This window comes from Mixophyes fleayi, chromosome 1 (genome assembly GCF_038048845.1).
Source record: "Mixophyes fleayi isolate aMixFle1 chromosome 1, aMixFle1.hap1, whole genome shotgun sequence".
NCBI classification, from domain to species: Eukaryota; Metazoa; Chordata; class Amphibia; order Anura; family Limnodynastidae; genus Mixophyes; species Mixophyes fleayi.
Window position 1 is genome coordinate 408,647,342 of NC_134402.1, and position 72,089 is coordinate 408,719,430.

Below are 72,089 nucleotides of genomic sequence, written 5' to 3' on the forward strand. Positions count from 1 at the left end.
AGTCTCTACAGATAAATGTGAAAATATCATTAATGCCGACACGTGTCTAGAGCAGATGGAGACACTAGGCATGGGTAGTTTTATCAAAACTCTGTGTGATATAATTCATGGGCATACTGTTCCTTATGTTCTCCCTGATGATGTGTATTTTGTTTGTGGGAGGAAAGCTTATTCCTGGGTGACTCCGAGTTCCAAGGGCTTGTGTTTCTTAGCTAAACTGGTTCCTGAAATCATGACTATTACTCATGAAGAAATGGTAGATATTCACAAGACTACATCACCACCATACATACACACACAGTATGAACACCGTGGCAAGAGAAATATGATTCCTGGTGAGGAACCCATAGCTACAAAATTGATTAGTGAAACTGCTGGTTTCCAAGTTATGGTTGCTCTAGATCTCACCAGGACCGCTCGGGGAACATTAAACTTTAAGTATATCCAAGACCTAGCTAAATTAATAGATAATATCACCGAGATGTATGATGACACTTTCAGGTATACTGGAAGGGAGCTACAAGCGTACAAGAAGGAGTTGGTGCAACATAGACTGGTACTAAATTATCTCACCTCTATTACTGGTGGGTACTGTGTGACACTGGCCACCCAGTTCGGTGTCAAATGTTGCACGTACATTACTAATAATACGGAAGACCCTAAAGAGGTTATAGACCGGAAGATGGATGAAATTTTGCAGCTGAAATGGGAATTTCGAAAGAGCCATAATTCTTCGTTATATGAGGTCGGGGAAAAGGTGGCGGGTTGGTTCTCATGGTTGAACCCAGCAAAATGGTTCTCTGGTCTGGGGGAGTGGGTACAGGAAATGATTGCGAGTGTAGGTAAGCTCCTTCTCCTTATACTGGGTGTCATCTTAGCAATTGGTTTAGTTGTCAAATGTGTTCCTACTGTGTTGAAGTGTGGAAAACGGTCTCATAAGAGTAACACTGAGAAAGAGACTGAAAGGGTGGTACCAGATACCGAGATCATGGTCTGTGAAGAAGTATTGTATAATCCTGAACTTGAAACGGTGATTGGGTGATAGTTTATTACACTATCAAAGGGTGGAACTGTCGAAGTCAGCAAATTGGATAAAGTCATTTCAATTAAAGTCTAGCAAACTTGGTTGTCTTTGTCTGAAAAGATGCGTACGGTACGCTATGTCGTACAAGGGCACGCTACGGCGTGAAAGGGCGTACGCATCCACTACACGTGGCAGCAACAGTAATTGGTCTTTTACCATACATTTGCACAAACACGCATACTTATAAAATAGTACACATTATTGGTAGTTGCAACACATAGTCAGTTATGTCGAAATATAGTAGTATTTATATGTTATATCAGAGTTACATGCATATTAGTAAAATACACAGAACGGGTTAAAGGAATAACATCATGAGTGGTATCATAATGAACCTTGTTACATATCCTACTGTTTGGTGCGCTCTGCGAGGGAATCGCAGAGTGCATACGCAAGTTATGAATGATAGGGAATTATGAACTACTTAAGAGTAAGGAATTCTGGCGGGAAGAGCAGAGCATACCCCCTGCAGAGATGACCCCCTCCTTTGGATTCCTTAGGATGAACCAGCCAATGATTGACGACCCCTTGGACATTCCTGAGACCCGGACCAATAGATGCAAGCCATACCATCTTCATTGTATTACTGTACTTGATTGTGTATATAAGCAGCAGCTTGTGATCCAGAGTGCAGACTTCTTGTCCCCAGACTTCAGGATTGAATGACTGCACTGGATCCAGAGCGCCTGCGTTAAGTAACGGCTGTATTTACTATTACATCGCTTGAGCATATTTTTTTTCCACTTATTGCGAATAAATCTTTGTGCGTTGGAAACACAAATCGAGGTTCGACAATCGTTATTGGTTAGCGACAATACGCACATAACAATTAACTCAAATACTATTACTTAATATGCAATTGTGAATGATACTGTACCCATCAGCTCTAAGCGTAGACAAGTGATTATGCTCAAAACAAAAACAACAGAACCGTACTTGTTGAGCGAGGCAGGAACTCAAATAACTCCAAAAGCGAAGTCCTTGACACAGACAAAATTATCTACCAGAAACAAGTAGAAGTAATAATGAAGGAGGAAACCACAAAATCCAGGATGAACAAGATTCAAAATCAGAGATTGCAAAAACAGGGCAGAGTCTAGTGTCAAACTGGACATGGACCTGCCCAGGGTAAAACCAAGCATCACAGTCCATACAGGAGAAACACAATGATATGGCGGGAATCTCATGCTCTGGTTACAGGACCAGCTGCAGACGTATTGAAAGTACTTTAACAGAGATGCAAGAATAAGACCCAAAAGCAACACCATAGAGCAGCCCTGGTCACACCTGTTGCTCTCAAACTTTTGTGAAACTACAAGTCCCAGCATGCTCTGCCAGCAGATAGCCAGCCAATAGCTGGCAGTATAAAAAACGTACATCAGGTATATGCACTTCCATACTCAACAGGGAGCGGATCTGAAGATAAGTCTGTTGATGAATACGGGTCTAGGTCCACTCTGCTCTAGCAGACAGGACACTGCAGGATACGTCCAATACATATGTGGAATATAAAATCACAACAGAACACACATAAAAAAAGCTATCAATTAATGTCACCTGTTAATAATAATAATATAGTTATTAATGACAAACATTAAAAAAGTGTGGGTTTTTTTCAGTTTATTCCCCATAAAATACTTTGATGAGAATGTTATGAATGTCAAATTATTTCAAATAATTCTGTTTCTTGTAAAATGATTTACATGTCTTCAGACAAACAGAAAACTGTTTAAAAAAAGACATTTAAGTGTATAAAAGTTATTTAGAATGCAAGACTATTCAATGAGCTGTTTATTTTCATATTTTATTATAGAACTTGTGTTTATCAACATTTTGAAACATTTAAGAGATAATTCTGTTCTAACGGCTACATTTTGCTCTGCAAGACGCTGACCACAACAGAATCATCAACAGTCTTTGCACAAACAATATCCTTTACAAAGTTGCTGCATGGTAAAATTGATTTGCAAATTTTGCCTATAACCTTGACTTTGAACTACAATTATTATTTTTCTGACCATGCAAAAAAAAAAATAAAGGCTAATGCCAAACAATGAAATTACTTTATATAATACAGTGTTTGTATTTAATATAATAAGACTATTTTCATTCTTTGTCCTTTTTATACCCGGCTTCCCCTTTACAATATCTCATTTAATGCACACAGCCATATTATACAGAGTCCATTATGTTGCATAAAGGATGTGCAAACTCTCTTCATGGTGTCAGCACATGCGAATTTAGCCAGGTGAATGACATACTCTCTTTCCATTCCTAACATGACATTTCAACCAGATCAAGCATTGAAGGTTCCCAAGTAAATGTTTGTCTTTGGTAGGATTTGGTGCTCTTATATCTTGACATATACACTTTTTTTTTCAAACAGGGTAACCCATGGATACTGACTTTCTATCAGTCACAGGACCATGTTCCTTCCCCTTCAATTTTCTCTATAAAGGGGTCTGTCAAGAGTCCCCTCTAGCTCCTCCTAGTATCAACACAGGCAAGAAAGAACTGAAGCAAATACACAGAGAGCTGGAGAGCGAGTGTATCTGCAGCATGAATCAAGCATCCAGACTTCACTGGCATGTTCTGCTGGTCATCCTGGCAGCTCTCAGGGGACAGAGCAGGTACATCCAGGTGAGGTCATGTCTTTTATCACTGGCTCCTGTCACTGGTGATACAGTGCAGAGATTAACAACAGAAAACTTTTAAGACTTTAGTTATGAAAAGTAAGATATTTCTGCATAATGAGACAGGGATCCCGTCTCTAATTTGCCAAAGTATTTATAAAATGTAATAAGAAAAAATATAAATTGATTATAACCACAACCTTTTCACACTGTGTATTATCTTTCTATTTTTGTAGGTGAGAGATGCCACAGAAGATGCCCTTGTTCTTTTGAACACAGATATAAAAAGAGAATTATCTCAAGAACAGATATACCGGAGGTCACTCAGTAAGTATTAGTATATTAAAGCTGTTAGACATTTTGGGACAATACACAATAATGTTTTAGTTCATTAATGACATTCAATACCTACATTTTAGAAGAAAAATCCAATATGGGTGTTTTTACCAATTTCCTTCATAATCAAATAATAATTTATGTATATTATGTAAGAAACAATACAGTTAGACATAAATATTGACATTGATTTGTTTTATAGTCATAATAATAGAATATTTTACTGTGTTTATTTTTTTGCAACATTTTTAGATGATACACTAAAAAAATGTGTCATTGAAACTCAATTTTGTGTAACCAACAGTTGTGTCAACAAATTGCTGAAGATTGGCAAAACATGTGAAAATCACATTACAACTGTAATTATATTTGATAGCTGGTAAAGCTTGTTTAATACACATTGTAGACCTCTCTCATGTACAGTAGTCTCTGGAAGGAGGATCACTGTATGTTAGCATCCAAAAATACTATCATGTGAACTGCAATGGATAGGTAGGGTATATAATCTTATGCATATAAACACAATGCAATAGGTAACGATAAATAATTATAATTATTAATAAAATAATAACTGTATATATCTATCTACTTTTTAGGATGCATTGACATGCTAAGTATAGACGGACAATTCACATTTAAGGCAGAACAACCTCAGCTGCACTGTGCTCTGTTCCTCATCGGAGACCCAGAGGAGTTCATCACCATTGAATACAACTTTGTAAATATAGATTGCCTGGGAGGTGACATCCTAAAGGTAGGTATAAACTAAATCTCTATAAAATGTACACAATGTAACACAGGTCTGTGGCTTTCCAGCTGCTGTAGAACTTCATATCCAAGCTTGCCCTTTCAATTGGTCGCTAGCAAGGCATACTGGGACTTGTAGTTCTATCTCTGTTTGCCTACCTTGGAATTAAAGAGAAATTAAACCTTATGTATATGGTGGAATTAATTTGTTTGCTCTGTTTTGTTAATATGATTGTTTCTCTTTATATTTGCATTTATTAATATAAATTAACTCTCTGGTAGTACTCTGCTGAAATAAAATTATAGTATAACTGCATAATCGAGCGTAGATAATATTAAAATGGGACAGAATATTTTAATGACATAACCTAAAAATCACTTTCTAATGCTGCATGCAGGGAAGTACTGCTACTGTAAAGAACATTGGTGCAAAAAATATTCTTATGCTTAAATGAGATCTCCAAAGAAATGTATTTCTTTTTAAATTCATATCCCCCACATGTAACAATGTGGCTCCTATCTGCAAAACAGTTAACCCTTTGCTCTGCAAAGATAGTCATTATTTTACAAAACATAACTCACAACTAAAATGAATAAAACATATTTGCAGATCATGTTTTATGAACTGGGGAAAGTGAATTTCAAATTAACATTTTTTTCTCCTGATATGCTACCTGCCCATTTCGGAGAGGAAAACACCCTTAAAACTATGTAAAGCCAGTTTGTTTTAGAAAGCAATGGAGTACAAATATGTTCAGCACATGGTAGCAGATCCTAATATTTTATTCTAAATGTGTCATTTTATTTAGTTCTATATGTTAGTAAATAAATATCTGGACCACAGAAACATACAAACAGGGACTTTGATGGCAAAAAATAACCTACAGGTCCATCTTGTGTGCCCTTATTGTTATTGATTTTGGTGAGGGTTGGGTTTTTTTCTTACTATTGTGCAGTCTTTGTCCCTCTAGCTTCAAAGTGTGCAGCCATGTTCTAGATATCAGTTTCTATAAAATACTGACTTCCTGAAGTCTATTAATAGTATTGATATATATGAATGTGTCTATCATGTCAGAAGTGTTCTGTCTTTCCTCTAAGTTGTAGTTGGTCAACTGGAAGTGTTTCGTGATAAGTCTTGTTATGCAGCCCATGCCCCATTTAAGTATCACTTCTCTGAATATTTGTTTATTTTATTAATGTGTTTTTGGTGATAGGATCTCCAAGTACTCAAGTGAGGTCTTAGCAGCGACCTATAAAGTAACCATATAGCCTTCCTCTTACTGCCACTAATAACTCTTTCTATACAATCAATATACTGGCTTTATATACTGGAGGATTATATTAGATATCAACTGATATTATGCCTCTTCTGTTTCCTGCTTTTGGATTTTTGTGTCCCACATGTATTATTTTACATTTTCATGCATTAAATATAAGATTCTACACTATCGTCTTTATTACTAAATCACTACACATTTGTTTTATCATTATCTAATCTAATATCATTAATTAATACATTAAACATTAAATAGGTCCCTGTAGTAATACACTGATTACCAGCTTCTCCTGAACTTACACCGTTCACTACAATATTCTGTCTACTGTCTTTTAGCCAAAGCTTTATCCAGTCCACCAAATCCAAGGATTTGCAGTTTGAATTTATGCATCTGGAATACCACATAAAATGCTGCCTAAGATATTGTAATTAAAAACCTTGGTTAATGGCGCTGCAAGCACTGCTCTTATTTCCAGTGAGAATTCAAGTTACATCTCTTCATGAATAAATAAATCAATATGTAGAAAAAAGATGGAGGAGGAGGGACCTGACAATTAGTCCGTGTGATCACATCTGAGCTAAGCCATAAAGTTTTTACTTCTGGTACGCATACATCCTTACTACTATTATTCGGGTGATGCATTGTGGTCTCTGGTTTCCTTCTCACTGGTGGACAAGTCCTATTGTGGATTTGTGTGTGATTCCATTATTATTATCATACTACACTATTGTGCGCCTCCTCCTCCATCTTTTTTCTACAGGTTTTTTCCATGCTGCACCGCTTGGCGTAAGGAGGATTGGCAGCCGCCTGCACATGGGAAGTGTGTCTCTAAGAAGATTATGGACTATTGTGTTGGACTTTGATATTTGTACTGGGATTTGCTGCAAGCGCCGCATTTATATCTTACAGTGTTGTTAAATAAATCAATATATTTGAGTATACAGCACAGTGGTGTATATACTTACCATCTTATTTAGGTGAACCCTTTGAATTTTTAATAAGAAATATAGGGACATATAGTCATTTAGGGTACCTACGATTTCCTTGATTACCTTAACATACCCCCCCCCCCCCTCTTCAGTTTTTATCCTTATTATTCCTCCTTTGTTTTTTTTTCCTTTCATTAATGTATTTAAGGAATGTCTGAGCACACTGTTTACTGACAATTTCTGAGTCCTGGGTGCTTTTCTGTTTTATTGTTTTATTGTGTGTTCAGTCTCTTTTGGGTTAGTGTTATATACTTATTTTTGTTCTCTTCTGATTCTGTCTGTCTGTTTTCTCAGCAATCATAAAAAATGCCACTTCCTTGGAGAGCCATGTTGGCTTTCTCTTCATTTAGCTTTTACTAACATATCTGGCACAAATTTTCTTGCAATTAATAATGTATTTTACTTTACTGTATTATTGTTCCTGCCATTCAAATATCAGTTCCCACACTGTCAGAGATTCACGTAAATAATTTCACATTCGACCAAAGTAAACCTTTCCAAAATATAAAACATTCTCTCCTATAGACACATTTGATACATAGGGGTAGATTTATCAAACCTTCTAAAACGGAAAAGTGGAGGTGTTACCCATAGTGGCCAATCAGATTCTAGCTCTCATTTTCTAGAATGTACTACAGAGTCTGTAGGAAAGTACTGAGTCTTGCGAGAGAAGGATTTCCTTGTTTCGTGAGACCAAGAGCTCTGTAGCCCACGCTCTCCAATGAGGGACATCGGTGGTGAGTGCAGGCAAAGTGCAGCCACAACTCTGAGGGCGAAAAATGTACCTGCAATAAAAAAAGTGAAAGACAAAAAAAACACCTGGTAAATCACCTAAGCGCGGTACTTAGTATTCCTCTTCTCTTGCACTCTATTTGAGGCATAAAAGCAAGTTGGTTCAGGCATGCGCAAAAAAAAATGAATTAGTGGTAAATTAACCCTTACCACTCTGAGTCAGCAGGGCCGGAATAAAAATTGGTCTAATGGAGCTGCAGTCCCAGTCCCCTCCCCCCTATTGCTTATAGGCCCAGAGACGTATAGGCGCCGGTTTCTAATTGGTGGCTTTTTTGGGGCAGGCGCCTCCCCAGGACCAGCCTTCTCACTACATGATCAGCCACAGGCATATCTGTTCAAACCACTTGCTGTCAGCATTGCCAGCTACAGTGCAGCAATGCATGTTCCGCTCAGGCACTGCTTGTGCTAAGTTCCTCCAATCGGAGCTCAGCACACACACACACACACACACACACACAAAGACCAGACATGCACTTAGACACTCCATCCTGGAACTGACTGATGGTTTATCTACAACTATGGACTGCAGGAGGTTGATGCCAGTTTGGATGAATTTTTAGCCATATAGCCTGTATGTGGCACATCAATGTCATCATGTCAGTATTCCCATTATATTAACATGGATCTGTTCTGTGTAAATTGTGAGCCTGTCCTGTACTCTTTGTGTCAGCCTTCCCTTGCTGATGGCATTTCACACTTGGGATGTGCACCACCTGCCATGCATGCCATTACATGTGTGCAGGATGCAAGACAGGCAGTCAGAAAAGTCTGAGGAGGGAGGGATCGTAATGTTATGTGGATGGAGGTGTGGGCTATTTATGTAATGGTGAGGGGGTGCTAATAATTTAATAGTGGGTCGAAGATATTAGTTGATTGGTGGGATGATTTATTTAACTTAATAATGGTGTCATGGTAGTGTCTATTAATTTAAGGGGGTGATAAGGCTATTTATGGCATGCTGAGGTGGTTGGAGAGTTATTAATTGAATGGGACTTAGTTTGGAGACAAGGGTTAAAGGTTTAAAGGCCATTTATTAAATGTGAATACTTATTATTTAATGTTGGGGCTGTTTGGGGGGGGGGGTCAGTTAGGTTTATGTATTAAATGTGAATACCATTAAATTAATGTCGGGCTGGTTACAGCGGTAGTACGTGATAGCGAACTTTTAAATTCCGACAGGAGTTTGATCGATGTGCTAAGCTCAACTGCTGTCATTGGCGACTTTGAGGAAATTAAACGTGTTGAAATACTGACATAGAACAATTCCAAGAAACACATATACCAACACTGAGTTTGACGATACTTGCAAGGGCGACAGTTCTATTTGTTCTATTAAGGGGGCAATGCAAGGAGCCGCCGGCTGTATAATGTTTTTCAGGAAGACTTGAACATTGTACAGCCGGCAGGTCCTGGCATTGCCCCTTAATAGCATGAATAGAACCGTTGCCCTTAGAAGTAACATAAAGGTTAGTGTAGAGGAAACCTGTGTAAAGTGCAGCCTGTGCATAGGCTGCAGAACACAGATTGCATATGTGACTGTATATGACATGACCATCACTTGGATGCTCTCTGTATTGTATGGTGGTCACTAGAAGGCTCTCTGTATTGTATGGCTGTGAGTTGAATACTGGTGAATAGGATGCTCTCTGTTTTGTTGGGAGGTTATTAGGATGTTCTCTATTGTATATCAGTTACTATGATGCTCTTTGTATTGTAATACTGGGCAAATTATTATGCATAAAAATATAATACCTACTTTGTCTTAGGGGGAGATTCAATTCGGCGCAAGGTGTCTCCTGAACATCCGCAAAGACACCTTGCGCCGATGTTATGGCAGGAATAGGCAATCATTTTTTCTCACACCCCATAGAGGTGCACAGAAAAATGAACGAAGATTCCAACCATGATTGCCGGCACTGTGCACAGCCTGACATCGTGTGCCACATCGCCGGCAATTCAATCTCTCCAATACATCCCTGTTATTTCTCCTTGAGGATGTGCAGTCTCCTGTCTATATTAACATTTTTTACGCATTATTTACTAATTTGATTGATATTATTTTTATATGCAGTCTCCTGTTTATATTGTTTGGTACCATTTATATGCAGTATTTGTCTTGGAGTTATTCATTGTCAGTAAATTACATAACTTTACCTCTCAACTATCCTGATTCCATCAGTATAGTCCTGATTTTGGTGAACTGTCCTGCTCAACCCTGAACATGGTATTTGCTACTTTCCTGAAATGCTCCAGGAACCAGTTGGTGATGTGTACATCATGTAAGGAAGGAGGAGAGGTAGATGGAGGTGGTTGGAGGGAGTCACTTCCCATGCCCTCCATGATGCTGGCCACACCTCCTCTGGTGGCATGATGTTGCTCACAATAAGCTCTTCTTAATTTTTATCTTAATTTTTATCTCCAGGCCCGTGTGGCCTTAACCTCGCCCTGTGGGTCAGTAGTGCTGGGGAACCAAAGTATCATTCAGCTGCCTCAGTGTGATTTTTTGTTTAAGTCACTCATGGTCTGAAAACAAATAGACTCCTAAGTGTTTTTACCCAAAGCAAAGTTACATTAATTTATTGAAAATAACTGTATAATGTATGAAAAAGGTTGCCAACCCCTGAGTTAGACAATGAAAGCTAACGTCCGATTGGTTGCGATGTGCAACATGAGAACAGTTTATTTTATAATTGTCCCAGTATAAAGTATAATATTAAAGAATTCTGTTCAAGTATTTCTCTATGTGAAACATGAAGAATTATACTACTAATAAGGATCAGTCATGAATATAGTCTTCAGTATCATTAAATATTACTTAATCCCTAAGGTGATATTTATAAATATAGTATCCCTGTTGGCTAACTTTAGGGAACTACTTTTTAAATAGAAAATAAAATCTGTTTATCTAAACTGAAGCTGTCATATTAACTTGCTTTTGAGGGCAAACTGAAATATGTTCAATAGTCATCAGTAACACTGTTAGGATCATTACAGTATGAAAAAGTGCAAAAACACAGTGCAATGCTGTTTTGTGACATCCCACACCTATTTTTCTGTAAATGCACCTGGTTTTATGAAGTAGTTCAACTATTTGCAGTCAAAATGTGGTATCCAAACAGGATAAAAATTCTGCATCTCATGATGAGAGGAACTGGTCTGATTGGGGTCTTCCTTGCTGAGTTTGGACTAGACACATGAATGCCGCATCAAAGGTACCCACATACAAAAAGTAGATTCTGTTTGGGATGAAATTATTTAAATAAGATCAATATTTGGAGAAAAAACTGTTTTCGGGGGACGTTTCCTGCTTTGTGGTGAGCTCCACAGCATTTCTCCCCCTCCAAAAGAAATTGATTGATTTTGACAGGTATTTGAGAGGTTTCTGTGATCGGGAGTATTCCTATACTTTCAGTGGGATGCCTTTTTGAACCTGTCACATGCACTTTCTGGAACAGCGCATTTCTGCCAAAATGATTATAACGCCCCCTTGGCGTTGTTATGCACACCTTCAGTGACTGAATTTGTTGCCCTGGCACTAGGACCCAGAGGAGACACACCATGAATTGTTGTTTGGCAACATAAGGGTGGTATACAGACACATCATATGAGTGAGTGGACCCAGATGCAGTAATTTTTAAATTGATGGGGCTGCGAGAACATCATACTTGCCTACTATCCTGAATTTCGAGGCGTTCCGCTGGACTCCTGGAAGAGCATCCTCCAGGGTCTTGGTGGAGATGGGACTTAATCATGCGAATCATGTCTTCAAACACAACCCCCGCTATGCAGTGCCACAAGTTTTTCATAGCAGGGGGTAGGGCCACGGTGACACAATGGCGTCACCATGCCCTTCCTGCACTTGTCACCTGACCTCCCCTCCAGGATCTCCCAGAGGGGAGGTTTTAATAGTCGACTAGTATGGAGAACACTAGCAAGTAAGTGTCAGAGCCTAAACATGTGCTGGGCTGAGAGAATACTAGCGAGGATAGTGCCAAAGCCGAGAGAGTGATTCCGGGATATCATTCTTTAATGATAGATTCATTAGTTTGTTGAAAAATTGCTTCAATGAAATATAGTCAGGGGAGAAAAATTCATAGGTCTGAAAATATGTGACATCCCCCAGTGAACTAAAAGCTACAGACTTCTTATCCAAGGTGACTGCACATAAGGTCGGGTCTGTATGTGAATTGATGGAAACCCCCTGCCTTTTACCCAAATGGTATTTCTTGGACCTCTGCATTGTAGTCAAACAGTGACTATCGTCGCACTAGAGCTATTTATGAATACAATAGTTGACTCCCAGATTTTAAATTTATATGTAGTGCATTTTATCAGTATTGACAATCACGGGTAGGTGCTAACACCAAGAACAGTATAGATACACAAAGCAGATGAGCAGACAAATGTTACAACGTGGTGCCCAAACACTAAAGAGTCTGAATGCTGCCATGCACTTTTACAATGAGTGAAAAAACCCAAGGTATTCCCCTCCAATAACGTGGACCCATATTATCTCAATGGTGATGGCGTTCCAGCGAAGTCATTAAAATGTGTAAAGTGTAGTGGGTTAACAATAAGACCTCTGAACGATCTCATTGATAATGTATTTGTCTAAAATGTGTGTTCTAATTAGAGATGCTCACTGACCCCTGTGATTTGGTTTTGGTTTTGGATCTGGATTAGCTTCGGGTTTTGGTTTTGGCTTTGGTTTTGCCAAAACCACCCTTGTGTGTTTTGGTTTTGGTTTTGTTTAGCTATTTTTTATAAAATTTCATTTTTTGGGGTAAAATCACATAATTTCGTTATTATTTTGTACCTACATTATTATTAACCTCACTAACACTAAATTCCAGTGATTTCCATTCAATTTTTACCATCTCACAGGTCACAATATGCTTTTCATACACTTTCAGCCAAATACTGCAGCGACCTGGCTGGATGGTAACCGACAGAGCAATGACTCAAACACACGGCAGTTCCTACCACATCTAGGAAACATTTCAACGAGCATTCCACCTGTTTCTTGGATATGTGATGTAATTCTACAGCTAATACATGGCAACAATTGATCGCTCCACCTGTTTCTTGGATATGTGATGTAATTCTACAGCTAATACATGGCAACAATTGATCGCTCCACCTGTTTCTTGGATATGTAATGTAATTCTACAGCTAATACATGGCAACAATTGATCGCGCCACCTGTTTCTTGGATAAGTGAGGTAATTCTATAGCTAATATATGGCAATGAGTGCGCCACCTGTTTCTTGGATAAGTGAGGTAATTCTACAGCTAAAAATGGCAATGAGTTCTGACTCCCCTTCCCTATGGATGAGTGCTTTTATCAGACACACACCAATCCAGGGTGCCAGACAACGCACTAAAAAGAGCTATTGGAATTAACAATAAAAAGCCAGTTCATCAGTGAGCTTAGAATCAGCACCAATGAACTGCTTTAAGAACGCTATTAATCAAAATGACTAAAGCACCTTTTCTCTTTGGGTGTATATTACACCCTACACTTATTAGTGCAAATTTAGAAAAAAAGCCTACAAAGACTTCTAGATTAATTAAAATGACCAAAGCACCTTTTCTCTTTGGGTGTATATTACCCCCTACACTTATTACTGCAAATGAAGAAAAAAAGCCTGCAAAGACTTGTAGATAAATAAAAATGACCAAAGTACTTTTACTCTTTGGGTGTATATTACACCCTACACTTATTAGTGCAAATGAAGAAAAAAAGCCTGCAAAGACTTGTAGATAAATAAAAATGACCAAAGCAGCTCTTCTATAAGGGTGTATATTACACCCTACACTTATTAGTGCAAATAAAAAAAAATACAGTTTAATCCCTGCTAGGCCCTCCCTAAACAAGCTATCAATGGCCTAAAGGCATGTTAGACCAACAGTGCTGTGAAGGGAATTCTACACTATCAAGATGATGTCGTCATCATCTTCAGCATCATCCTCACCCTCATCATCTCCGCTGGAATCCGCCATTAGAGAAGTGCCAGTACTTGGATGTATTTGCCGGTAAATGCCTTCCTCGTGAAAGATGTAGTTTATTTTGATGAACATCATCTTTTCCACATTTTTAGGAAGTAACCTCTTACGTCGATCACTGCATGGTTCCAAGCTGTGCTGAATACTCTTTCTGAGTGCACACTGGAGGGTGGGCAGCTTAGGTATTGCAAAGAAAATTTGTACATGGGTTTACAAATGGCTTGTTTTTCCTCCCATTATGGAAAGGGACTGGCTGACATTTCCATATCAATTAATTCTTGAAAATAATCCTCCACCATCCTTTGCATGTTAATAGTAGGATTGGATGGAGTTTTATCCAAGGTCACACTTTTTTTGGTAAAATCTTTCAAACCAGCCCAGATGTCAAACTGTTGTGGTCTGCCCCCTGCGTCATCCCTGTTTCTCTTTGGAAAGTGCAATTTCTTCCGAACAGCAGCTGCCTGAGAAACTGAAGGAGGAGATGTCGTCAAGCCAAGGCCCAGTTCAGCGGTCAACTTGCTGACCAGGAGCTCCTTGCAACTGTTCAGAACTTGGTCATTTGGAAGCATTGAATCGATGTAGGTCTTAAACCTCGGAACAAGCACAGTTGCCAAAGCATAGTGATCCAACTTCAAGATTTTAATAACTCTTGGATCATTGCTAAGCAAATTAAGTACTTGATCTACAAGGCCAACATACTTTGCGGAATTGCTTGCTTTTATCTCTTCCTTCAGTTTGTCAAGCCGCTTTTCCAAAAGTTGAATTAAGGGAATGACATGGCTCAAGCACGCAGAGTCTGAACTCACTTCACATGTCACAACTTTAAATGGTTTCAGCACCTTGCACAGCACAGAAAGGATTCCCCACTGTGCAAGACTGAAATACATTCCCCCTCCTTTCTCAATGTCATGACTTGTGCAATACGCTTGTATGGCTTTGCGCTGTTCTTACATCCTCTGAAGTATGTACAGGATGGAATTCCACCTTGTTAACACCTCTTGCTTAAGTTGGTGGCAGGGCAAATTAAATTGGTCTTGGAGCTGCTGCAATCTCCTACATGCTGTGGCAGAATGGCGGAAATGTCCCGAAATCTTTTACGGTCCACTGAAAGCATCTCCTGCACCTCACGGTTATTTTTCAAGAAGCTCTGCACCACCAAGTTTATTGTGTGAGCAAAACAGGGAATGTGATGGAATTCACCCAGCTGTAATGCTCGCACAATATTGTTGGCGTTATCAGAACTAACATATCCTGGGGAGAGTCCAAGTGGTATAAGCCATGTATCAATGACATCCCTTAGTTTTCATAACAAATTATTAGCTGTATGCCTGTTAGTGAAGCCGGTGATACAAAGAGTAGCCTGCCTGTGAGAAATGTTACATAGTGGGGTACATGGTGCTGCTGTTCCTGCTGGTGAAGGCGAATGACCAACCCAGTGGGCTGTCACAGTTATATAATCTTTGGTTTGGCCACTTCCACTTGTCCACATATCTGTGGTTAAGTGTACAGTTGGTAGAATGGCATTTTTTAGCCCAATTAGTACATTTTTACGAACGTTTTGGACACAAAACATCAATTAACTGTGAAAAACCAGCTGCGTATATAGTAGATACTGGATGCAGATCTAACACTAGCATAGTCGCCATGGCGTCTGTGATCCGCTTTTCGACTGGGTGACTGCTGTCATACTTGCTTTCTCTAGCAAAAGATTGTTTCACAGTTAATTGTTGTAAAGTACTAGTGCTCTTCTTCTTGGGCTGCTTATGGGAAAAACATTCACCCCCGCAGCAGCAACAGCAGCAGCAGTAGGACTAACGCTCAAGAATTCTTCAGAGGAATCAATTATAGTGCAGGAGTCATCGAGCCTTACCAAGTTGGATGCAGGGCTAACTCTGATCGCTACTGATGATATTGATGAGGACGGTGTTGTGGGTGTAGATTGCAGGCGTCGGGATGTAGGTGAGAGAAGGTTCCTAGCTGATGATGGACTGCTTGTTGTTATTTTATTGCCATAGCTTTCAGCTTTTCCCAACACCTTGCCATGAACTTGCGTCAAATGGCGCAACATGGCTGAGTTTACTAGATGGTTAAGGTCCCTCCCTCGACTGACTGTGGCTTTACATACACTACAAATGGCTAGACAACTGTTGTCAGGATTTGGGTAGAAAAAATTCCACACATAAGAAGTGGCTTTTTTGGTCTTATGTCCAGGCATGACAATGGCCTTCTTCTTGTCACGTGCCAGAACTGCTTCCACTGGTGCAGGACTTACACAAACAACATCATCCTCATCAACATCCTCATTAGCGCCCTCGTCGACTACACAAATATCCCCCTCATCCCCTTCCAATCCAAAGTGGCAGCCTCAATTGGTGTATCACCGGCTACACTCAGGCTGTTCAGGCACACATCAGCAGAAATGCTGAAAGGGCCATCTTTATGGGTACACTATCAGAATGGTCACGATTACACATACCACTCGTGGATGGACTCTCCTCAGGGATTGGTGTCATTTCTGATTCTGAGCATACATTTTCCTCTAATGCCTTACTGTTTTCTTCCAGCTCGGCTTTCACACGTAACAGTAGTTGTGCACCACTTTTGGTCTCCAAATTACTTGGTCTTGCTTGGTCCCAGGTGACCTTGCAAGAAGAAGCCTCAGTAACATTTTTAGATCTCGCACTAATAGAGAAAGGCGAAGGCCTTATTCTTTCTTTGCCACGGCGTGTGTAGAATGGCATGTTGGCATTTTTTTTTTTATCGGCAGTTAACTTTTCCTGTATTACAGCTGTTTTTCTTTTCAACATAGTAAAAGGTGTTTTTTTGTTGGATTTTTTCCATGACTTCAAAAGACTATGTACTTTTACATACGCTTTACCAGGTGACGTACAGGGAAGACTACCTTAAGGACTGGTGGCAGCAGTTGCTTGCTGCTCCTGCTCATATGTGTACTGCTGTGAATCCATTTTAACGACACCCCAAGCACTTTGTAGTACAAATTCAGAAATATACAGAGCTGCTATATTACAATTTCAGCACTCAGTAATGACAGTTTTTTGAAAAGGGGGGATATGACACCCCAAACACTTTGTATTGCAAATTCAGAAATATACAGTGCTGCTACATTACAATTTCAATACTCAGCAATGACAGTTTTTTTAGAAGGGGGGATATGAAACCCCAAACACTTTGTAGTGCAAATTCTGAAAAATGCCTGCTCTATAGTGCTCTATTCCTGCTCTATTCTATGACCTAACACTTCTCTGTCCCTCTCTCCAATGGGGCTAGATCGCAGTGGAGGCGGATATTTATTCATTCTAAAACTCACGAGATCCGTGATCCGAGATCCGACGACGTCACAATGACGTTTTGCCTAGTTTTAGAAACCGAATAGGCGCGAGGGTACCGAGCCGACTCGGATCCCCGAAGTTCGGGTGGGTTCGGTTTCAAGGAAACCGAGCCCGCCCATCTCTAGTTCTAATCTAACCTCTAAATATAAATGAGTGTAGGGTAAGTGTTACTGAGATTAGCATGTCCCCCAAATTAGAAATCAGTGTCAGTTAAATGACTGAGATAAGCAGCTATTGCAATCATTGATTAAAATCTGTTTACGCTCTGTAATCACAAAATCATTGGATAGCTGTGAGTTACTACCTTCTCCAATGTCACTGTACTTGCTATGCTTGGAGCTATTGGAGTCTTGGCTTTACTTGTCTTGTTCTGTACTGTTGTACCCTGTATGGTCCACTGTTTGTTTTGTATTTTGTACGGTGCTGTGGAAACCTTGTGGTGCCATATAAATAAATAATAATGCCTTGGTTGACATGTTTAATAATGGACCTCTAGTATCGCATCAGACTGAGCCAACCGTTTATGACAAGTTGTATAGCACCCATAAGGGAGCTATAGCATATACCCACTTGCTTATAGATTAAATGATAATTCAGAGTCTGTAATAATAGAACACAGAATAGTCTCTGAGTCATTGACTAGTTATTACCCATAACTAGCGAGTCGCTGAGTGGCAAGTAGTCATGAGCAATTAGCAAACCCTCACAGCTGTACTACAGACAAATACCGTATAACAGCAGTGAAGGTATCCACGGTCTACAGATAGATATACCTTATCTACAGATAGATGTACCGAAGGTACCATGAGTGAGTTGGCTGACACGGACATTGGATCCCCAAGTGATGAACATTAAATCATCACTATTCCTCGCGGACCAAAGCCGCATTGTAAACTTACACTGGGAATATATAATTCTAGTCAGTTGCAACACAAAAATGGGTGTTCGATTCCTGGAGACATACAAAGTGAGGACAGGAGATGAGATCCCCAGTGTATGCACTAAATGACATGTCGGTGCTATATGCTTCGGTCAAGGCAAAACCAATGTTAACACAGTGGGACATATAAACTTGCATCAACCAATCATCAGGTAGCTTAATAATCGTGCGCAGGCTATAGATGTACCTGCCTCTATTATTAACTATGTCCTATAGCTTCCTTTACTTTAAGGAAATGTTGTTATATAAGGTCACATAAGGTAGGTGTTATCAATGAAATATGTATAAAGCAAATTAGGGCAGCACAGTGACCTAGTGGTTAGCACTTCTGCCTCACAGCACTGGGGTCATGAGTTGGATTACCAACCATGGCCTTATCTGTGTGGAGTTTGTATGTTCTCCCTGTGTTTGCGTGGGTTTCCTCCGGGTGCTCCGGTTTCCTCCCACACTCCAAAAACATACTGGTAGGTTAATTGGCTGCTATCAAAATTGACCCTAGTCTCTCCCTCTGTGTGTGTGTGTGTATGTGTGTTAGGGAATTTAGACTGTAAGCTTCAATGGGGCAGGGACTGATGTGAATGAGTTCTCTGTACAGCGCTGCGGAATTAGTGGCGCTATATAAATAAATGATGATGATAACAATCAGCAATAGAAGAATAATGAATTACAAATGCCTGCACTTGAGATGTTCATTTACAAATTAATTATTTTAGTGTTGATAGCAAGTAGGTCAGGGGAGGGCTAGCACATTTTAGCCATGGGGGGCAAGACTCAAATCAGCAGCCTATTAGGAACATTTTAAAGGGGAAAAAATGCAGGTAGCCCAGTGACCCAGCCTAAGGTAGCCCACTATGGGACTGGCCTGTGGGGCAGATGCCCCCCTGTCCCCCAGCCCAGTTTGCCTCTGAGGAAGGTATATAGTTTTATTTAGATGTATTAATGGAGAAACACAAATTTTGACTGAAAAGGCGTGCCAAGCCTCCCCTGTGTGGAAGACGCTGTCCCATGGTGAATCCGCTCAGTCTTATCAATGCCAACCCGATTTCTACATCCGTAAAACCCAGCAGTAAACTGGGTTTGCCACTTAGCTTAACTCGATACTGGTCTTAATATAAACGCCAAACTAGTTCCTCCTCACAGATAAAAAAAATGGTGCTTTCGAATATGGTGATAACAAAGCATGATCTAGCCTGATGTGGGCCCGGTTTCTATGTAGGCAGCTACAAAATACAAGGCTTGCCAGCCAATTGAGACAGGACTCATAAGCCTTATAAGCCAGATAACCATTGTCCGGGATGTAATATCCTACTTTTCCATGTCACCACCCTGTGCCTCAATCTTGTGCGGCTGCATGCGTAGTCAGGTTTGCTGGGATAGGTGAGCGTGTAATGACCTCATCAGATTGTGTGGAACCTGTTCAGCATCTAAAGAATCTGCACTGTACTAACATGACTTGTCATGTGTTGTGTAGAGAAAATGCAAAGTGCATCATTCTTACTGAGACACATTTCGTCAGTCCTGCGTCCATAGGGTCCCTTTGCTCCCATACAGTGTCGGACTGGGGCATGAAGGGCCCACCGGGGGACTGCAACGCTAGGGGCCCACCAGAGGGGGTGTGGCCAGCCATCATAGAGGCGAGACCAGACACTAAAGGGAGAGTGGTCAGCCCACGAAGGACAGCTAGCACCATAGTGTAGTATATTAAGAATGTAGTGTGCTCATCCTACTCTTTTAAAATGACAGGCTGACTGCGCACTTAGTTACTAACCTGCTCATGCTCCTCTGGGCGGTTGGATATCCGGAACTCCTACTCTCATCTGTCCTGCTCAAAGTGAAAAACACACTACCGCGCAGGTTCAGAGAGCCCAGACGCGACTCTCTGCACCTGTGTGGTAGTGTGTTTAACGGGAGTGTTTGGCAAAAACAGGGAAGGGGGGGGGAGTTGCGCTCTACCCCTACTGTTGCAAGAGCAGCATTAACACAGGTTATCCCTCTCTACGAACTAATAATATACTGAAAGTTAAGCGCTCATTGACTTATGTATTATTCCAAGTGTAATGCTAATAATAAAATTTGTATTCTTTTATCTTGAATACAATTCGTATTTTTCTATATCTTGTATTAGGCTGTGAGCAAGAGGCTTGGTTCAATTCGTGGGATAACATTTAATGTTAGTTTTATCACAATTTATTGAATCCTGGTTAAAATACATAAAAATACATTAATATTGTTAGGAACCCCTCCAGCCGGCACAACACAACCCGGAGTCTACTCTGCCAGTCAGGTGTTCACTGGAGCCCCTGATGGTGGGGACAGACTGGGCTGCAGACTGACAGAGGGTCGTGAAGTGTGTACCGGCTGGGGAGAACCCAGGCAAGAGGAGTCAGGTCCACGCAGAGGTCAAAGGCCGGCAGCAGGTAACAGTAATGATGAACAAGCTGAGGTCAGAGGTCACAGGCAAAGTAGCAGAACGGGTAAACAAGCCAAGGATCAGGGTCACAGGAAACACAAGCGAAGTCCAATACGAAGCCAAGGGTCATACACGGGAAGTCAAACGTAGATACAGGATACAGGAACTGGAACAAGCAGGTCAGCAGACTGGAGCACAGAAGCTATAACCGGCAATGAGGCAGCAGTCCTCATTGCCTTAAATACCCAGCTGAACCAATCACAGGTTGAACACACTCCTGCAGGTTAATAGAGCAGTCACTAATAGAGCCAATCAGGGCTTGCCCCTGGCCTGCACAGTTGCAGGCTAATGCCTGTAATTGCCTCCTATAATCTGCCCTTATTAATTAGCCCACAGGCTGTAGAATCGCTGCGCCCGGCTTCCTCCTATTGCCGGGACGCAGCTCTGAAGCGTCTGCTGGTTGCCCCGGCAACGGCCGGGTTATGGCCGGAAATGACGTCCCGGTCGCCATGGCGACGGCCGGGACGCGGGTGAGTGAGTCACGGCGGCTGGGCACTGCCGCGGCTCGTAACAGTACCCCCCCCTTGAGGAGGGGTCGAGGGACCCCGACATCCTGGTTTCCTAGGGAATTTTTTGAAGAACTCCTTCAGTTTCTTTGGGGCATGGAGTTGTCTCCGCGGAACCCAAGATCGCTCTTCTAATCCGCGATTCCTCCATTGTATAAGGAAATGCACCTGTCCTTGAACATTTTTAGAATCAAGGACCTTTTGAATCACGAATTTTTGTGGCCCACTGGAACCTCTCCCAGGCACACTTGAAGACTGGGCTTGGCCAGGATAAAGCACTGGCTTCAATAGAGAACAATGAAAGATGTTTGGAATTCTTAACTAGCCTGGAATTTTTAACCTAAATGCGACGGAGTTCACCTGCTTGATGATAAGAAACGGCCCGATGAACTTAGGGCCCAATTTCTTGCAAGGTTGTCTGAGCCTGATATTTTTTGTAGACAGCCAGACTTTCTGGCCAACCTTAAGGGAGCAGGGGGTAGGGTGTCGGTCCGAATTTTTTTTTGCAACAAGTGAGGCTTGTTTTAAAGATGAATGTACTTTCTTCCAGACAACTCTGAGATCCCTGGCAGTGGAACGGATCTCCTGGATACCAACGGACTGGAGTAAATACAAAGAGTTAGATCTGGGGTGGAAACCATAATTGCAAAAGAACGGAGAGGTTTTCGTGGATGAGTGACAGGAGTTGTTACAGGCAAATTCTGCCCAGGGCAACAAGGAGGACCAGTTGTCATGGAACTCCGATATGTAGCATCGCAAGAACTTCTCCAAGGACTGGTTAACCCTTTCAGTCTGCCCATTTGACTGAGGGTGGTATGCAGATGATAAACTGACCTTGATTCCCAGGAGGGTACAGAATGATCTCCAGAACTGCGCTATGAACTGGGAACCCCGATCGGAGACGATGTCTGTAGGGAGTCCATGGAGGCGGAAAATGTGTTGAATGAACAAAACTGCCAAATCTCGAGCAGTAGGCAGCCTAGTGAGTGGAATGAAATGTGCCATCTTGCTGAACCGGTCTACCACGACCCAAATGGTATTGTGTCCCGCAGAGGGTGGCAGATCGACTATAAAGTCCATGGACAGATGTGTCCAAGGTTTACCAGGGGCGGCCAACGGAACTAACTGACCTACCGGGCGAGTCCTGGGAACTTTGTTCCTGGCACAAACTTCACAGGACCGGACGTGACTCTTGACGTCAGCAGACAGAGACGGCCACCATACAGTACGGGAAAGGATTTCCAGTGTTTTGTAGACTCCAGGATGCCCAGCAGTCCGACTGTTGTGTGCCTCAGCAAGGACTGTCTTCCTTAGATGAACTGGGACAAACAAACATCCTGTCGGAGTGTTATCAGGAGCCAACCTCTGGAACCTTTGTAAGGTACAGCTCAAATCTTGAGTTAATCCGGCATGAATCATAGACACAGGAACAATAGGCTCTGAGCAGGTGACCGGAGCATGATGTGCCAGGAAACTTCTAGACAGGGCGTCCGCTTGAATATTTTTGGAACCAGGACGATAGGTGATAATAAAGTTGAACCGAGTGAAGAACAGCGACCACCGAGCCTGTCGGGGGTTCAGACGTTTGGCTGACTGTATATACTGTAAGTTCTTATGATCCGTTATAACGGAGATCTGGTGTGCAGCGCCTTCCAACCAGTGTCGCCATTCCTCAAAGGCCCATTTAATTGCCAGCAATTCTCGGTTTCCCACGTCATAGTTGGTTTCCGCTGATGAGAACTGACGGGAAAAAAAGGCACATGGATGTAAGCGGTGGGTCTGGGGGTCTTTTTGTGACAAGACAGCCCCAGCACCGACGTCAGAAGCATCTACCTCAAGAACAAACGGTACCCTAGGATCCGGATGTCTGAGAACCTGAGCAGACACAAAAGCTTTCTTCAGGGTTTTGAATGCATTTATTGCCTGTTGTGACCAAACAGTTGGATCACCTCCTTTGCGGGTCAAGGTGACAATAGGAGCCACGATATCAGCAAAGCCGCCAATAAACCTCCTGTAGTAATTGGCGAATCCCAGGAATCTCTGGACCGCCTTGAGGTTATTCGGTTGAATCCAATCCAGAATTGCTTGGACCTTGGTTGGGTCCATGGAGAAACCTTCTGATTAGATTAGATAACCGAGGAAGGATACCTTCTGGACCTCGAACTCGCATTTCTCGAGTTTCGCGTAGAGGTGATGTTCCCGTAATTTCTGTAGGATTTGTCTGACATGACCCTGGTGCGCAGACAACGATTTTGAATATATGAGGATGTCATCAAGGTAAACAACAACAAAGTGTCCCAGGAACTCACGTAACACCTCATTAATCAAATCCTGAAATACGGCAGGAGCATTACTCAGGCCAAACGGCATGACCAGGTATTCGTAATGGCCCGAGAGCGTGTTGAACGCCGTCTTCCACTCATCACCTGCTCTAATACGTATGAGATTATAGGCTCCACGAAGATCAATTTTTGTGAAGATAGTGGCTCCTCTTAATTGATCAAAAAGAACGGAGATGAGGGGAAGGGGGTAGGTGTTCTTAACCGTAATAAGGTTCAGCCCTCGATAGTCGATACAGGGTCTGAGTCCACCGTCCTTCTTGGGTACAAAGAAACACCCTGCTCCTACTGGGGACTTGGATGGCCTGATGAAGCCCTTCTCCAAGTTTTCGTCAATATACTCCTGCATGGATTTGGTCTCTGGACCGGAGAGAGGATACAAGCGTCCCTTGGGTAATTTAGAGCCCGGAATGAGCTCAATGGCACAGTCGAAATTGCGGTGCGGTGGTAGTGTGTCAGCAGCCTTTTTGGAGAAAACATCCCAGTAGCCATGATACTGAGAAGGGAGCTGCTCCGGAATAGACTGAATAATACGTAGAGGTAGTGTCAAGCAAGACTGTGTACAATGGGGGCTCCACTGGAAAATTTCTCCTTTTGCCCAATCCATGACGGGGTTATGGCAGGATAGCCAAGGGTGGCCCAGAATTAAAGGAACCGATGGACATTCGATAAGGCGTAAGACTATGGATTCCGAATGGAGAGCGCCAACGTTCAACTGTAGTGGTGGGGTCTCCCAAGTAATCTTGCCTCCTGGCAACGGACTACCATCTAAGCCACATACCGTAATGGCAGATTGGAGTTTAATCCGCGGAATCCCAGCAGAGCGGGCAAACTCGATGTCAAGGAAGTTGCCAGCAGCTCCACTGTCAATGAAGGCTGATAGTTTCGTAGAACGAGCACTGAACGTGAGCTGTGCAGGGACCAATAGTGCATTTTTCTGGGAGACAATTTGTAGACCTAAGTGAACTCTCCCCTCGTTCCTTAGGCATGCTCGTTTCCCGACTTGTTTGGGCAAGAACGAGAGAAGTGGCCTCTTGCGCCACAATATAAACATAAGCCTTGTGACCGTCTCCTGTCTCTCTCCTCAGAGGAAAGACGGTATGCTCCCAATTGCATTGGTTCCTCACCATCCTGGGAGATAGGAACGAAGGCGGATGGAGGTGATGACGTTTCCTTTTCAGTTTTCCGCTCTTTATATCTCCTGTCAATTTTAATGGAGAGGTGCATCAGATCCTCCAGAGAGCTAGGAGACGGGTATTGCACTAGCGAATCTTTAATCTGTTCAGATAGGCCGACACGGAACTGACTACGTAAGGCAGGGTCGTTCCATCCACTGTCAGGTGACCATCTACAGAATTCCGCGCAGTATTCTTCTGCCGACCGTCTGCCTTGTTTCAAGGACCGTAGGTGAGCTTCCGCGGAGGCCACTCGATCCGGGTCATCATACAGTAAACCCAATGCCTCAAAGAAGGAGTCTACGGACTGCATGGCCGGACTGGTCTGTGGCAAAGAAAACGCCCAAGACTGGGGGTCACCCTGTAGAAGGGAAATAATAATCCCAACTCGTTGCTGCTCTGAACCGGAGGAGCGGGGTCTCATCCGAAAATAGAGCTTGCAGCTCTCCCTGAAGTTCCGAAACAAGGTTCTATTTCCGGAGAACCGATCCGGTAAATTCATTTTGGGCTCACAGATGGGATCTGGAGGAGATTGTGAAGCTTTTGTGGCTTCTTCTTGAACAGACATACGCTCAGCCAATCCCTGCATCATCTGATACAAAGACTCAACATGGCCTGCTAGGGTTTGTGCCGGAGACGGTGTGGATCCACTTGCATCCATCCTAATCTTGTCTCCGTGAGTGGGCCGGTTATAATGTTAGGAACCCCTCCAGCCGGCACAACACAACCCGGAGTCTACTCTGCCAGTCAGGTGTTCACTGGAGCCCCTGATGGTGGGGACAGACTGGGCTGCAGACTGACAGAGGGTCGTGAAGTGTGTACCGGCTGGGGAGAACCCAGGCAAGAGGAGTCAGGTCCACGCAGAGGTCAAAGGCCGGCAGCAGGTAACAGTAATGATGAACAAGCTGAGGTCAGAGGTCACAGGCAAAGTAGCAGAACGGGTAAACAAGCCAAGGATCAGGGTCACAGGAAACACAAGCGAAGTCCAATACGAAGCCAAGGGTCATACACGGGAAGTCAAACGTAGATACAGGATACAGGAACTGGAACAAGCAGGTCAGCAGACTGGAGCACAGAAGCTATAACCGGCAATGAGGCAGCAGTCCTCATTGCCTTAAATACCCAGCTGAACCAATCACAGGTTGAACACACTCCTGCAGGTTAATAGAGCAGTCACTAATAGAGCCAATCAGGGCTTGCCCCTGGCCTGCACAGTTGCAGGCTAATGCCTGTAATTGCCTCCTATAATCTGCCCTTATTAATTAGCCCACAGGCTGTAGAATCGCTGCGCCCGGCTTCCTCCTATTGCCGGGACGCAGCTCTGAAGCGTCTGCTGGTTGCCCCGGCAACGGCCGGGTTATGGCCGGAAATGACGTCCCGGTCGCCATGGCGACGGCCGGGACGCGGGTGAGTGAGTCGCGGCGGCTGGGCACTGCCGCGGCTCGTAACAAATATAGACAAATAAAATACTCCAATTAAACCACAGTATTTATATTATGAGGCATTGATTTCTATATACATACATATGGTACGGCATCAATTGAACATACATAAAAAATCAGACAAACCTAGGTATATAGACCTGGACTAGTCTAGCTACTGGGAGGCAAATGGCAGTGGGTATAAATGCTACATTGATCCAGATATAACACAGTCACTGATATCTCAATAAAATAATGTTCATAGCATACAAGTCCAGTAGATGGGAAATTGTATTTCTTTAAGTCTCTGCTAGTGCAATATAAATATTCAGATCACTGTCCACATATATCACATGGTTATTGCTGCGATGCTTTCAAATTTAACTTTGTTTACTTGCAGTTTCAATGTATATAGAGATGGTGGCCGGGTACCCAGTGTGCTGAAATCAGAGGATGTTTCTCGTGGTCCATGCTTGTTACTGTTGGAGAGAAAGGTGCCTGCGTTCCACTGTGGAACGCATCTGTCCCTTCCTGTTCTCGCGTATGTCCAAAAGATGAATTGTATGCAAGTCGGGAGTCAGCTGTTTTCTTAGCTCCTCCCTAACAACGGAGGGGGCGTGGCTATAATGTGGAGGGGCCTACCGGTGGATAGTCCTGCTGCCCTGCAGGCCAGTCCGAGCCTGCTCCCATACATTGTTCTGAATGACGTTGTTCATCGGCTAAAGCTCCACTCGATCTGCTGTCACTCTCCGGTGCACCGCCTGGAAATCTTCTTAACCCATTAGAATCTGCGTTACTGAAGTGGAAAACATGTTAGTAGCCCAGGGGCAGACGAGTGAGCACAAAATTGAGCGGCCAGGAAGAAAAGCCGTAGATAACCCGAGGAAAAAGCTGGGAGGGGGATGGGAGACTTGGAAAAGGTGGGCTTCTTCATATGCAGGGAGGGGATGGGACAGGATGGGGAAAGAAGGGAGGGGGTGGGGCAGGGAGCATGATGAGGTGGGAGCGGTCGGTGTTGGGCTGTGGTTAAGATGTGAGCAGGGGGCAGGCAACCAACCAAAGGGGAACTAATTTGGAGCAGGCGCATGTGAGGTGTGGGGGGATGGCATGAAGTAGTGGCAGAAAAACCAAATTCCACAGGAAAAATGCCCAGTAGCAGCTCCTTGGAACCCCACATTACACAGGTCTTCAAACAGCTTCCCTATGAGCATAACATAGGGGGTGCAGGGAATGATGGGTTGGAGCTAAAATGGCTGCCTATTTTGGAATAACAGGGTGAGGTGATGTGTATCCCCCCTCCTCCGCTCGCTCCCGTCGTGGCTCTCTGAATGTGCTTCAAGAGCTGAGCAGTAAAACTGCTTGCTCAGGGATGCAGGTATGTTGGCCATGCTAGACAGCTGGTGGTCACCTATCAACAGCCAAGCCAGTCGCACGGCCGCAGAGTGGAAAATGTCAGATAAGGATTCCACCCGCCGCACAAGCTGTGTCTGGGGACTAAAGGCTGATGAAATGTGGTGGGAGACTGGGAAGGGGGGAGGTAGGCAGAGAAGGAGGATGATGAAAGAGCAGAGAGAGGTGAGGGGAGCAGTTGAATCAAGATAGAAAAGATAAGTCGAGGACAAGGGAAGGATGAAGACTTATGGAAAGAAAAAGGAGTGGCAAAGAAAAGATATAAAACAATTATAACCTAAGTAAGAAAGCAAATTGAAGTGCTGATACTGAGCCTTTTTCTCTCCAGGTCCCAACAGATTTTTTTGTACAGCAAAAATAGGCCCAGCAGCCACTGGGGAGGGAATATCTACAGCAACCCAAGGACCTCCCCGTGGATACTGTTGGTTGGGACAAGGATGCAAAACTTTACCCCTACCTCTAATAGGTAAGTGCCATAACATACGCACAAACACATGAGGTTAAGTGCGTTTGTCTTTATGGCCTCTCTTGTCAAAACCTTTATTCTTTCAGAGATATGAGTACCCCTGTTTAAAGTTAAGCAAATAAAAAGAGCCCAGTGAAATGTGTGTACAAGGCCAGTGACAAGAGTTAGGTCATGAGACACATATTAATTACGTTAAAAAGTAAAGAGTCCTGGAACAGTAGTAGTGAGCATAATATATATAAGTATTTTATTTTTATTGCACATTATTAAAAAGAACGTATGTGCTCTGGTCCAAGGTGACAGCACAGACTATAAGGGAGTAGTGCCCGGGCTGCAATGGATATGCTGCCAACACCTGCATTACTGTTTGGAATTATTATTATTATCTTTTATTTATAAGGCATCACAAAAGGTCCGCAGCACTGTGTATGACATATACAGAAAGCAGTGATCCATAACATATTACATGATACATGAAGAACAAAATACAAATACCAGACACTATGAATGAAAAAAATATACAGATGAGACATTAATACAGATCAAATTATTTATGCTACAGTCAGAGTAATGGTAATGACCAGCATGACGTAGGCCTGAGATTAAGAAAAAGGGCCAGGGAAGCAGGACAAGAGGTACAGAGGGCCCAGCTCGTGAGAGCTTACATTCTATAGGAAAGGTGGAGACACAAATAGCGTGGTATCGATTGGGGGAGTGTGGGTGAAAGCAGAGACAAGGGAGTTTAGAGGAAAGCTGATAGGCTTGAATAAAGAAATGAGTCTTAAGGCCAAGCTTGAAGCCTTCAAGAGTAGAGGCTAACCTAGTAGGGCATGGGAGATCGTTCCACAGCTAGGAGGCGGCCCAGGTAAAGTCCTGGAGGCGGGAGTAAGAAGAGGTAATCAATGAAATAGTGAGGCGGCGGTCTTTGACAGAGCGGAGGGGCAGCAAGCAGTGTAGGTTGAGATGAGGTTGGAAATGCTTTGAAGGTGAAGGTAAGGAGTTTAAGTTTAATTATATAGGCCACAAGGAGACAGTGTAATGACTGGCAGAGAGGGATAGCAGAGATAGAGAGGCAGGTGAGAAAAATAAAACAGGCAGCAGCATTGAGGTTAGACTTAAGAGGGGCACAGTGAGAGTCAGGTAAGCCAGACAGAATGAGTTTACAGTAATGAAGGCAAGAGATTACAAGTGAGAGAATAAGAGTTTTGGTGGAGTCCATGGTTAGAAAGAGCAGTATCTTGGATATATTCCAGATGTGGAAGTATAAGGATTTTGAGAGTGGTAGAATGTGAGGTTTGAAGGAGAGGGAGTAGTCGAGGATATCATCAGATGTGAGAGACAGAAAAGAGGTTAGTATTATTAACAGAAAGAGAGAGGAGGGAAGTGAGGGAGACCTGGCAGGAGGGGGGGGGGGAGACAATTAGTTCAGTCTTGGAAATATTGAGTTTATGAAAGCGCTGGGAAATCCAAGATATGATGGCCGAGAAACAGCAGGAGACATGAGACATAAGGGAAGGAGAGAGCTCAGGGGTTGAAAGATAGATTTGGATATCATTAGCATAAAAGTGGTACTGGAAACCAAAGGATCAGATGAGGTCACCAAGGGATGTGGGTAGAGGGAGAGGAGCAGGGGGCCAAGAAACAAACCTTGGAGAATTCCAACGGGTAAGGTAAAAGGTTGGGATATGGAGTCATGTGTAGAGACTGAAAAGGAGTGGTTGGTGAGGTAAGAAGAAAACCAGGCGAGGGGCAGTGTTACATAAGCCTATAGATTTAAGAGTTTGCAAAAGGAGGGAGTGGTCAACGATATCAAAGAAGTCGAGAAGGATAAGAAGGGAGTAGTGCCCTTTAGATTTAGCAAAGAGAAGGTTATTAGTGACTGTAGTAAGGGCATTTTCTGTGGAGTGGAGGGCGTAACCGTATTGGAGTGGGTCAAGGAGTGAGTTAGCAGATAGAATGGAGGTGAGATTGTTGTAGACATCCTGTTCGAGAAGTTTGGAGTCAAAAAGAAGGATGGAGAAAGGGCGATATTTAGAGAGAGAGGCAGGGTCAAGGGATGGTTTTTCGAGTATAGTGGAGAAGTGAGCATGTTTGAGAGGGAGGAAGCAGAGGAGGTGGGAGGTGATGGCGTCATGTGGGCAGATGGAGGGGGATAAGGAGGAGAAAAGGGTGTGGATTTCATCTACAGATACCGGAGTGAAGAAAGAGAAGGTAGGTGGGTTAGGAAGTGGGGAGGGGTGACAAAGTAGGGAGGGAGGGAGGAGAATGGGGTATATTAGGATTTTGGACAAGCAAAATAGAGGGTTGGGGGAGAGGACAGAAGAGAGAGAGGAGTAAATCATAATAATGCTAGAGATGAGCGTGAGGTAGACAATTGAAAATATGACAGAAAAAAGGACAATGAGAGGTTAGAAGTGAGCTAAGGTAATGGTGATAAAGGAAAAGTGAGTGAAGGGAGAGACTGCAGATGTGGTTGGAGAGAAAAGTGGAAGAAAAGAGGGAATGCAATCAGCAAGGGAATGAAGAGTAGTTAGGAGAGTAGAGATGAGGGATAGATGAGTAAAACACAGTTAGATTTGACAGGGACATTTGGCAGGAGTGGAGAGGATCTATATGACATTACACTGAGGAGGCTGAGTATGATCACTGGGAAAAGGGGTGCTGGGAGCCAGTTAGAGCATCAGAGTAAGTGGAGCAGCAAGTGTAGTTTAAAGGTGGGAATAAAAGTAAGCGCATACATGAAACCAACAAGTCATAATAGAACTGCAGCTGTAAGAATGAAGGTTGAGAAACAGTTAAGCAGGGAGTGTCCAGGCAGTGTACAATGCAGGTGGATGAGGTGGAAGGTAACAGGAATCACAGATGATGTTGATTGCTTGCCTCATGTTGTAATGTTCCCCTCCTGTTCTCCTCTTGTTCATCCCTTGTGTAACTTTTACTATGCTATATAAATTTGTCTATACAGTTGTAACAAATCCACCTTTAGGACAAATACACACTGCTAAATACATAAACACTGACTAACACAGCCTACCTAGGCTGACACAGGCTCTGTGTGCTGGTTAAGTAGGTTCACAGAGCCATGTGATCATTTTCTTGAATTAACCCCATTAATCACACACTGCAAAGACAGTAATAAGGCTGAACGTGCGTACCAGCCTCAACCCCTGGCCGAGGGCTGATCTTGGTGTCTCCCTGGCTTTCTGAAGAGCTAACAGACGGTCTAATCTTGGTGTCTCCCTGGCTTTCTGAAGAGCTAACAGACAGTCTATTTATTTTATATGTGTATGTAATATAGCAATTATTTCTCTTTGTCAGTGGCTTCCTGCTTCAAGCTTACTGCTTCAAGCACAGCTTCTTCCTGTTTCACCTCAGGATTCAATTAGTTAATAGGGAGCTGGATCTCCTGTATGATCACTTCAAAGCTTTAATGCAACTGAATCTAATGATAATGCAGCTCTCAGCAACTGTCGCATAGGACTATCATCTTCTTCTTTTCTACAACACAGTACACCAGCTTATATAACTGTTATAGGTACTTTAATAGCTTCTCCCCCATAGCTGGATATGCCACATAGTGTAGGTGCAGGATTGCTAGTGATGCAATGAAATGCAGACACAGTAAAGCAGGAGGGTCAAACAAGCCAGGGGTCAAAGCCACGATATCAGGGAGAAGGCAGAAGAGAAGTCACAACAAAGCCGAGTCTGGATCTTAAGATGAGGTGTAAAACGAGGAACCAAGCAAAGGTCATAACCAGGGAATCAAACAGGATTCATACACAGGAAAGCAAGCCACAGTTTAAAGGCAACAGATGAACTGGCAAAGGCTGCTAGAACAGGCAGATTTTTTTAGGCCAGGGACAGGTGCTAAGTATCCTGCAGTAATGGGTTTATCTCTGTCAGGTAGGAAAGCAGTCCAAGTACCACAGTGGCCCCTTTGGTGGAACAGTGGTACTGTAAACTGGATACATATCAAGGCAAAAGTCCAACATTGTTCTTGGCAGACAAGAGCTGCAGGAGACAGATTGCGACACAAACTCTATACTATACTCTGCCTCCTTGTGGGTTCAGAGCATTGCCACTCCTCCATTTGTTCAGGGACAGTGTCTTTCCAGACTTCCTAAGCATCTTTACCTGTGGCAAGAAGCTTGACTCCTGAGAAAGGACTTAACCTCTGGTATCCCCTTCATGCTGCGTTCTTCCCAGCTGTTTTCCCAGTTTTCTCATTGCTGCTAAGAACTGTTCACTCAGAGACTCTTTCTGGACACTGCGTTAGTTCACCTTGCCTTCTAATATCAGGTGATTATGAGCTAGGGCTCCCCACACTCTCATCTGCTGTTTTGCAATTTGTGGCAACTCCTGCTGCCCAACCTGACTTGAGGGGCAGTACAATGTTCCACCTTTGACTCTCTCCTGCAGCAATGACAGCAAGAATCAAATAATCTCCTAACTTGATCTGACCCACCCAGTAGCATAGAATCAACCACTATCCACCCACTTCCTCCTCTTTTAAGGACTTTGGCCTCTTCATCCTAGGCAGCCTGGTGGCCACTGTGGCAACATCTTCATTTGCATCTTCACATTATTCGCCACTTAGCACCAGACAACACTTAGGATCTCTGGAGAGCTGATCACACCAATCATGAACTTCTTCCGCTAATAGTCACTCCATAGTTCCTGTGTGGTAAAGCCTCTGGTTGTGATGCCTCGATCCCAGCAATGCCTCCAGTGTAACATCCTTTTTCCAGACTCCTCTGGCAATTGGTGTATGTAAAGGGCGTGGGTGTAGGATTTCCTCTCACCTCTCTTATTCAGAACAGTGCCCCCACACAAATCTTGACACATGACTTCTCTTCTGGGGAGTGTTTGGGACCCCAAACACCATGGGGAGACTTGGGAGACCCCTCTGCCCACCCCTATAACTATGATCACAAGAACGAAAATCAATTTAGAGGGACACAAGTATGGCGTAGAAGCCATCCCAGTACAATTAATAGATTAGGATTCGGCAGCAATTACTTTTCTGTATTTTATAGCATAAATATATTTTTGACATGAAATAATTATAAGGCATCAAACAATTCAACATTTAATAATAAAGGCAACAAATACTTCAATATTAGAAAGCTAACAGATAGCTAATTTCCCTTGTACTACTATCTTTACCTCTCACTTAGTGCCTATAGATGAAGTACCTCTGACACTGTAATTACTCTAGCTGGTTTGATTGAACAACAGCCTGCTGCAGTACTTCCCTAAGATGTTTAACTTTTTACATGGGTTTTGCAATAATTTCACAGTATTTTGCACAGTTCATATCACACTGTACCACACTCAAACCCTTTAAACATGTAAATGTACAATAATACTTTTAGCTCTCTTGTTGGTGCATACTGGTGGCCTATGATCCTGCACAGTCTATGCATATAACTGAACTAGGCAGATATTCCTTCACTATATGCAGAAGAGCAACTTGAATTCAAACACAGTCACTTGAATAAATTATGTGAAATCACACATAGAAGGTAACAGGATAAATCACTTGACTCTTGAATAAAGGCAGCTACAGATTTCAACACCAAATAGCACAACTTTCTCTGTAATCTCAAAATGGCTGCTCCTCATGTGCTGAATTGTATTCACACAAAATGGTGTGTAGCAAGCTCAAATCTCTCTATTCAGCAGCTTGCTTATCCTGTAGTCCTATAACTTCTGACAGCAGTAGCAATTTCTTAGCTCAGTAATCATCTTTATCACTCGAAGCAAGTCAAACTCAGTCTCTCAAACCTCTCCCTAATCTCTATTGCCCTTGCAAAAGGTATCTCAGTCTCTGTCCAGCATTAGCAAAAGGACATAACACAAATTAATATCTTCAGGACTCCTCACACTGTCCCTAAATTCTTCACCCTAAGAGCAGTATCTTGGTCCACCAGCAAATAAATGATATAACCAGCTATGCTTATCTGGTATTCCTCCAGTCCAACGCTCTTTGATTGAGCTCACTTCAATTACTGCTGCTGGTTTCCACTCTGTTCCAAATGGCAGCTTTAAGCTTATGTTCTTTCTCTCTCGCTGCCTTACTGCGCTCTCTCTCTCTATTTTTCAGCTCTATTTTCCCTCCTCTCACAAACCCAGTGTCTTCCTTCCCCAGCTACTCTGTCTTCACAAACATCTCGCTCAGATCTCCCCTCTCAGACTCTGAATCCACCCAATGATTTGGTACCTATTTCTCTCACATTGCACAAGCGTATAGTTTGGGCTTACTTAGCTCCTCTTCTGGCATGTCCTCAGCAGCAGTGGAGCTCGCTGGGAGATGTAGTTTTTCTCCTATCCTGGCGCATGTGCCTACATCACACAAGTATGAGGTATGATAATGATGATATAGGGAAGATACTGTGTATGAGATGTAAGTAAGATCTTGACCGTAAGACTCAAGGGCAAAAGTATAAAAAGGTAGAGAGACAAGGGAGCTTCCTCCTCATGAAAGCTTACAACCTAGTGTGAGGGAGTTAAAAAAAAGAAGTTGACATGGAGGGGGAATGTTTTTGAGGGATGTGGGAGTGGTTATTTTTTCAGGTGCCTTACAGGTCCCAGGATGCTTTAATCAATTTTTTTAACTCTTTGTTATCCAAACACCCACATGCATGAGTGTTGGGAAGAGCCCTCATCACTGGGCTGTTTTCTCCTGCTGAGTTGAGTGTCATTTTTTCATTAGGGAATCCAGCCACCTACTGATTAGGCTAGAACTGTGTAACATTATGATAGGGTGACATCACTGTGGGTATCCTTGCTATATTGTCATCAACAAGAAAAAGAGAGAAGGAACAGAAATGGGGTTTTAGAGCACTCCTAATCCAAAATCAATAAAATTGAAAATGTCTCATATTAAAGCCACTAGCATGTGCTGATGATAGTTGGGAAACACTCAGATGAACACCAATGGTTATGATATTGAGGTAATATTTTGTGTTATACAGGGCAAATGCCTTTATTCGATTTTGTAATAATTTCTTAAAAACATATCTCAGTTGAGGTTTAACAAGACCTCTTAATGAACAAGTGAAATAAAAGAGAAAAAAATTGTGAAAACAGTGCAAAAAATGTTAAAAACACTACAACAGACAGAGGAGCCAGAAAATTAGCTAGGGTATGTGTTCATCTATTATTTATTATCATGGTCCAAAAGATCGTCAACCCCTGATATGAATATGAAAGGGGGATATTGACGGACCAAAAGACCTTCAAAAATGATATAGATATGAGACCAGTAAATCCCTCAATGAATATGATAAATAACTGATCATAGAACAAATACCCTGCTAAATGGAATATGGTCAGATATACTAGTGCAATATGTATATGCAAGTAATGTTACTTGCTATAAATATCTTCCTCAAACATCAGTGTAGCAGTTATCCAATATAACCTTTACAAATGGACTGTTGCTACCACTTGATATTGATAATTGTATCCTTAGTTCACCAGAGCGCTAATGATAACAGATGGTTGTTTGCATATTTATAATATGTCATTAGTTCGCTAGAGCGCTAATGATAACAAATGGTTACTTGCAAACTGATAATATAACAAATATCAAGTGTGACCTTTTTATAAAAATTCTGAAGTACAAAGAATATTGGGCCCTTTGATAATTTGCCCCACATTATACTACCACTTTATTATTGTATATTTATTGTTGGTTCATTAAAATGCTAATGGTAGTAGGTAGTCGCTTGCAAACTAATAGTGTAGCAACTGCCAATTGGGACTTGTATATATATAAAGACTCAAAAATATAAAGAGTACTGAGCCCTTCAGTTATATTGTCATCAACCCAGGCTGTAATACCATAGTGCTGATAACAGCTTTTTTGAAGAGACCCCACGCTATGTGTCTTCCATTGTCATCAGCAAGGACTGTGCACCAGCCATTTAACAGCCGCAAGCGGTGTACATCCGGCTGTGTCCAGCTCAGCTGCATTTACTGTACACTGCCTATGCTTGTCCATCCCTTCCTTCCTCCATCCCTTCCTTCCTCCATTCCCAACTCTCTATGTGCCAGGAGGCACAAGGATCAGATGTGAGCAAATCTGCATGTATGCATTCTTTTTCTGGGTATGTTGCATATTTTCTGCTTTACATTACGGATGTGCACCGGCGACTTTTGGTGTCTTGTGTTTTGGATTCAGATTTTCTTGATGTTTTGGGTTCGGATTTGTTTCGCAAGACACCTGCCGAAAGGTTTTGGTTCGGATTTAAGGCTTTGGATTCGGATTTTTTTTTAAAAAAGCATAAAAAGTTCAAAAATCAAGTTTTTGGGCTTATTTTCACTCCTACGCTATTATTAACCTCAATAACATTCAATAACAATCATTTCCACTAATTTACAGTGTATTCTGAACACCTCACAATATTGTTATTAGTCCAAAACGTTGCAACGAGGTATCTTTCTGGACTGCGTAGTGGAGTGGTCCCCACAATATAATAAGAAAACCATCAACTGGTCTGAATCGCACCAAAAAATGTACCTGGACTGCGTAGAGGAGTGGTCACCACAATATAATTTAAAAACCCTGAACTTGTATGAATCGCACCAAAAAATGTACCTGGACTGCGTAGAGGAGTGGTCACCACAATATAATTTAAAAACCCTGAACTTGTATGAATCGCACCAAAAAATGTACCTGGACTGCGTAGAGGAGTGGTCACCACAATATAATAAGAAAACCCTCCACTGGTCTGAATCGCACCAAAAAATGTACCTGGACTGCGTAGAGGAGTGGTCACCACAATATAATTTAAAAACCCTAAACTTGTATGATTCGCACCAAAAAATTTACCTGGACTGCGTAGAGGAGTGGTCACCACACTATAATTTAAAAACCCTGAACATGTATGATTCGCACCAAAAAATGTATCTGGACTGCGTAGAGGAGTGGTCACCACACTATAATTTAAAAACCCTGAACTTGTATGATTCGCACCAAAAAATGTATCTGGACTGCGTAGAGGAGTGGTCACCACAATATAATTTAAAAACCCTGAACTTGTATGATTCGCACCAATAAATGTATCTGGACTGCGTAGAGGAGTGGTCACCACAATATAATTAATAAAAAACCCTCCACGGGTCTGAATTCCCCCAAAAAAAATTCTGGACTGCGTAGTGCGGTGGCCCCGGTACCCAATTTGATACCGGGGCCACAATATAATAACTACACCCTGCCTCAACTGGTCAGAATTCCACCAAACAAGTATCTGGACTGCGTAGTGGGGTGGCCCCGGTACCCAATTTGATACCGGGGCCACAATATAATAAATACACCCTGCCTCAACTGGTCAGATTTCCACCAAACAAGTATCTGGACTGTGTAGTGGGGTGGCCCCGGTACCCAATTTGATACCGGGGCCACAATATAATAAATACACCCTGCCTCAACTGGTCAGAATTCCACCAAACAAGTATCTGGACTGCGTAGTGGGGTGGCCCCGGTACTAAATTTGGTACCAGGGCCACAATACCTCCTCCAAGTTCCAAGTGTAGTGTTTATAACATATTAACACTACACTAATTCTAGCACGTCAATACCTCTTGTTTTAAATAATGACAGGGCATTGAACTTTTGATTAAATTTTTGGAATTTGTTGACATTTTCTTTTACTTTTTGAACATGGCAAACGACTGTTGAATGGTCACATAATGCCAAAAAAAGAGTTGCAAGATGGAATTGTCCTTGGGCCTTCCCACCCACCCTTATGTTGTTGAAATAGGACATGCACACTTTAACAAACCAATCATTTCAGCGACAGGGCATACAAAACAACTGTGGCTGAAATGATTGGTTTGTTTGGGCCCCCACACCAAAAAAACAATTCATCTCTCCCTGTACAAACTAAACAGGCTCTACTGAGGAAAGATATCATCCTCATCCTCAACCTCTGATTCCTCTCCCCCTACAGTGTGTACTTCCTCCTCCTCACACATTATCAATTCGTCCCCGCTGGACTCCACAACCACAGGTCCCTCTGTACTATCTGGAGGGCAGTGCTGTACTTCATTGAGGAATTGATTATTCATTTTTATAAACATCATTTTTTCAACGTTGTGAGGAAGCAACCTCCTTCGCCGCTGATGACCAGGTTCCCCGCTGCACTAAAAACTTTTTCCGAGTACACACTGGAGGGGGGACAACTCAGGTAAAATAGAGCCAGTTTGTACAGGGGCTTCCAAACTGCCTTTTTTTCCCTGCCAGTAACAATATGGACTGTCTGACATGTCTATTTGGATGGTGTTAGCAAAATAATCCTCCACCATTTTTTCGATTGTGACAGCATCCAATTCAGTGACAGTAGACATGTCTGCAATGGTTGGCAGGTCCTTCAGTCCGGACCAGATGTTTTCAGCATCCCCGCCAGCGGCTCTTTTAGGAAAACTGAGCTTTTTCCTTGCAGCCATAGATGTGGAAGAAAATGAGGGTGGAGCTGTTGGCATGTCACGGTCCTCTTCAGAGGACAATCTCCTGACCAGCAGGTTTTTGCACCGCTGCAGACTTGTGTCCGCTGGAAACAGAGACAAAATATACGCTTTAAACCGAGGATCGAGCACGGTGGCCAGAATGTATTCCTCTGACTTTAAAAGAGTGACCACCCTCGGATCCTGGCAAAGCGTGCGAAGGGCTTCATCCACAAGAGCTACATGCTTTGTTGGATCGCAATGCTTTAACAGCTCCTCCCTCACTTTCTCCAGCTGCTTCTGCAACAGCCTGATCAGGGGAATGACCTGACTCAAGCTGGCAGTGTCGGAACTGACTTCCCGTGTGGCAAGTTCAAACGGCTGGAGAACCTTGCACAACACGGAAATCAGTCTCCACTGCGCTTGGCTCAGGCGCATCCCCACTCCTTTGCCTATGTCGTAGGTGGCTGTGTAGGCCTGAATGGCCTTTTGCTGCTCCTCCATCCTCTGCAGCATATAGAGGGTGGAGTTCCAGCGCGTCACAACCTCTTGTTTGAGGTGATGGCAGGGCAGGTTCATGGTTTTTTGATGTGCCTCTAGGCACTGGCTGAATGCCAAAAGTGTCCAGCAATTTTGCGCGCCACCGCAAGCATCTCCTGCACACCCCTGTCACTCTTGAGGTAATGCTGCACCACCAAATTAATGGTGTGGGCAAAACATGGGACGTGCTGGAAATTGCCCATATTTAATGCCCGCACAATGTTACTGGCATTGTCTGACACCACAAATCCTCATGAGAGTCTAAGTGGGGTAAGCCACTGGGAGATAATTTCCCTCAGTTTCTCTAATATGTTGTCAGCAATGTGCCTCTTATTAAAGCCTGTAATACACAATGTTGCCTGCCTTTGCACGAGCAGCCATTTTGTAGATGCTGCTACTGATGCAGCTGTTGCTGTTGCTGCGGAAGGGGATGCATCTACCCAGTGGGCTGTCACAGTCATATAGTTCTTAGTTTGCCCAGAACCACTTGTCCACATGTCCGTGGTTAAGTGGACAGTGGGTACAACCGCATTTTTTAGAGCACTGAGGACACTTGATCGTACTTCTCTGTACATTTTTGGTATCGTCTGCCTAGTGAAGTGGAATCTCGACGGGATTTGGTACCGGGGACACAATACCTCCATCAACCCTCTAAATCCCATTCCACTGATGGCGGACACCGGGCGCACGTCTAACACCAACATTGCAGTTACAGCCACAGTTATACGCTTTGCAATAGGGTGATTACTATCGTATTTTGTGGTCATGGCAAACGACTGTTGGACGGTCAATTGTTTTGTGAAAGACTTAGCGGTCTTACGACTTCCCCTCTGGGAAGATGACCGACTAACAGCAGCAACAGCAGCAGTGGCAGTAGTAGGCGTACCGCTGCAGGATTCCTCAGATGAATCCCGTATTGAAGAGGACTCAGTCTGGCTGCTGACTTGGGCTGCAGGACTGAATCTGATGGAGATCGTGGAGGAAGTTGACGAGGAGGGTGTTGCTGGTGTGTATCCAACTGGACCACGGGATTTAGGTGTCCCTGTACCGATGACGGTCCTAGCCCCAGTTCCTGAACTAACCACTGAACTATGAAGGTTATTCAGGTGACGTATAAGGGAGGATGTCCCTAGGTGGGCAAGATCCTTACTCCTGCTTATTTGAGCTTTACATAAGCTACATATGGCCATACATTGGTTTGTCCGGATTTGGATAAAAATAACTCCAGACCGAAGAGGTGCATTTTTTGGTCTTCTGACCAGGCATGACGATGGGCTTTTTCATCCCATGGACATCAGCTGTTTCCCCCCCTGGTGCCTCATTTTCAATAACCACATCACCATCCTCATCAAGTTCCTCCACAGCGCCAGCTACATCATCAATAGCCTCCTCCCTAGCCACCTCTTCCCGTACAGTGATGGGAAGGTCAGGCTTGACAACCACCAACACCCTTGGACTCGCCTTGGGGATTTGTGATAATTTCTCTTTAGAAGGCAGAGTTGTTTGCTGTTTTGTTGCTGACAGCATAACTCTCTTTAATTTTTTGTAGGGGGGGAGGAGGAGGAGGGCTAAGATCCTTGGGTGAAGCTGAACCACTAGTCATGAACACGGGCCAGGGCCTAAGTCGTTCCTTGCCACTCCGTGTCGTAAATGGCATATTGGCCACTTTACGTTTCTCCGCAGATGATTTTAAGTTTCTCTTTTTGCTACTTTTTGAGAACTTGGGCTTTTTGGATTTTACATGCCCTGTACTAGGAGATTGGGCATCGGGCTTGCCAGACGACGTTGATGGCATTTCATCGTCTATGTCATGACTAGTGGCAGCAGCTTCAGCATTAGGAGGAAGTGGGTCTTGATCTTTCCCTACTTTATCCTCCAAATTTTGGTTTTCCATTATATGTAGCACAAGAGAGCGTACCCCTAAGCCACACACACTCGGCAAAGCCTTTAAAAATTATATGCGGCACAGGAGAGTACCACTGGACTTATACTGCTGAATCAGTGAACTTTGTAATATATCAGTACCACTGGACTTATACTGCTGAATCAGTGAACTTTGTAATATATCAGTACCATTGGACTTATACTGCTGAATCAGTGAACTTTGCAATATATCAGTACCACTGGACTTATACTGCTGAATCAGTAAACTTTGTAATAGCAGTACCACTGGACTTATACTGCTGAATCAGTGAACTTTGTAATATATCAGTACCACTGGACTTATACTGCTGAATGTGTGAACTTGGTAATATTGCAGTACCAATGGGCTTATACTGCAGGATTGGTTTTTCAAATTTGTTGTAATTATTTTTTTTTTCAATTATTTTTTTGTATTTTTTTTTATAACTTTTTTTAATTTTTTAAACACTTGGGAATAATGGGGAAATAACTATGCCCATAGAAGCACAGAGCACAGGACACAGCACCACTGGACTGAACAGGACACAGCACAGGACCCAGCAGCACCACTGAACTCAAAATTGACAGAGCACAGCACACAGCACCACTGGACTGATACTGCAGAACACAGCACAGCACAGCACAGCACAGAACTAAACAGCACAGCACGAGATCTACCAGGACAGAGGACCACCTAACACACCCTCCCTCTACCCTGATCAATGCCCGAGTGAAGATGGCGGCGACTAGCGGGGAATTTATAGGATCCGAGTATCGCGAGATCCGACAGCTGGATTATAGCTCCGAGCCTCGGTTTCAAGTTTTCATTTGGCGCCAATACCCGGATCTGTCTCGGATCCGACTCGGATCGGCAACGTTCGGGTGGGCTCGGATTCAGGAAATCCGAGTGCGCTCATCTCTACTTTACATATAGGCATAGTTTGCAGCAGCCCCAAGTGAAAGGCCATCTGAATATTTAACAGTTCATCTATTTATTTTTAGATGTTACACATATAATACAATATCAAGGAATTCATTATCTAATCTATATAACTAATTTTAACTTTCTTTTGCATTAGCTGCAACAATTTGCTCGTTTTGCCTGCAGAACTTCATCATCATTATTATTATTATTATTATTATTATTATTATTATTATTTATTAATTTATAAGACGCCACAGATTCCATAGGGCCAGATACAGAAGTAAGTGACAAATAGAAGAGATAATACACATAAGTAGCACAGATAAATGTGAGTAATGATATGGGGACTCACAGAGAATGCAGCAAAAGACTTGACAGGAAATACGAGGGAGTCAGATAGTAGACCGACAGCTTACATTCTAGAGGGAGGGTGGTGAAAGACAGTAGGGCCAACTGTCTCTCACCAATGTAGATGGCAGGCGAGGAAGTAGATGTGATGGATAGAATGGTTAGGAGGTGGTAGTATAGACGAGTTTAAAAAGGTGTGTTTTGAGTGAGCGTTTGAAGGACTGAAGGTTGGGGGAGAGACGAGTGAGATGGGGTAGGGAGTTTAAAAGAATGGGGCAGCACAGCAGAAGTCTTGGAGGCGAGTATGTGAGGAGTTATTGAGACGTGAATTGAGTCGTAGGTCAGTGGCAGAGTGGAGTAGCCGGGTTGTTATGTACCCTGAGGTCAAGGATGTCTGAAACGGATAGAGAGCCAATGAAGGGATTTACTCAGAGGAGTAGCGGAAGAGGTGCGATGAGAGAGGGAGATGAGCCTAGCTGCAGCATTCTGTATGGATTGAAGGTCAGAAAAGTGAGAGTCAGAAAGGCCAGTGAGAAGGAGGTTGCAATAGTCGAGACGGGCTTTCTGAGAGAGGAAGGGACGGAATTTTGTGATGTTACGGAGGAGAAAGTGGCAGGATTTGGTAAGGGACTGGATATGAGAAGTAAATCTGAGGGCTCAGTCAATGGTGACTGCAAAGCAGTGGGCTTGGGTGACAGGAGAAAGAGTGATGTTGTCAACCAAGAGGTAGATATTGGAGGGATAGTAAATTGACAGGGGAAAGATAATGAGCTCGGATTTGGAAATGTTGAGCTTTAGGAAGCACTATAACATCCAGGTAGTTACAGCCGAGAGACAGCCAGATACCTAGTTTAGGAAAGCGGGTGAGAGGTCAGGGGAGGAAAGATAGATTTGCATGTCATCAGCATAGAGGTGGTAATGGAGGCCAAATGATTAAATAAGCTAAGTGAGGTGATGTAGAGAAGAAGCGCAAAGGGACAAGGATAGAGCCTTGGGGGACTCCAATAGAAAGAGAAAGGCGGGGGGGGGGGAGTCGGAAGCAGACACACTAAAGGAGCGGCCAGAGAGGTATGAGGCAAACCAGGAGAGAGCTGTTTAACGAAGACCTAGGGAGTGAAGTGTGGTGAGGAGAAGAGAATGTAGCAGAGAGGTCGAGGAGTATGAGAAGGTCAGAAATGACAAGTCGCTTGCGAATTTTAATAGCAAAGGGAAGCAGAGATATGGGCGATAGTTGGAGAGAGAGGATGGGTTACGGGAGGGTTTCTTGAGAATAAGGGAGATGAGAGCATGCATGAAGGCCAAGGGGAAGATACCAGTGGAGAGAGAGAGGTTAAAGAGGTGTGCAAGGTGACAATAGGCATTGGCAGAAAGGGAGCAGAGAAATTTGGAGAGGACAGGGTTGAGAGGACGGTTTGTAGAAGAAGAGGAGGAGAGAACAGAAAGGATCTCGGGTACAGTTACAGGAGGGTAGGAGCCAAGGGTGGCAGAGTGAGTGTTAGAGAGGATAGGAGAACATATATCATTGTCATCAATTAAAAGTGCTCATGTACATAGTGCCACAGGTCTGTACTTTTCATGGTTTCCGCCATCATGAAATTTGAAGTATTGACATATCATAAAAGTATACATATTGGCCCAATGCTGATGTAAGCCACAGTTATAAAAAAAAACCACTAATTTATTATTAAAATAAATTGTCCCAGTAATAATATTCATAATCATTTTTGCCCCTTTACAACAAAAAGATGGTTTATTTAAACTTCCAATATGCTTCCTGTTATATTAACATTGCCCTACAGTGTAACAGAGATGTTTTTGCCTATCGTGCCTATAGAAGCGTGTTGTATCTGGCAATCTTGAATTCAAACTCAGGCCAGTTTGCAAAAATCGCAGCATAACACATTTGACAATTTGTATAGAGCGAGTAAAAATCAGGACGGCAATGTGCAGTGATATTTTAAAAGCGGCGATTTTGAAAGAAACTCATCTCCCGTGACTTTATATCAAAACGACGGTTAATACATCAGCGATTTTAAACTCGCTCGAGACAATCACTGGAAATGACAAATTGCAGCTTGATACATTTATCCCCTTGTGTTTTGAAGCTTGCAGCCAGGGAGAGCTGGAAACATCAGGATAAAACATGGAGTTGCAAGTAAATGCTGAATGTTGTCCTCGTGTAGCTGTCTTTTCTGGAAGAATGTTCCCCTCCAGTTGTCTTTTTGTTCATCATTAGCTATTTATAGAACTTGACCTTAATTGTTTCAAAAAAAATTGATGCCAACAGCCTATCTCTATTTAGAAAATTTCAGTCAATTGCAGATTTACAAATACTGTGCCTGATTCAACAAGGGACAGATCTGCCCATTTCGTGTGTATTGTATGCAAAACCTCACTGCGCATGCCCAGAACCGGGAGATAAGCACACAAAACAGTGAGCTGAGAAAGAATAAGTACTCAAAGTTATAGCGTATACGTGCGCAAACCCTGCGTCCTTCAAAGTAAAAAGCGGTGTGCGATGGGCGGAGACCACTGTGACGTAATGAAAGTAGACATTTTCTTCAGAATACGTACGATACATACTCTAGTGTACTAATCTAATAAACAAAACAAAATAAAGGAAAAAAGACTACCTATGAAAGGCACACCTTGTATGTACGGCTTATATTATTAACCCTACTGGGTAAAAAAACAAAATAGAGGTTTTCCTTTGAAGCCTATCACGTTGCCCTCAGTTTTAGATCTGAAATAATAAACACACATAAAAAATAATAATTTTATTAATGTTAATTAAAATCTATAAAAGTGAAATATTAAAAACATATGATAAATAGTGGAAACCTCAGGAGTATATTCAAACCTCCTTTCAAGAGTTCAGTATTATATCTTGGACTTAATCTCTAATAGATGTATTTCAATTACTTGGTACTGCTCTCATTGGTGTACCTTGACACTTAAATGTTACATGTTGCAGTATTGTTGCAGCTGTTAGTATAATATTAACTGATGTATCAATTCATATGATGATTATACTGCTGCTATTAGAGGTCCTCAGAAGCATACAGAAAGCAACATACATAAACCGACTGCTGATTATGGTTAGTTCATTAAGCTGATAAATATTTTCACAAATTGTTTTGATCACCATTATTTTGGTAAGCTGCTTGTGTCTGCTGTACCCCAAAATATATTTTTCAAGATATTCCCGACCCTTTTATAATAAAATTATTTTCAAGGTATGTTTTGACTTTTTTTTTCTAAGGGTATAATACCTATTTTTAAGGTGTGATGAAAGTACATGAAAGATATTAAAGTAATGTTTCCCTGGTCCCAGGATGGCCGGGCTGCTTTTAACTAACGAAGTTTGAGTATTACTAAAAGCACAAGCATACTCCATGGCTGCAAAGCCATGCTGGGACCTGTAGTGTCCCTAAGACACATATAAATACAACTCAGACCCAAGTTTAAACATTATTTTTAAGGGCAAAACTGGCACAGACATTATTGGTCACCTACATGATAGTGTGATCCAAATAGAACCGAAGCCCAGGTAGATGATGGCAAATCATCGGGTAAAGTCTGTTTAAAAACATTATTAAAATTTAAAAAAAGGATATTCCTCAAAGGAGACAACATATGGGACTTACCACCCATTCCCGATGTGATTGATGTAGTGTAGATGGTGCAGATTTATTTAATTGCTTATGGCAGTTTTTCCCAAACTCAGTCCTCAGGGACCCCTAACAGTGCATGTTTTCCATATCTCCTTGCTGGAGCACAGGTGTAATCATTACTGACTGTCACACTGTAACAGATCCACAGGTGGTATAATTACAATGTGTCAGTCAGTAATGGATACACCTGTGCTCCAGCAAGGAGATATGGAAAACATGCACTGTTAGGGGTCCCTGAGGACTGAGTTTAGGAAACACTGGCTAATGGCAATGCCCTATGGTCAGGAGTTTCTGGCTTCATGTCTGAAATATAGTGTTGAGAGATTTGGTTAATGATATCCCATTCACCCAAGAGTGGGCTATATTTGGTATTTTTCCCAAAAATCAGAAAATTACTATGGGTAGTAGAAAATTGTTATTAGCCATCAGTGCAGCAGCACGGAAACCTATACTGCACACCTGGACACATCGGGAGTCTCCCCCTATAAAACTGTTTAAAGAAAAGCTTTTCTTTCTCTTTAGAATGGAGTGGGTGGAAGTGTCACTGGAGAAGGGGGTAAAAGCAGAACACTTTTTTTTTCAACATGGGAAATTTATATTGATACACTACTATTAACCAGGAGGAAACAGATTCATGAGGGTCTTAAGTTCACTTAATGGTATAATCTGAGGAACTAGCACGGGATCCACCTATTATCTTATAATAGTTCTTTTATTCAGGGAATCATGAACCAGTGGCGCACAGAGGATTTTTCGGGGGGCTTTCCTCCGCCCCCGAAAAAAAAAATTCCTAGAGACCTGCCGCGCATGTGCAGCTCCGTTTCGGCTGCACTGTAGTATACAGCAGCTGCGGCACTGTCAAAGAAGCATCCGCGGCGGTGCTGTATACAATACAGTACCGCCACGGACGCTTCTTAGACAGCGCCGCGGCTGCTGTATACTACAGTGCCGATATGTAGGGCACTTTTTAGCAGAGGTAGGGGGGGGTTTCTGGAGACCCAGAAATACTATTTATTTTATGAGCACATTGATATCCATAATAAGTTGTTTATCGGTCTCAATGAATATTTTATTCAATTGTATCATTAATTATCAGTCTACTACAAATATTTTGTTGAACTTTTTTGATAACTTCCAGTGTTTAAGCTGATATTTCTATTTCCTTTGCACAATTGTTAAACATGTGATTAATGTCATGATTATTGCATGTATAAAATGCTTCTAATAAAAATATTGTTGTTTTTTTTTAAAAAGAAAGGATTTTAATAAACAGATAAAAAAAAATGAGTGCACTAGATTTTATTTGCATTAATTGTGTTCTGATGAATTTATAATAATAATATTATTATTAATAATGAAAATAAAAATACAAATAATAATAATCTATATAGTGTAAATCCGACTAATTAGGTAACAACAACGGTTCTGTACAATAATACACTCCTGAATGTTTTTGGGGGTTTTTTAAAGAAAAAAAACTAATCGCATCTCCAAACTATTAAGTAACTCAACGGAATGATCTATCTCAGGCCTGTCCAACCTGCGGCCCTCCAGGTGTTGTGAAACTACAAGCCCCAGCATGCTTTGCCAGTAGACAACCAGTTGATAGCTGGAAGGACATGCTGGGACTTGTAGTTTCACAACACCTGGAGGGCCGCAGGTTGGACAGGCCTGATCTATCTGAATATGGACATTTCATTGAGGACTGTGAAGTTCATAGTTTGTGTTGACCTCACTGCTTACTATCCGTAGTTCTACAAATCTCCATGATACGTAGGGTTTTGCGTAGCGTAAGTGACTTGCGAACTGATTCATCTTGGTTCGTATTTAGAGATCCATTGCTTGATGAATCGGGGATTACCTTTCTTGAGTTTATTTGCGTAAAGTACATTACGCAAGCTGAGCACACTTTACGTCCGCTAATGAATCAGGCCCACTGTGTGGTGTAGCATTCCACGGATGCAAAAGTGGAACTCAAAGATTGTATCACTGGAACGTCCTCATATGCAGTGATCAATCCAGGGGCAAATGCAGGATTTGTAGAGGGGGGTTTCCACACCACGCCGCCAGTGGTCGTGACCAGCATGCATGGGGGCATGGCTATAATTTTAGGCAGTGCTTGGCTGCTCTCCAACTCTTCCTATCCCCATAATATACATGGGTAATGCTGTCTGCACTACTATTAGGTGCATGCAGCTCTCCCTTTTCAAGCAGAGCCATGTGAAGCGGGTGCAGGGTCCAGCCACCTCAATTATACAGTGCCCCAGGCTTGGAGGGGGTTTCCAGGCACTAGGAAACCCCCTCCCCAGGTTTGCCTATGCAATTGGTGCAATATTGTTTGATTTTGCTCATTGCTAATTTCTGATTGGGTTGCTAATAATAAATCGAAGTGTGTATACAAATTTTGGTTGAGAAATTTCTATTAAGATGATCAACTGAAAATCCAAATACTGTATGATATACTTTAGGACAATCCCACAAGATATTCCATAATGAGCCAAATTACACCCTCTAAAACATTCAAAGTACCCTACTGAAAATGACATCAGTACTGAGAGTAACATGCCGCATGAAGTATTTGTAAGGACTGTTCATTATCTGTAGTAGAAAAGTAATGTTTTGCTACATTTCTTTTTTTATTAGATTTTTGCATAAAACAAAATACAGACCTTTAGATAGAGTCAGTACACAGGTTAAACGATGTTTTGTACATATTGAAGATCGCATCAGAATAAATCTATTTTTCAGGCACATGCACATAATACCATATGTGTATGTGTCATTACCATTACAGTGGTTTATATATAATGGAGTAAAAGTTTAAATTACAAACATATTTACTGGAACAGTGATTAATGCCCATTTCCATTATTCTACTTGTGATCACATAGCTGAATGAAATTAATTGTAAGCTGCTGAGCTCCCATTCTTCATCCAGGATAAATTTGCTGTCTTTGCATGTAAAAAAACTGTCTTAATTCCAACAGCAAAAACATGTCCCCATTATCATTTCCGTTTTGGTTACTTTCCTAATACATTGTGTAACCTGCTGTTAGGAGTCTTAAATTTATCTACAGTCTCAACATCAATGTTTGTATATATATATATATATATATATATATATATATATATATTATTAGCTTTTCATAACATGCTGTTTGGATATCTTTATCGGGATATGGGGGAATTAAAAGCATAAGAGATAAGGTAAACCAAAAGCATAAAAATCTCAATAAATAAGTTTGTAATTCAATTACCTCCGGATATTTTTTAGAATTGCCTTTCAGAGCCTTCTTAGTGGTATAATCGTTTATAAACCACCCTCGCAAAACCAAGACATTATTTATGATGTGTAGCGCAAACCACTTATGTTTTGAAACCATCCTCTTAGATGTTAAAAAAAAAAAAAAGAAGAAGAAGAAATCTCTTCATGTTTACTCCATGTGTCAAACTCTGATCGCCACAGAGCTAGTATCTGTGTCTGGGCCAGGTCATTAGAGAAAGGAAGAATCTGACTGTAATATAAGATGCAAAAATTCATTTATTTGAAATTTCTCTGCTGCCTTTGCAAAGTTTATTATTCTGGTGTTTGAAATGTGTCTAAATAAATCAACATTTTGTAGGCCCGCTGCTACATTCTTAATTATCTTGTTATATTGCATTCATCTTGGGGAAACTGCCATCATTAAATTATTGGTGATTAACTTAGGTCAATGGAGACATGAGGGTATATTTACTAAACTGCAGGTTTGAAAAAGTGGAGGTGTTGCTATAGCAACCAGATTCTAGTTATCATTTATTTTGTACATTCTACAAAATGACAGCTAGAATCTGATTGGTTGCTATAGGCAACATCTCCACTTTTGCATACCCGCAGTTTAGTAATTATACCCCATTGTTTTGATTTTTTTAAGTTTGTGGTTTATTATTTTTCAAGTACTGTTGGTATGTTATTTATAAAAAATAATTTCAGACATTTAATTTAATTATGCTGAAAAAACTTTTGATGGCTCTTAAATATGAAAATTAGTTTGGTAGTAAATGGCAGTTACTATGGGCCTTAATTTTGCACCTTGGCAAAATCACATTGTGCTCTCGGAAGGTTGGTGCAAATTTAAAATGTTTATTGGAAGGTGGAGCTTCCTAGCTCAGTTCTAAACTGCAGTGTAAAAATAAAGCTGGCTAATAAATGTGTGCTACAAGCAGCTGCTATCCCTCTCTGTGTCACACATGCTGTATAACATAAAATAGGATCATTTTCTCAAACCATTTCACTTGTGGGATGGGCCAACCTTGGAATATCTTCGTTTCTAAAATGACCTTCCTATCAGCCAGTGCTCTGTCTGTATGTTTTAAAGGTGTCCTTTACTTTATTAAACTGTCACCCTGTCTGTCACTGCTGTGCCACTATGTTTCATAGGTTACGAATATTTTTTTTTAACCTACCATGTGTTTGTGCCGCTGCCCTGTCACTCTTTCTGGCCAGTCAGCTCACTGCAGCCCTTGGCCAACGTTGGGAAAAATATTAACAGTTCTGAGGAGGCCATTAAAACATATACTGAAAATTACTAATAATATAATACAAAATAATAATACAAATACTAATATAGAAACAAAATCAGCTAAAAATTATATTATTTTGTCTATTTTTGGCCATTTTTAATGAAATTTAGAGATCCAAAACCAAAACATATGAGGGTGGTTTAGCCAAAACATGAAAATCCCTTTAGGACCAAAACCAAAACACGGGGGTCTTCACACATCTCTACTTGTCAGGACACAAATTCTATTTCTTAATATGTCCTATTTACATTAAACAGTAGTGGTTATGTCTTGTTGGGGGTATAGCTTCCTGCAGAGTGCACAGTGTATGACATGTATACAGTAGATGTCCCTTCCCAGCAGCAGAGAGTCTCTAGAAAACATATTCTAATTCTGGATATGATTTAATACAGATAGAATGAAAACATGTGAGTGCAATCATTTGAGGTTCCCTTTGGTACTTTTAGTACTGTAAATGTACCAAATATAAAAAGATTTATTTTATTTTATTTTACTGTTGTGCTGTATTTTATTGACAGTATATAGAGATTATTCTGATCTGTTTAACCATGTTAGGTTTTTGATGGCTGGATAATTAAAGGAGAAAAGTTCCCAAGTTCTTTGGATCATCCCCTATCCACTAGTGAACGGTACACCGATATTTGTGAAGATGGCAACATGCAAAGCATCACAAGGTCATCTCAAAACGTGGCAATGCTTTTCTTCAGAGTTCACAAGCCAGGCCACGGCTTCACACTGACAATACGCAAGACTCCCAAGATGTTCCGTAAGTCGGCTCTTATTCCTACAGCAGTATATTTGCTGAGCTGCAGACGTAATCATTCATCTCTCCAGGGGCATGAAATAATGAAGTGAATGTTAGAACAATCTGATAAATGTCCAGACAGAGATAGCTATTGATTTTTCAGACATTGTACTTTTTGTAGAGCAGTAAATAAAATATATACTGTTCAGTTTATAAATATGATGTGTACTTGAAGTGACTACAGTTCAGCCTAAACAATTATTGTTGGTTATCATCATAATCCCTTGGCTGCCAAAGTCATAGCAACACAATAATATACGGAAAAGGGACAAGTCAGTGGGGGATAGGCATGAATTAGTGCTGGAAAATATACATAAAGCCACTAGGCAAGTAAACCCATTAATAAAAAAGTGAAAAAGTCACACACACATGAATAAAAGTATACAAAACAGCGCAGTGTATATAAGGCCACAGCTTTTGGCTGGAATATAATTTTTTCTGCCCAGACAGCATGCAAGGGCTAAGAAGCATGTATAGAGAAAAAAGATAAATTGTAGACCTCTGTGGCATTAACACTCCTCCGTGATTTTCTGTCATCCCCCAGACACCAACCAATGGGCTTTCTAGAATTTGACGCTTTCGCAAGAGGATCAGAGTAGACTGTCCATGATATGGGGTGTTGCAACTTACCAGTCACTCTTAGGACACTGCTAGATTTGATCTTAGTCAAAAAGTGAAGACAAATATGTAGAGATATAATTTTCTGATATTACACAGAACCTAAGCCTGATTGCACAGACCCCAGCTACAATGCATGGGCTTCCATCTACATTGGCAAAATCCCACAGTCACATTGTTAAGACCCCCAGCCTAATTGCACAGACCCTCAGCCTTTTGTTGCAGACCCCCTGTGTCACAGAGCCCAATAGCCAGATTTGATCTTGGTCAATAGGCAAAGACAAATATGTAGAGATATAATTTTCTGAAATTACACAGGACTTGAGCCTGATTGCACAGATCTCTATTCAGATTGCACAGTCTCTAGTCAGATTGCACAGACCCCAGCTACAATGCATGGACTTCCATCTACATTGGAAGATCCCAGTCACAATGTTAAGACTCCCAGCCTAATTGCACAGACCCTCAGTCTTTTGCTGCAGACACCCTGTATTACAGAGCCAAACAGCCAATTCCTCATAGGATCAGGTATGGGTGGAAAAGAGAACACTTGTTGGACCCCCTTTTGTGCCTAAACTTTAATCAGCACCAAGTCAGAGTCAGATTAAGATTGGCAAGCACATCTAAATGTTAACAGGAATTCTTGGTGCAGGTCACAAATTCTTGTATTCATAGTATACACTTAATAATTATGTTATATTATCTGCTGAACTGCATTTGTTTGTTGCATTCCCATTTTTTAATAAAAGTAATGTTAACATTATAATTTCTAATGCAGTAGAAATCAAAATAACATATTTACTGTGTTTACATCCCATAGCATGCAACGTGATCTCACAATCACCTAGTGGAAAATTTACCATGATCATTCCCCATCAACACAGAAACTGCAGTTTTTCTATAATATACCCAGTGGTTATAAAAATATCTGACCTAACACTGGGCCACTTCAATGAGCTACAGATCAAGGTATGGATATTACTGTGTGTAACCTGTGTGTATGATCATAGTGGGATAGACAATCAAGTGTGGCACTGTCATTAATGGGACAAATAAGATGTACAGTAAACACTAAAAATTACTTATTTTGGTGCCCATAAGTCTTCTATGTCTTAATGGAGAAAATGGTATTTTACATAGTGCATCATGTACTATGATTTGTATAAAAAAATAACAAGACCCTCTTTTCTCCCTTTACCCAGGAGAGAGGGAAAAAACAGTACACGCTGCATGGCGACTCCCAAGCAGGGCCGGATTAACCCGAGGTCTAACTGGGCTACAGGGACCTCGGGCATCCAGGGGGTCCTTGACAGTGCTCAGCGGCATTATTGGTCGGCCCGATTAATGCTGCTGAGCCTGTCACTGTAGTCCTTCTGCAGCGCTCAGTAGTCTCCTTGCTGAGGAGATCTCGTGAGTCTCATTCTCACAAGATCTGCTCTGTAAGGATCTTACAGCGCGCCACGAAAAGGACTACAGTGGCGGGAGAACAGAAAGAGGTAAGCACTTGGGGCGGCGGGTGGATCACCGGGGGGGTGGGGGGGGGGCGGGTGCAGCTCACAGGGGGGGGCCTCATTCCTTTAATCCGGCCCTGCTCCCGAGCCTTATAATATCTTATGATCACTCCTGGGTAGCTCACTGCCTATATCACAGCTTCACTGCAATGCCAGCATTAACAAGGCAGCAGAGCTGGCTATGCAGAGAGAGCCACCCAGGAATGAGTATAACACAGTATGTAGTTTGACTTAGAGGTGAAGTTCAGCCAATAACAGTGTGTACTGTTTCTCCCCAAAACAAGTTTAACTTTATAAATGCATAGCTTACAGTGCACTACGTATAAGGCTGTTTTCCCACAGGTGACAGGTTCTCTTTTATAGTCATGCTATGTATATGGGCCATTCTAATGAGACAGATTTTTTTTTTTTTACATTAGACGGTGTTCAGACCACTCCTCCCGCCTGCTAAAGTTTGCACATATCTGATTAATCAGAGCTGCACTCACAACCAAAATCAAACTTGCTAATTGCATCTTTATGCATTTATACCTGAAAGCTAACCCACAAACATCACAACCATACTTATGGGGGATTACCTAATATTAGTAGTTTGGGAATGGCAGATGAAAAGTGCAGCTGCAACATTGGTATATAGTACGTTGTTCCAGTCAGCACCTTTAAATGTTCATTAGAGAAAATATAATACCGTAAACTTCCGAACCTTTCTCAATACAATTCAGTTTACATTGGGTGCAGTGTTGCACTACAACATTGCATAGCCACCAATTATGGTCTAACTTGTACTAACCGATAACGTTTTGTGGTTCAGTTCAAACTTTGCACCTAAATTCAATGTCAGCAAACGAGCCCTAATTCTTTTTATATCAGTATATGGGCTAAATAAATTATACACACCCCTTCCACAGAGGCCACCTCCAAAAGGATGCGATGGAGCTGGAGACTTTGTGGAACTCTTGGGAGGTACCGGACTAGATCCATCTAATATGTTTCCATTGGCTGATCTCTGTCACTCGTTTCATGGCTCTGGTAAGTCATACTTTGCAATCATGGTTAAGGAAATATTGTATAAATATTGTATATCTTAAGACTACTCAGGGTATATAAAACAACAATGTCCCCAAGATGTTTTATTCAAAATGTATTGGGTGGTAAAGTTAAGTAAATACGCTACTTACTATCTGTCAAGAATAATCCCCTTCAGGTCTATGACCTATGCCTCATTTTATCTGAGCCAAACAAGCAATATTTTAATATTTATATAAAAAATATTTAAAAATAACCTTTACTTTTAAATAGCGCATGTCTCACTTTAAATAAATCTATTATAACAATGGCAAAATGTATCACTTATACATGTCTAATAAATGTATTATGTGATAGACACAGATATCTTTTTACATATTAAACTGTGGGGCGCCCTTAAGGAGGGTTTCCAGTCACCCAGAACCCAAACACACACACACACTTGGATCACAACAATTCTGTGGTTTAGAAGGAGGGAATGGCTTCCAGGAACCTCCATCGCTTGTCTGCATTAAGAAAACTATAACAGTCTGCAGTCTAAGTTCCATTTTTGAGGGGATCTGTCTATGTTTTAATGAACTTTTGGCTTCAACAAAATAGCCGCTGTGATTGTTCTGACTTTGGCCCTAATGTTTCTGTGACTTTAGAGGAAAGGAAAATGCAGTAAAATGAAGTTACTTGTGATATTCTGCAGTTTCAGGTATTACATATTATATGACTTTTGGTAAGATGTTCAAGAATACATTTATTTTAATGAGACTAATATTAATGTGGGTTTGTTAATGTACAGCTTACTGTATGCCATTATTTTGTTTATTTAAAATACATTATTACATTTATACACCGTGTACCTTTCTATTTTTACTATTATTCCAGCACCTGAAAAATTTGGAAACCCCCCTCTAGAAATCCTGTGTTTGCCCCTGTAGAATGTAACAAGTTTCAGCTGTACAGCCCCACACACTGACAACCCCACTGGTGTCTACAAAGCATCACATAAAACAAAGTTGCATCTTAATTAAAGACAGACATTTACCCCTTTATTATTATTATTATTATTATTACCATTTATTTATATAGCGCCACTAATTCCGCAGCGCTGTACAGGGAACTCACTCACATCAGTCCATGCCCCATTGGGGCTTACAGTCTAAATTCCCTAATGCACACACACAGACAGACAGACAGACAGACACAGACTAGGGTCACTTTTGTTAGCAGCCAATTAACCTACCAGTATGTTTTTGGAGTGTGGGAGGAAACCGGAGTACCAGGAGGAAACCCACACGGGAAGAACATACAAACTCCTCACAGATAAGGCCATGGTCGAGAATTGAACTCATGACCCCAATGCTGTAAGGCAGAAGTGCTACCCACTTAGCCACCGTGCTACCCATTCCTTTCAATCCTGCTCCAAAATCTACAGTCACAGAAACTCTCTTCTTTTCAAACTACTAGAATTCCTGCTAACTCTCTCTATTTCCTCTTATATGAAAACAAACCAACTGTTTTTTTAGGTTTTATTGAAACAGAAAACATTAATCATGGCAACTCCAATCTAAATAATAGAGTGAATCATTATTAATGTGGCAAGATTGAGTTTTGTTGTTGCTTTTAAGAAAAATACGCTTCTCTCCATAGCCCAAATGAAGATTGGCTGTGACAACAGTGTTTTACGAATGGTTTCAAGCGGAAAATTTATCAACCGGGTGACGTTTGAGTACAGTCAGCTAGACAGACAGCTGGAACGACAGCAGGGCAACAGCGTGGAAGAGGTCTGCTCACCACTCGATTGATCTGGTGGATTTTTTTTTTTTTTTAATAACAAAATGTTATTTTCAAATAAATGAGTTACTCATAATATATTCATTTGTAACTATTTATTGTCCCTTCTGTGGTTCCACAAGCAATATTTAAAATAAAAATATGTATAATTGTATATGTTATTTTTATAAGATTGCCCCTAATTCTATATTTTAATGCAAGAAGACAATGTCAAAGATAAAAAGAACACATTTGTTAAGAGTGAAAATCTCTTAAGTGAGATATTTTTCTGCTACAACCCAAAAGCATGATCCAAAGCAAGATTAATATTCTAATTATTATTATTAGTAATAACAACTAGTTATATGGTGCCATCGTACTCTGCAGAACTTTACAATTGGCCATAAGTCAAGTACACTAGAACTACACATATAGTCTAGATATCATGACTCTTTCAGTCAGTGAAAAATATTCAAAACATCAAAGTACTATATTTGTATAGAGTACAGATAATGGTGTATCATAGCTATAAGTTATGTTTGCACTGCTGCAGGTATGTATACAATGTAGTTATCGAGTGTACTGACATATCTCATACATTGATGTAATCTTGCATACTATCCTGATTTGTGAAGACAACTTTTACATAATTAATAATCTACACAATACCAGTGTGATGTAACAAAATATGAGTTTTTGCTACACATGAATAAAATACTGTGTTCTATAGAACAGGAGGAGTACATAATAGCACTGCATAGAGTGCAAAATAAAACATGTTGACATCAAAGTATAAGAAAACGTTACTGTAATCTGACTTGTACCAATATTTTTATTGCAGATCATTCAAAATTATATTTTGAAATAGTCGTTACATGTCATTTAAAAATCTAAATTGAAAGCTATTTCATGCTGTTTCTTATTTACAGCAGGATATTTGATTGTAATTTTCTTTTCACAAAGTCGGTGTTTGTATTTTAAATGTCATACAAAATGTACAACAGACCAGCAATTTGTCAATAAATGGATGGTAGTTAAACAGAACTCTTATAAATATTAGTGCAATCCCAAATAGAGCAATGTCATTTATAAATTGCTTCACTTTTTAGAATTGCAGGAAAGTTTGAGGCAATACGTTGTCACATATCAAATGTTCTTTTAAATTAAATGCAACACCGTAGTCAAGGTTACATTTTTTTAGTTGGGTTCATATCCGTTACTGCATGCAACAGCTCCAAGAGTACTGAAGAGCACCAAGGTCGGGAACATTTTGACAGGGGAAGGTTATTGTGCCATGAGGTCAGAGGGCAGGGGTCACAGGTTATTTGGGGTTCTCGTCCTTATTGCAAATGTATTGGGATTATTTTCTAGAGATTACCCAGCAATATTATGAAAGGTCAGTGTTTAAACTGCATTATGTAACATATTACTGTACTCTATCCAAAATAAGACATTTGAAAACTATTTTACATTCCAAGGGGTAGAGTTACTGAAGCTTCTAAAAGGAAAAGTGGAGGTGTTGTCCATAGCAACCAATCAGATACCAGCTATCATTTTCTAGATTGTACTATACAAATTCTACCTGGAACCTGATTGGTAGCTATGGGCACGACTCCACTTTTACTTTTAGAAGTGTTAGTAAATCTACCCCAATTGTTATTAAAAAAAGAAGATAGAGAAAAGCCAGTTGTGGAAATTATATGTAATAACTCTGATAAAAGCCTTTATCAATGTAAAATATGTTTTGTTTATGTATTATACTAATAGGTTATTTATTTGTAATTATATGTTTGTAATAAAAATTCAGACATGATTAAATATAGACACAAATGTAGCATTTATGTTGTTTCATTTCTTTATTTTCTGTCTTCTTACGAAGTAAATGGAAAGCAAAAGAAATCATTAAGATAAAGCTCCTTAATGTGAAGTATAAGGCTGGGTACTGACTAACTTGCAACACTGTAAATTCAAGCGCCAAGGACATCGCAAGTTAAACAGGACACTTGACACATGGTGATTAACGAGCACTTGTACATGCGTTTCAGGAAATAAGTGGAGGTGCTTTTGACTTACATTGAACGAATAAATGGAGCAGTCAGCATTCCAAAAAACCTGTTACTGAGCACAATTACCAGCACAATGGGCATACTTGTTACATGCGTTGTGCTAGCATTAAAAATGCTAGTAAGTGCATGTATTTACACAGCAGCGGTGGGTATCAGGCCTTAAGCTATATACCGAGCCAAGCTAAGTAATTTTACAATGTACTAATGTTCCTCTTCTGATAATCACTTCTAGAGTTGCCAACAACACACCTGCCGACAGATTTTTCTGTGTTTTTTCGACACACTATGGCCCTTACCCTCTCTAGAAACGGGAATGGTTTTGGTGGATAGGAAGGGCGGCCGCACAAAACAACCAAGAGGGGACAAATATGGAGGAAAGAGTGAAAATGTGCCATTCTTCCCTCCATATTTACCTTAGTGCATAGACCCCTTAGTAGTATAATTAACTGTGTTATCTGTAGTCTAGGAAGCTGTAAGCTGATTACAGGACTGAATGGTGCAAGAGATCGCTATCTGCAGTGCAAGCATCTAGTAGATACACAGTGGACCTGCTCATACAGCAATTCCAGATTAATAAAATAGAGAAAAACATTAACTTGACATTTTATATTTTTCTAGTACTGATGGGAGGTCAGTACCCAGCATCTAAGGGGAAGAGGTCATCACTTAAGGGGGTCATCTTTTCAATCACCACTTTTCATTCAATAGTACTTCCTACATTAGTAATTCGGCAGAGATCACCCTTCCTGCACCTACTTCCAGACTTTGACCCCAGGAAGAAGAGAACTGAGCATCACAGCCATGTACTATAAGTAAAATGTTTAACTAATGCAGCATCTGATTGTGTTGGATGCAGGTCGTGTCCATTCAGTTGCATACCTTAGTCTGGGCAGGTTTGAATTACCCAAAATACCCTGTTCTGCTCCCCCTCCTGCAACTGTCGGATGGAAACATAACATAGCAGAAGCTGGGGAGAGACATCACAGAATTTTCAAGTGTGGAAGTGTTCAAAGTGCCTGTTTTACACCACCCTCAAACATAATAAATTATAAAAAAATATGCATGATTCATGATTAAATTACTGTAAATGGATTCCATTTAAAGTACAGTAAACCCCATGTAAAGGTATGAGTAAAAATCTGTTTAGTATGATATGGACCTGGGGGTATATTTACTAAACTGCAGGTTTGAAAAAGTGGAGATGTTGCCTATAGCAACCAATCAGATTCTAGCTATCGTTTATTTAGTACATTTTACAAAATGACAGCTAAAATCTGACTGGTTGCTATTGGCAACTCCACTTTTTCAAACCCGCAGTTTAGCAAATATACCCCTTAGAGTCTAGAATCTAGAAATCAGCTGATATTGAGAATGAGCAAGAAAAACTCCAGAGGTAACAAGTGCAGATTTTCTAAGCAGGGATTTTTCCCCATTAAAATAGATTTTTGTTTAAAATTTTACGTTCATAAAAAGGATAACATCTTTAACCTACTAACGTATGCTTATATATACTTTATACCCTTTTTGACTGTGTACCTTTAAGTGGCCACACCTCCTGTAAACAGTCTTAAACTGTTGTTATTGAAAAATAGAATAACTGAGTTATATTTCCTTGATGCATGGTTTATTTTGATTAAAAATAATCTGTAATATATTACACACATTACCTCAGCCTGGAATCTTAGTTACAGACCTTCCCTCATCCTTTCCCAAAGAGCCGTAAACTTTCATTAAGCCTCTAATGATGGTGACAGTTATTTTTAGTATTTTACAGATGCTTCTCTGATCAATGCAGACAATAGGTTTAACGTCATACAAGTTATTCCCAGCAGTCTTCATTATATTTATCTCACGTTACACTGCACTCTGTCAGATACAGGACAATAAACTCCCAAAGCTGTAATTACACCGAGCTGGTATTATGTGTGATCAGATAAAGGGATAGGATTTGTTGGCTGCTGTATATCAAGCTATGATAAGACTGCTATTGGATTTCCTGACAGAAATTTTATTCTGTTCTTTTTTATATAAATGGTCGCTTACTTTTTCCAATGTTCAGATGGCCCTTGAGACCTTGAGGCTATTAAACAGTGGATTGGAAGTGTGGGATTATAGAAATCATGAAGGATAAAGAAATCTATTAGGGAGAGAGATAACAAAACAAGATAGCAATAAAAGTGTACGTTAATGTTTGTCTATTACTAACTGTACCATTTTCTCACCAAAGCAGAGAGTTACATACAAATAGTGGTGTCAATTAGATACTTGCACTATTATCATTATTACTATTTTTTTTTATAGCGCCACTAATTCCGCAGCGCTGTACAGATAACTCATTCACATCACTCCCTGCCCCATTGGGGCTTACAGTCTAAATTCCCTAACATATACACAGACAGACAGACACACACAGAGACTAAGGTCAATTTGTTACCAACCATTTAACCTACCAGTATGTTTTTGGAGTGTGGGAGGAAACCGGAGCACCTGGAGGAAACCCACGCAAACACAGGGAGAACATACAAACTCCACACAGATAAGGTCATGGTCGGGAATTGAACTTATCTCACTTATCCTCAAGTGCCCGCCCAGGGATGACTCACTGTCTTCAGCCTTCACCGTGGGAATATTTCAATATTAAATCCTTACTACATGTTTCTTTCATGTTTTATTTTTAATTTGGAGAACAAATATTCTTTTATATTTTAAAATTTATTTCAGTTTATACTTCTCTCTGCATGGTGGACAGCCTAATCAAGCCCTGCAGTTATTACATTAGTTGTTTACTGGGACTATATGTTACATCCAGACATAAGAAGAAGTCCAGCCACACTTATTTTTTTTATAGATAAATCCTACTTCCACTCTTAAGGGGGAACTTAATTAGACGTAAAGTGACTTGCGACCATTCCAGAGACACCTCGTGGTGGAGACTTTCACAGAAATCTCAGCTGATTTTTCCTCGTGCCCCATAGAGCTGCTAGGAAAAATGAGCAGAGATTTTACTGTAATAATGGTAAAAATGTGCAGCTAATTGAACCCCCCTTTCCTTGGACACAACTGGCCAGACTGTGAGATTTCAACGTCTGGTAACCCACAGCTCTAGAGGAACCCACCCCCCCGGTAACATGTCACAAATGCGACGATAAAACTGATTGGATAGCTTCATCGCCCATAATACATTAAACTGGGTCATTCTGTAAATTTTAAAGGTCAAGAAGGTAGAATTTAATGCTACAATCCCATAAAAATAATGTGTGTGTTTTTAACATAAATCCCACTAGTGTAATGATAAAAGATACACAAAGGTTTTCATTTTTCCTTACTGTAAAGAAGCGTCTGAGGTATGCGCAGTGCTGATGCCGCATGCGCAGTACCGCACTTTGACTGCACTGCGTAGGCTGACTTCACTTCCGTTTGCACATACACAATGGAAGACATATAGGCGAAGAGACCTAATGGCAGTGAAAATTTGCCCAATATAAGGATTGGGTTACATTCGGCAATGGCATTGTAATCACCAGCAGCAGTAAGATTCGTGCTTGCATGGGTAAGTACTGTCGCTATACCGTTACTGCCATCTCAGAATGGTGAGAGCAGATCAAAATTCTTTTTAAAAATGCTTTATTCCCAGCATTTTTTGATTCAATAATATTTTAAAAAAAACTTTATTTATAACTTGTAAAATAAATGTCATCTATTTTCATACCATATTTTTTTATTTCTGAAACTGAACGTCATCTACACATAGAGATGATGTGCAATTAACAGGGAAGCACAAACATCCTAGAGGGAGATTTTGATACCACTGCCTCCTAGTTGCCAGCCAGGATGAAGAACAAGTATTGCCAGCAGCAAAAGGAGGGTGCAGATAAAAGTGAAAAATAAAATATATTAACAGAAGAAGTAGATATATAAGCCCTTTAACGTTAAGAATCTAGTGAACTAACTCAGGGTTTCCCAACTCCCTGCCTAAAGTACCTCCAACTAGTTATGTTTTGAGAATTTAACTCAGTGGTTACAAGTGTAAAAGTTACTAACACAAGCAACAAGGTTACTTAAGCTGTGGATAGCTATGGAAGTACCGAGAACATTGTTTGTTGTGGGTAGGGCATTCTGGTTCACCTTGTGCAGTTTAGGTCCAGGGCCTGGGATATGACTGGCCAAAAATTTCCATTACAGGTGACTGTGACCTTTGGCCCCTTCATAAATAACCAAACTAGAGTGAGACCAAATCCTTCCAGAAAATGTCAACACAGCCCCCCTAAGCCTAGACAGAGGTAATTTCTGGCTCCCTAGGGTGAGATTATCAACAAGGCCTGACATGCTGATGGCTATTTGAGATATATCTGATGTAACATATTCCTAATAAGCATCTAAATAAAAACTGAGCTGAGGTTTCCTGACAATTACAGCTGTCACCAGAGACTATTAAATATGTATTCCATAAGTTTGACTCCTATCAATGTTCCAATTTTCTCATCTCAGTGGGATTCTGAAGAAGAGGGAATCTAGTTCTGCAAGGAGCTAAAGCTAGAAAAGTAGTGTTCTCTCTCTCATTAGGGTAAGCTAGTATCCAGCAGACCATATGAAACAGAGCTGTACAACAGGGGCCTGATTCATTAAGGATCTTAAATTAAGAAGTATCTTATTTAAGTCTCCTGGACAAAACCATGCTACAATGCAAGGGGTGAAAACTAGTTTTCTGTTATGCACATAAGTTCATACTTACCAACATTCTGAACTCCAAATCCGGGAGCCTGCGTAGGAGGTGGGCGTAACGGGGGGTGGGGCTCCAAAATGCACTTCGTTTTGGACCCGCCCCCTTGATGTGATTATGCAAAACACGTCATTTGACAGCGGGGGGGGGGTAATTCTGCCCACTTCACTAGGAAGTAGGCAGAATTATCCAGATGCGGGAGATTGCCACACTCACCCGGGTGTCTCCCGGATATTCCGGGAGAGTTGGCAAGTATGCATAAGTTAAATACTGACTGTTTTTTCATGTTCCACACAAATATCAAATTTAAATTTCAGTGTACAAATAAGCTATCAAGTATTTGTGTGCTACATGGTTTTGTCCAGGAGACTTAAATAAGATCCTTAAAGGCCCCAGGATTCTAACAGCTGCTTCCTGTTTTTCTGTTACATCCTCTAGACTCTAAGGCGCACTATTACCGATATTACGGTAATAGTGTGCATAATTACAGTTAATACGGTAATTTTAACGCCAGCTTTTCAGAAATCTGTGTTAAAATTACCGTATTAACGGTAATAGGTTTGCCACGGCGGTATTCGGGGGAATTGAATTCCCCCCCTAATGAGCCAATTCAAATCAGCCATGTTATTCTTGGAATAACGCAACCTGCCCACTATTACCGTTACTACGGTAAAAGTGCACAATATTACCATTAGTACGTTAATTTTAACGCTGACTTTTGCTTGCAGCTCTCGGGGCCACAAACAAAAATCCAGGTTAAAAATACTGTATGAGAGGTAATAGTACTAGCTCTGTGTTAATCCTAGACTAATGTGGCCGAATTGAATTGGCCCCTAACAGGGAGATTCAAAAAATTTGGAGGAATAAGAAAGTGGAAGTTAACAGTCCTTAAAAAGGAAGCAATTTAATCAGACATAAAAACACCACCACTTTAACCTCCAGTTTACTACCACTTTTTGGCTATAAACTGGAGGGGAAAGTGGTGGCTAATAGAGTACTTTCCTTCCTTTATTTATAGGGCAATACAGTAAACAAATAACACTACAACTCTCAACACAGCTGCTGGGGTGCAAGAGTGGCTGAAACTTGTGCCCATTAACGTGGGCGCAACTAACAGGTTTAGAGCAAATGAAAGAGGTGCAAAGACAATGTTATTACGGAGTTATTTAATCTTTATATTAAATAAAATTCAGCAACACTTCTATACAAATCTATACAATTCTCTCCTATTAAAAAACAAACAATAAAACACTTCTATGGTAGGTTGGGTATAAACTACAGGCTTTTCATCCAATTATCAGGCCAATTAGACGATAAACGAGAACCGAAGCACAAATCATCCTTTTATCTGATTGTTCAGCAGAACTATAAATCTCATTCAGCTATGGAATAACGTACTTCTAACCCTGCAGTGTGTATGGACTCACAATCAGGATCTCCATAGAGTTTACAGAGGCATGATCTTTTCAGCCGTTATGACAGTTGAAGAGCACAGATTTGAGGGTAAATCTTAAAACATGTATATTGTGTACACATGAATCAACATGCTGATCGGGACTTTTTTCCAGCCGTTGGTACAATCATTGTAGATAACACATTGGTCAGAAAATTCTGTAGTGTGTACCCAACCTTAGAGTGTGCTTCTACAGTATGCATGGCACAAATTAACAATGGTAGGGTTACCAGAATAAGAATCAATGATATAAAAATCTGGAGAAACCAACTGTTTTCTCCAATGGCCATTGCAGTTCTTCCTTTAATTTATCAAGGGGTTAAATCAGGAGAATTCAGAGATTTCTGCCGCTTTAACCCGTTTAACGTTGGCCACTGCAGTCCCCATAGACTTCTATGGGGACTGTGAAGTGACCCAATTTAACAAGCGGTGATAAGTTTTGCTCCTCATCCATTGCTGGGTCCCGTCACTATGCTCATGCACTTAGCCGCGCATGTGCAATGGCCACATAGGGGTCAGAGCCTCCATTCTTCAGCAGCGTTGGGCTGCCAGTGAAGGAGTTTGTAGTTAGCTTGGGAGGGGGCTCTCCAGGGCTCACCCACTAGCCACCAATGATAAATAGACCCCTAAATATGTAATTTCAGATACTTGGAATTCACACACTACATGACTCTATTAGTAGATGGAGCCAGTGATAATGTGGGTTAGTATACCATGTCTGTAGTCGAAACCTTGCCCTCTTGTGGGTGTTCTAGGGTTGTCCAGATTGTTTCATACTACACTGGAGATCTATTGCCCAAAATTGTCCATGTCATATCTGTATAAAATAAATGTATTCTACCAGTAATTAAAAATGATTATGATTGTCTTTATGCTTTCAGACATTTGTGATCCTACATATCCATATCTCCACCTTCAACAGAAGTATAGATACATTAAAATAAGGGAAGGGAAATATTAAAAAGGTAATTTATATAAGTGCAAAGCTTGCACCTCCCACAGAGCATATGCCACCTGTGCCTATATGTTTACAAATGTACCCATGTTGACAAGGAACAGCACAGATTTATGGACCAGGATGGGAATGTCGAAGGCTCTGCAACACTTTGATGGTAGAAGCTAGGGGCGGAACAGGGCATTGCGGAAAAGAGCAGGTAGGAGGCCTCTTTTGAGCATGCGTGTTCCAGCATACGCCACTCAGTAGAGCGCTCCGCTCTGGATGAGCAACAGGGAAAGCTGTGGGAGCCTGGGTAGGGGTCCGAGTGGCCTCGGAGGGAAGGGGGCAGAGGCCGGGGCCCCACCACCTGAACCCACGGAAGTTCCGCTACTGGGAGGAGCTAGGTGGAAAGGGTTTTATTTGCGGGGTGCAGGCTACAAATTTTAGGCTAAATTTAGAAGAATTTTTAGATGTAAAATGGAACAGTTGAAATAAATGATGTTGTTCATGAAGTGGCAGCAGGATGGGCTTTGAAGTGACGCTTTCGTTCTTTCCACCACACGCATATTGGTTTGGACCCATAATCCAGTAAATAGAAGTGCAGAATTCATTTTCCACTGCAAGTTTCCAAAATCAGGATGCAGTTGTGCACCATTGCAGTCACTTGAACAAATAGACACATTCCTCAAACAAACTGTCAGTGATAATCTAAGGAGTAGCCGAATGAGTGTGACTTCAATTACGCAGCTGGTGTGGGTGGGGTATGAGTGTGCGATGACCTAAATCCCGACAAGACTTAAAACGACATTTTAATTGCGAGTGATATAATTGGTGACATGGAGGAAATTAGACGTGTTGATACTGATATACAAGAATTCAGAGAAAGAATCATACCGGTAGTGAGATTTACGTCACTTTGTAAGACCATTAGTTACATTGATGCTATTAAGTTGGCAATCTGAGGACCTGCCGGCTGTATAATGTACAAGTTTCCTAAAGGCATTATCTAAAAAACATAATCTAAATAAATGACAACTAGAATCTTGCTAGAAAATTGCTTGCTAGAGGCAACATCTCCCCTTTTTATACCCGCCGGAAACTTGCAGCTTGATACATTTACTCCTTAGGGGTATATTTGCTAAACTGCGGGTTTGAAAAAGTGGAGATGTTGCCTATAGCAACCAATCAGATTCTAGCTGTCATGTTGTACAATGCACTAAATAAATGAAAGCTAGAATCTGATTGGTTGCTATAGGCAACATCTCCACTGTTCCAAACTGGCAGTTTAGTAAATCTAGCCCTTAGTATATTTCCTGTTGTGCAGTACTTAGCTAAATTCTAACTCCAGCAATACCTAAATGCTTTCTATTTTGCACAAGGTTTGCACAAGGTATTAGTTTATTAAAGAAGATAATTTATGCGCAGTATTACTTAGTGGTCAGACGATTTATTTGTCATTCTGTTTATTTATTTATTTTAAATTATCCCAGGCTAAATAAAAAAATCTATTATACACTGATGATTAATTAGAGATATCCATAAATTCTGGCTGGTCTATGTCAGTCCTCAGGCCCTTGAGCTGTTCACCCATTTTCTATATCTTTTTGTTGCAGTGAAAAGTTTAGTTTTGATTTTCTATTAAATAGGCGCTCAGAAAGCATCATTCATTGTCAGCCGTATCTAGAAAAAGGTTATCTTTCACGTCATAGCCAGAAGTCACTACAAAAATGTACTGGCAGAAAAAAAGATTTTTTAACATGAGTTATAAATTACTATCTAGCCAATTAAACAAAATGTGGTCTTGCTGGGCAGTGACGCCTGTATTTGCTTAGGAAACAAAACGGGCAACCTTTGCTGTCAATATTATATGTGAATTAAGTAAATGCTCTCTCATTACTCATAACAAATTTTGCATAACTGGATTAAAATTTAAATTGATTATTCATCATGTAACACATTATCAGCATGAATAATATAATTGGTAGAATGGTGTGCAACAATTTATATGCACCCTCTGTTTCATTGTGTACTGACTCATTATAAAACATTACAAAAGTTATATATAACATCCAAATTAATAGCTATATGATTGAATAAGTATAGACTATGTTCGCCATTATGCCATTTCCCACTTTCATAGAATTGGGATAAAGAGAGAAAAACAAAACAATTATTTTATATTTTTATTTTTTTTAACATCTACAGCCCCCTCAGAATAATGGAATAAAAATTATGCTTGGGAAACTCGTTGTTTGGCAGATGCTCACTCTCATTGGTGGAGAAGTTCAAAAGCACCCTGCCGCCACTGTAAGTTTGGTGATGACAAGTTATGACAAGTGAGCAGTCTTGCTGACAACCTTACAATGAAAACCATAGAGAGTCGTCCCTTATTATGAAAAGAGAAGGAGAAGAGTGTCTGCTCATAGGTCCAGGAATCCAACAAGAAAGCTACTTTGACAATGCTCTTCATTTATTTGGATGTTCACTAAATTATTTGTATACATATTGGGCCTGATTCATTAAGGATAGCTAAGCAAAAAAATGAGTACGTTTTCTCGTGGACAAAACCGTGTTACAATGCAAGGGGTGCAAATTAGTTTATTATTTTTATTTTGTACATAAGATAAATACTGGCTGTTTTGTCATGTAGCACACAAATACTTGATAGCTTTATTTGTACACTGACATTTAAAGTTGATCTAGGACATGCCTTACCCCAACTATAAATCTGCCATCACATTTTAAATTTGCCTCCCCCTCCAATGCAACAAGTTTTGCCAAGGTGCAAAGTTACAATTTTTTTCCCTTAATGAATCAGACCCATTGTGTTTAGTCTTTGGTTATGTTAGCTGCACTCCATGTATTAAGGATCTATTGTAAATATTTTTGTCTGTTTGAATCAAGTAATTTTTATTGTACAGTTTAGACAAAAGACATAGTATAATGAAATAAAACAAAATAAACAAAAAACAAAGCAAAAACAATATAAAGCCGTACAGCATAAATAGTCATATGATGTAGGTGAGTTTGATTCAAGCTGAACAGATGAATACATGGATGTATATAATTAAACATCAGCACTCATTATGAAGTAACGGTTAGAACTCACTTAGACTTTTGCAGAGCGGCTATGCAACAGCTGTAGCCATGTTGCATAGACTAATGAGAAGAAGGGTGAAAGGATAACTTAATGCCTATCCATATTTTGTAATAAAGTCCTAATGGGAAAGAATTAAAAGATGTGTGTAATTAAATGTGTGTGTGTATATATATATATGCACATAGAGGAAATTTATTAAACTTGCCATCAGCTCCCACTATGAAGGAGCGGTAAGAACTGGATTAGATTTTAATAAAGCGGGTGTTCGGGAGCTACAGCCATAATGCACAGAGTAAAGTGGAGGAGAATGACAATTCAGAGAAATCGAGTTTAAATAAGGTTTAGTTCAGACCTCTAGTTTGTATTTTGAGTAATACAGGGAGACCACAGTGGTGCACGCAGAGGGGGTTTCTGAGTCTCTAGAAACCCCCCCTGCGCTAACTAAGTGGCCACGGCTGCTGTATAGGACAGCGCTGGCGAAACGGAGCTGCTGCAGCAGCTCTCTCTGGGGTTTTTTTGTTTTTTTTGGGGGGGTCGGCGGGGGGAACCCCCCCCCCGACAATCCTTTGTGCGCCGCTGGACCATATGTTTTCATATTTGTGTCTTGCATGTCTTTCCGTATACATATATCTTTCATGATTCATGGTGTCATTCACAAAAGCTTTCCATTTCTGTAAATCAGGGGCATCCGTTGCCATCCATGTGCGGGCTATAATAACCATGGCTAGGGTTGTGAGGGTAAAGATATATTGACAACAAGTTTTAGAGAAACTATCATCCAAGGAAATACCAAATAAACATATCTTTGGTGTAAGAGGAGGAACCACATGCATGTATTACAAACACATGCCCATACCTTGGTCCAGAAATTGTTTATTTTTGGGCATTGCCATAGCAAGTGCCAGAAGTTGCAATCTGTTGATCCCCACTACGGGCATTCAGAGTCGTGTTTTCTCCCAATTTCAACCAGTGAACATGGAGTGTGATAGACCCTATGCAATATGTATAAATGTATTTGTTGATAGCGAATACATGACGTGGCTTTTTTCAAACTTTTAAGTTTCCATTTTGCTTTAAGGGGTAGTAGACTATCAGATGCGTAATGACAATTTACTTCTGTATACACATTGGAAATAATTCTATGCCCACCCATATTTTGTAACAAAGTTCTAATGGGTGAAATTTGAAGTGTGGGAGGAGAGTCAGCAAATTGCGATTGAATAGCATGTCTGAGCTGTAAGTAATGGTAAAATGCAATGTGTGGTATTGCCTGAATTGAGCAAAAGATTTAAATACCCCACATTCATAGAGATGACCTATTGCAGACACCCAATATTTGCTTAAAAATATTTTATCACTTAGATTATTTAGTTCCGGTAACATAGTATTATGTCAAATCGTACTGTCTTGATCCAGGCCGTCTCCATTAACCTGTGAGCCATATTCCATACCTTAATTGCTTGAGACACAATAGGAGGGTCAGACATAATGGATTTACCGATCAGAAGCACCTGAAATGGGGAAAGTAAAGGCCCCGCTCGCTCACCAAGAAAACCAACTAAAGTGCTATCCTCTGTGGCATATAACCAGTCTAGTAAATGTGAGATTGGGTAACACCAGGCTACCTTCCCCTTTAGATGTACAAAGAGTATTCAATTTAATTCTGTGCCTCTTATCACTCCAGATGAATGAGTAAATTAATGAATTGAAAGAAACAATTTGGGATATATATTGGTGAGTGTTCTAGAGCATAAAGATATTTGGGTCGCATAATCATTTTAAATAGATTGATTCTTCCTGTCATAGTCAACGGGAGTCGCTTCCAAGTGTGAGACCTGTGCTTAAAGTGATTCGTGATAGGATCCATATTTTATTTAATATAATCCTTTGAGTTAGGGGTAATCCAGATACCGAGGTACTTGAAACGCAGCGTCCACTCAAGAGAGAGATCCCAGGTAGAAGCACAGATGGGAGGACGCCATGAACTGGGAACATGCAGAACTTATCCCAATTTACTTTTAAACCAGAATAATGTTATCTACAACTGTTAAAAAAATTATCCAGAGATTTACTTGTATCTGACATAAATAATAGTATGTTGTCTGCATATAAAGCAATGGTATCTGTAGCTTGACCAATTGGAAGCCATGTATACCAGGATGAGCTCGAATCAAGCAGGCCAGCGGTTCAATTGCTATTGCAAATAATGCAGGAGAGAGTGGGCAGCCTTGACGGGTACCCCTTTCAAGACAGGTTAGGCAGTGCACCGCCCTCTTCAGCCCTGGCTAGCTCATGGGCATGGATGTAAGTACCAGGGGGTCCCCGCACATGCAGGTTATTATATTACAAAGTCTCTGTGAAGATGATGTTGGGACTCAGGTCATGTACCTTTGGGGCTCAGTACAACCAGATGTTTCAGTAATTTGGGTGCCAGACCATCTCTATATGGCAAAATATAACATCTTTATTTACACGTCTCTGCACTCCAGCACATTCTTAAACTGTTGCAGTGCTAAGTAAATATGTACAGTTTCTATATACACCTCCTGTCTCCTCCTGCACAGTGCTTAATCATTACATGGACAGAATATTAATTGGAAGGTCACATTTACATTGGTGGCTTATTAGCTCACATGTCTCACTCACAGCAGTGTTCACTCACTGTGTAAATCTCAGTTGCAGCTCACTGCTCCTTGCAGCACTTCCCTCTCCAGAGGATCTCTATCTCTTATATGCAGCCACGCTGCTCTGCACGGCTATTCCCCTATCCTGGGGTCTCTCACAGGACTCTCTCTAGTCCTTATTCAGAAGATCTGGTGCTCCACCTAATATGTTCAGAGATTACCCCCTCCAAAGACCCAGGACCTCCCTCCTACCTCCTGGGTCCTAGCTTGCAAGATGTCTCCCACCAACTGTCAACTGTCACACTCCCAACTGCCATACAGGTTCTGATCCTCCCATACCAGCCTTGTTGCTAAGCACACTCAGCCAATGGGACGCATCAACAACACCACCAGGGGGTAAATGTATCAAGCTGAGAGTTTTCCGGCGGTTTTGAAAAGTGAAGATGTTGCCTATAGCAACCAATCAGATTCTAGCTATCATTTTGCAGAATGTACTAAATAAATGATAGCTAGAATCTGATTGGTTTTTCAAACCCGCCGGAAAACTCTCAGCTTGATACATTTACCCCCAGAGGGGCTGTTACATATAGATATTTTTTGGCTCTACGTCTCTAACTGGTTGGCCACCCCTGACTCAGAGAAAGGCAGAGCACATACTTCAAACAGATACAAATCACAATTCTTTGTAAAAGAAAGGTTAGTATGGCCTGAGTCATTACCACGCATACTGAGCACAACCTACGTTCGGCGTGAAATGCACATAAACTGGCTCTATGTACTCCAGAAGCCAACAAGGCATGGATCGTTAAATACATTGCTTGATGACTTTGGTACTGACAGTATTTACGTTACGTTAACAATGGCGTACCGTATAGTAAGTCATACGTCCGCTAGGTACCTGACAGTGTGGGAAAGCGTGGGAACGCTAACGTCGGTGAGGCTTTCCCACACTGTCAGAGATGCGAACGCCCAAGGTTATAAATAGACCTGCCTACTTTTAGAATTTCATTATGCAGCTGGTTGTTTATGATTTCAGAAGCGGTGGTATGTCCTGAACACTTTATTTTTGCCAAGCATGTTCCGGCTGGATTATTTTGGGGATCAAGCTGCCAGAAAACTT

At 41.1% G+C, this 72,089-nt stretch overlaps 1 protein-coding gene across 1 annotated transcript; it reads left to right on the forward strand.

The window, feature by feature from the left end:
- The first annotated feature begins 3,557 nt into the window (after nt 1–3,557).
- CRHBP (corticotropin releasing hormone binding protein) lies at nt 3,558–56,244 on the forward strand. The gene is made up of 7 exons (XM_075182108.1): nt 3,558–3,724; nt 3,954–4,044; nt 4,650–4,807; nt 50,901–51,111; nt 52,589–52,737; nt 54,188–54,308; nt 55,947–56,244. The coding sequence occupies exons 1-7, from the start codon at nt 3,644–3,646 to the stop codon at nt 56,099–56,101; spliced, it is 966 nt and encodes a 321-aa protein (XP_075038209.1). The 5' UTR covers nt 3,558–3,643; the 3' UTR covers nt 56,102–56,244.
- Nucleotides 56,245–72,089: the final 15,845 nt, after the last annotated feature.

Excerpts from the sequence above, each read along its gene's own strand:
- CRHBP (XM_075182108.1), top strand. The coding sequence starts at position 3,644 with ATGAATCAAGCATCCAGACTTCACTGGCATGTTCTGCTGGTCATCCTG. Across the intron at positions 3,725-3,953 it reads GACAGAGCAGGTACATCCAG|GTGAGAGATGCCACAGAAGA; the intron begins GTGAGGTCATGT and ends CTATTTTTGTAG. Across the intron at positions 4,808-50,900 it reads TGGGAGGTGACATCCTAAAG|GTTTTTGATGGCTGGATAAT; the intron begins GTAGGTATAAAC and ends TAACCATGTTAG.